At 38.1% G+C, this 68,277-nt stretch overlaps 10 protein-coding genes and 1 long non-coding RNA gene across 22 annotated transcripts; 9 read left to right on the forward strand and 2 right to left on the reverse strand.

Moving 5' to 3' along the window:
- Positions 1-306: 306 nt before the first annotated feature.
- On the forward strand, positions 307-11,026 carry LOC103446378 (homeobox-DDT domain protein RLT1). 4 transcript variants are annotated; one of them, XM_008385470.4, is made up of 18 exons: positions 307-1,247; positions 1,355-1,810; positions 2,381-2,454; positions 3,077-3,475; positions 3,551-3,640; positions 3,719-3,883; positions 3,983-4,205; positions 4,519-4,619; positions 5,115-5,201; positions 5,305-5,454; positions 5,557-5,712; positions 6,183-6,392; positions 6,527-7,231; positions 7,317-7,871; positions 8,269-8,901; positions 9,002-9,106; positions 9,388-9,648; positions 9,865-11,026. In XM_008385470.4, exons 1-18 carry the CDS (start codon positions 1,103-1,105, stop codon positions 10,702-10,704), a joined length of 5,355 nt encoding a protein of 1,784 aa, XP_008383692.3. In that variant the 5' UTR covers positions 307-1,102; the 3' UTR covers positions 10,705-11,026. The 4 variants fall into 4 exon arrangements, with proteins under 4 accessions (XP_008383692.3, XP_070662585.1, XP_070662584.1 ...); XM_070806484.1 differs by having other exon boundaries at positions 320-1,247; positions 2,378-2,454; XM_070806483.1 differs by having other exon boundaries at positions 473-1,247; positions 3,059-3,475.
- Positions 11,027-11,210: 184 nt separating this feature from the next.
- On the reverse strand, positions 11,211-13,359 carry LOC103446377 (uncharacterized). Its single transcript, XM_008385467.4, has 3 exons — positions 12,971-13,359; positions 12,223-12,653; positions 11,211-11,829 (listed from the first exon to the last, which is right to left on the reverse strand). The coding sequence occupies exons 1-3, from the start codon at positions 13,133-13,135 to the stop codon at positions 11,391-11,393; spliced, it is 1,035 nt and encodes a 344-aa protein (XP_008383689.1). The 5' UTR covers positions 13,136-13,359; the 3' UTR covers positions 11,211-11,390.
- Positions 13,360-16,623: 3,264 nt separating this feature from the next.
- On the forward strand, positions 16,624-24,924 carry LOC103446376 (uncharacterized). Its single transcript, XM_008385466.4, has 22 exons — positions 16,624-17,550; positions 17,775-17,889; positions 18,102-18,202; positions 18,460-18,551; positions 19,000-19,135; positions 19,228-19,296; positions 19,450-19,551; positions 19,709-19,807; positions 20,296-20,406; positions 20,662-20,868; positions 21,205-21,312; positions 21,658-21,753; positions 21,870-21,926; positions 22,128-22,274; positions 22,375-22,434; positions 22,552-22,656; positions 22,837-22,998; positions 23,157-23,230; positions 23,617-23,740; positions 23,955-24,046; positions 24,140-24,257; positions 24,373-24,924. The coding sequence occupies exons 1-22, from the start codon at positions 16,846-16,848 to the stop codon at positions 24,529-24,531; spliced, it is 3,039 nt and encodes a 1,012-aa protein (XP_008383688.2). The 5' UTR covers positions 16,624-16,845; the 3' UTR covers positions 24,532-24,924.
- A 688-nt stretch (positions 24,925-25,612) lies between these two features.
- Positions 25,613-28,797, forward strand: LOC103446375 (uncharacterized). Its single transcript, XM_008385465.4, has 9 exons — positions 25,613-26,341; positions 26,443-26,570; positions 26,656-26,703; positions 26,790-26,903; positions 26,996-27,064; positions 27,172-27,228; positions 27,384-27,509; positions 28,236-28,316; positions 28,449-28,797. The coding sequence occupies exons 1-9, from the start codon at positions 26,164-26,166 to the stop codon at positions 28,512-28,514; spliced, it is 867 nt and encodes a 288-aa protein (XP_008383687.1). The 5' UTR covers positions 25,613-26,163; the 3' UTR covers positions 28,515-28,797.
- A 405-nt stretch (positions 28,798-29,202) lies between these two features.
- Positions 29,203-30,273, forward strand: LOC103446372 (uncharacterized). The gene has a single exon (XM_008385464.4). The coding sequence runs from the start codon at positions 29,490-29,492 to the stop codon at positions 29,940-29,942; it is 453 nt and encodes a 150-aa protein (XP_008383686.2). The 5' UTR covers positions 29,203-29,489; the 3' UTR covers positions 29,943-30,273.
- A 4,444-nt stretch (positions 30,274-34,717) lies between these two features.
- Positions 34,718-35,557, forward strand: LOC103446534 (protein E6). Its single transcript, XM_008385672.2, has one exon. It carries the CDS (start codon positions 34,718-34,720, stop codon positions 35,555-35,557), a length of 840 nt encoding a protein of 279 aa, XP_008383894.2.
- A 6,608-nt stretch (positions 35,558-42,165) lies between these two features.
- On the forward strand, positions 42,166-47,563 carry LOC103422383 (protein NUCLEAR FUSION DEFECTIVE 6, mitochondrial-like). Of its 8 annotated transcripts, none has more exons than XR_011572004.1 (7): positions 42,411-42,499; positions 43,311-43,371; positions 43,609-43,767; positions 43,863-45,109; positions 45,214-45,335; positions 46,471-46,542; positions 47,060-47,563. XR_011572004.1 is itself a non-coding variant. In XM_070806489.1 (7 exons), exons 4-6 carry the CDS (start codon positions 44,952-44,954, stop codon positions 45,926-45,928), a joined length of 288 nt encoding a protein of 95 aa, XP_070662590.1. In that variant the 5' UTR covers positions 42,411-42,499; positions 43,311-43,371; positions 43,609-43,767; positions 43,863-44,951; the 3' UTR covers positions 45,929-45,962; positions 46,095-46,385. The 8 variants fall into 8 exon arrangements, 6 of the variants coding, with proteins under 6 accessions (XP_070662588.1, XP_008383684.1, XP_070662590.1 ...); XR_011572005.1 differs by having other exon boundaries at positions 47,308-47,563; XM_070806489.1 differs by lacking the exons at positions 46,471-46,542; positions 47,060-47,563 and adding exons at positions 45,921-45,962; positions 46,095-46,385.
- Positions 47,564-48,014: 451 nt separating this feature from the next.
- LOC103422385 (protein DEHYDRATION-INDUCED 19-like) lies at positions 48,015-51,830 on the forward strand. 2 transcript variants are annotated; one of them, XM_070806485.1, is made up of 5 exons: positions 48,015-49,321; positions 49,433-49,572; positions 50,414-50,491; positions 50,588-50,874; positions 51,411-51,830. In XM_070806485.1, exons 1-5 carry the CDS (start codon positions 49,237-49,239, stop codon positions 51,517-51,519), a joined length of 699 nt encoding a protein of 232 aa, XP_070662586.1. In that variant the 5' UTR covers positions 48,015-49,236; the 3' UTR covers positions 51,520-51,830. The 2 variants fall into 2 exon arrangements, with proteins under 2 accessions (XP_070662586.1, XP_008358673.1); XM_008360451.4 differs by having other exon boundaries at positions 48,750-49,321; positions 51,385-51,830.
- An 829-nt stretch (positions 51,831-52,659) lies between these two features.
- LOC103422386 (uncharacterized) lies at positions 52,660-53,638 on the forward strand. Its single transcript, XR_527394.4, has 2 exons — positions 52,660-53,149; positions 53,409-53,638. It is a non-coding gene; the product is annotated as an uncharacterized lncRNA (long non-coding RNA).
- Positions 53,639-54,859: 1,221 nt separating this feature from the next.
- LOC103422387 (pentatricopeptide repeat-containing protein At5g04780, mitochondrial-like) lies at positions 54,860-57,853 on the forward strand. The gene has a single exon (XM_008360452.4). It carries the CDS (start codon positions 54,959-54,961, stop codon positions 57,743-57,745), a length of 2,787 nt encoding a protein of 928 aa, XP_008358674.1. The 5' UTR covers positions 54,860-54,958; the 3' UTR covers positions 57,746-57,853.
- A 110-nt stretch (positions 57,854-57,963) lies between these two features.
- LOC103422388 (MACPF domain-containing protein NSL1) lies at positions 57,964-61,743 on the reverse strand. The gene is made up of 7 exons (XM_008360453.4): positions 61,048-61,743; positions 60,337-60,575; positions 59,815-60,010; positions 59,580-59,660; positions 59,309-59,492; positions 59,065-59,231; positions 57,964-58,747 (listed from the first exon to the last, which is right to left on the reverse strand). Exons 1-7 carry the CDS (start codon positions 61,300-61,302, stop codon positions 58,061-58,063), a joined length of 1,809 nt encoding a protein of 602 aa, XP_008358675.2. The 5' UTR covers positions 61,303-61,743; the 3' UTR covers positions 57,964-58,060.
- Between the last annotated feature and the right edge of the window lie 6,534 nt (positions 61,744-68,277).

Here is a 68,277-nt window from a genome sequence, read left to right on the forward strand (position 1 = left end):
TCGCTCCAATAGAATTGTCAAACAAAGTAGACAAATTGGAATCCTTTCTCTTGCCCCGGCTGATGATATAGAAAGCCCATTTTCTGATCATCCACTTCACGGAAGCCCAGCCCAATGGTGTACAAACCAGAAACGGGGCCCACAAACGGAGGAAAGCAGAAACACATGGTCGATCATCGCGCACCCAATGACAAGATCGCATCCAACGAACGCACAGAATCCAAACCAACGAACACAAAGAACCCTTCGATAAACACACGCACACACATGATGATATGATGCAATCACATATTAACTTAATTGAACGAAAACAAAAAACATAAACATAAAACCAAAAAAAAAAAAAAAGAAAAGAAAGAAGAAAACAGAACAAAGAAAGAACCTTAAAAATTGTTGCAAAAAAAAAAAAAAAAAAAACCTTAAAATCTGAAAATTCAAGAAATAAAACATAAATGCAAAATCAAAACAAAACAAGCAGCTGAGAGTCCAACGCACACGACACAAACATTAAAAATTGAAAAGTCATCGTTTCACATGAAAGTAGCATGATGTGAATTTAAAAAAAACACAAAAATTAAGAAACAAAAAAGTGAAAAATCAAATATTATGGAAGGTGGTGGAATTAGAATTGGAATCAGAGGGAGGAGGAAAGACTACTGTTGCTGTTGTTGTTTTTATAATGTTCCTCGCCCCCCTGATTTTCCCTTTTCCTATTTTTCGATATTATTAATATTAATCATTGTTTTTGTTAGTGATGTTATTGTTTGTTGTTGTGTTTTCTTTTCAATCCCCGTAAAAATTCAACATATATTTATTCATAAATGTTTATTCTTCGTATTCTTATTATTCCATCATGATAATTCTACGCCTTTTTTCTTCTCGATCTCGTCTTCCTTAACTGGTACGGTATTTTGTTTTTAGAGAGAGAGAAAGAACGAACGAGAGTTTTAGAGAGAGAGAGAGAAAGGACAAGGAAATCGGATTCCTTTGGAAGACCCAGTTTTTTATGAGAATTTGGGGATCGGGGTTTCGAGGTTTGAAGGTTTGAGGGATTGAAAGGCGGAAGCTTTCGGTGAAAGCCCAGATCTCGGTCTCGATTTCAATGGAGGCGGCATCGGAGGGAGAAAATCAGAACAAAAATCATGAGAGCAATAGTAAATTTAACAATTCCAGTGAGGGGCAGAGCAAGCCCAAGCGTCAGATGAAGACCCCCTTTCAGCTCGAAACCCTCGAGAAAGCATATGCCTGTAAGTTCGATTCCGTCAATTATTATTATTATTTTTTTTTTGTAATTTTTGGTTTGGATTTCTGGGGAAATTGAAGTTTTTGTTTTGATTTTTGGGTTTTTGGTCAGTGGATACCTACCCTTCGGAGGCGGTTAGGGCTGAGCTATCGGAAAGATTAGGGCTTTCCGATCGGCAGTTGCAGATGTGGTTCTGTCACAGAAGGTTGAAGGACAAGAAGGAAGGGGGTCCACCCAAGAAGCAGCGGAAATTGGCACCCCCTTTGCCTGAGCCTCCTATGGATGATTTGGCTCATGGCTCAGAGCCGGGTAGTGATTATGGGTCGGGCTCTGGCTCCGGCTCAAGCCCCTTTGGTCATGCACAGTTGCGGAATGTGGTGGCTAGGGGTGTGGCTGATGACATTCCAATGAGGGGGAGGAGGTATTATGAGTCGCCGCAGTCGAAATTGGAGCTCAGAGCCATTGCTTGTGTGGAAGCTCAGTTGGGAGAACCATTGAGGGAAAATGGCCCGCTTCTTGGGATAGAGTTTGATCCTTTGCCGCCAGATGCATTTGGGGCACCTATAGGTATAATTACTGGGTTGCCTTGTTGATTTTACAGCTCAATTGAGCAATGCCTTGTACTTGACTTATGTGGGACTGGATTGCAGCATTGTGCAGGGAATTTTGTGCATATTCTTGTTAGTGGGTTTATGTTGGTCTATTTTTCTCTGAGTATATTGTATTTTGTGCTCCCTTGTATAAGATAACAGAAAATATTTTCATGACTTTGTTTTGCTATGTTTAAATGTGTCAATACATAACCAGTTTTTCTGATAATTAAGTTTACTAGTTTGTTTAACTTCGTTCCTAGTTTGGTTTAAGATTAACATTTGCTTTGAAGGTTTTATGCTTCACGGTAGTTTAGCAAAAAAGTTTTGAGTTCCAAATTTTCTCATCTTGCGGTGGTCTAAAAGTATAGACTTTTACCCAAAGTAAATGCAATGGAATCCGAGAAGTTGTGAAAATACATACGATTTAGTGCTTGATAAAAGCCACGTTATGACCCTAGCATATTATTTCCTGTTATTTGAATGATTTTTTGGTATGCATTTAGGTTTCCTGCTAACCCTTTTGATTATTTACTTGGTGAAGCAGTTGCGGAGCAGCAGAAGCGGTCTGCCCATGCTTTGGAGGGCAAATATGAGCGTCATGATGCAAAACCAAATAAAGTCTGTCCCTTTTTCTTTGATAAATTGATTATTTTTATACACCGTATGATGGTATGTGCAATATGATAACATCTGCTCTATAAGATGCTGGCGAGCCATTAAGTGGTATACACGTACTGCCCTTCTTATTAGTATGTGACATCCTTCAAAGCTTAAATCCACAAGATAACCTTGTGGAGGTTGGACGAACATAGGGTTGGTGGTATTATTTTGCAACTCAGTTGAGTACTGTTCGATGACTGCAGCAGTATCTATAGTTTTCGTGCCAGTTTTTAGAACTCTAATTCGATTGAACATGCTTCAAGCAGTCTGAGTTTGAAATCTTAGCAAGAGTATTTGTATCTTTGTCCAAATCTTCTTAGTTTAATTTGATAAGGGTGATTTAAAGTTGTGTTTAGTTTCATGACTGGTAACAAAACAACTCATTATTAACTGTCTGGATACTGTTTCTCCCTTTCATTCCCTTTTCCTCCTTGTTGTGGGAACCAATGCATTTAAATTGATTTTGTACTGTTGGTATTCTTATCTTTTTCTGTTGCATGCAATTGTCGGTGTTTATGTACTCATGTATCCTCAATTCTTTTTGGATGAAACATTGAATTAGAATGAGTTTTCATCCCAGGCTGCTCCAAGGACCCTCCATGAATATCCCTTTCTTCAAGATCACTCCAGTATTCGGTCTGATGCATATGGACAAGTCTCTCAATCTCATTTTCACGATTCAGCCATTGATGGTCCATCTGCAAGAACTTCATCATTTGCTGTTGGAAATGAGCCGTTGTCAAGGGTTCATGTCCATGGTCATGCATCGCGTGTTCGTCTTCTGTCTCAGCAGGAGAGGCAAGCGGTGCCCTACTCATCTCCTGTTGATGATGGAAGCGTACCACAAAGGGACTCCTTCACTAACGTAAGAGTAAATACTCAGTTTAGTGATCCCCCTGTTGTTGCTCCGGAAAACTCTAATTTATTATCTGAAGATCAAATTAATGACTCTATTCTGAGAATGGAGAGGAAACGCAAGGTATACTTGTGCAGTTAACTTTATTTTAATAGTATCTTTTTCTCAGCCAAGGACTTAACTAGTTGCGCCTTGTAGAGTGAAGAAGTGAGAATCGCTAAAGAAGTTGAAGCTCATGAGCTGCGGATCCGGAAGGAGCTGGAGAAACAAGATATTCTGAGGAGAAAGGTTCTATTTTCAGTCCTAAACAATTGTTTCTGAAGCATAGCAGTTCGTATGCTGATATTTTGAATTTTCTGTTTATAGAATGAGGAACGAATGAGGAAGGAAATGGAAAGGCAAGACCGTGAGAGACGAAAAGAAGAAGAGAGGTTGATGCGTGAAAGGCAGCGCGAGGAAGAGAGATTAAAGCGTGAGCAAAAACGTGAAATTGAACGAAGGGAAAAGTTTTTACAGAAAGAGTATATAAGAGTAAGTTCGAGGACTTACTAATGTAATGCATATGTGATGTATCTTTGATTTTTCAACATAACGTGATAAATTCTTAACCCCCCTGGGTTTATTGTGTAGGCTGAGAAAAGGAGGCAGAAGGAAGAGCTTCGCAAAGAGAGAGAGGTAGTGAGACGCAAAGCTGCACTTGAGAAGGCAACTGCACGCAGGCTTGCTAAAGAATCTATGGAGCTTATTGAGGATGAGCAACTAGAACTAATGGAGTTGGCAGCTGCAAGCAAGGGTTTGTCCTCCATTATTTCTATTGATCTTGACACCCTGCAAAACCTTGATGCATTCAGAGGTAGGCATTGCTTGATAACATGAATACCTCTCTTACCTCGACATGGCTGCTTAGAGTACCAAATTATAACTTCTAGCCCTTTATAAATCCATGTGATCTACTATTCTATTCAGTATCCTCCCAATTGGTGTATGTTCTCTGGCACGCATTCAGAGAATTTTGAAGTTAAATCTTTTGAATCTTCTTGAATTCAGTTTAATAAGCTTGACTCTGACCGATCCAGGACTTTTAATGTACTAAATTGAGCAAATAAAATGTGCAGTCTGTAGTAACTCTATAAATTTATTCAATGACGTGATTTTTTATGGTTCAGATTCTTTGGTTGCATTCCCACCTAGGTCTGTGCAATTAAAAAGACCATTTGCAATTCAGCCGTGGATCAATTCAGAGGCGAATATTGGTAACCTTCTCATGGTGCGTTCTTCCTTTTTCCTATTATACGAGCTTTTAGAAGTACCTTATATGCTGATATCAACCATTCTTGTACAATTTATGGGTACAGTATTTCTTCTGCACAGGTCAGTAATATCTATGGTCCAGCCTCTGGCTATTGTGATAGTTTCACCGTGCTTCTCTTTCTTCCTGGTCTTGCATGTGTTTCCTAGTTCTATTGTGGAAAAACGATGATAAGCTTTTATTCTTTAGGTTTTGTGGACCCATAACGATGCTTTCTGGAACTTAATTATTTAGTAGAGGAGACTAACTATCACTTGTAAAGATGTTGTTCTGATATCATTTGGTGTATGTGACTGTCTTATTGGTATGTGATCTCATGGTTTTTAGTTTTGTGTCTGTAGTTATAAATTAATTGTTCTCTCCGGCATGCATGTTACTTGTAGTAGATTCTTTGTTGCTGATATTTGAATTAATGCCTCCGATTCTGATGTTTGAATGTTGTGATGGTAACAGGTTTGGAGATTTTTGATTACCTTCGCTGATGTTCTCGAGTTATGGCCCTTTACCCTTGATGAGTTTGTTCAAGCATTTCATGACTATGTGAGCCACCAATGAGTTATTTTATTTTAAAAGTGTGCTTTCTAATTATTTGTTCTTCATATGTTTTCTGCTGCTCATAGACTAAATACAATTTTGATATTAGGATTCAAGGTTGTTAGGAGAGATCCATGTTGCTCTCTTGAGGTTGATTATCAAAGATATTGAAGATGTTGCAAGGACTCCTACTGGATTAGGAATAAATCAAAATGGTGCTGCTAATCCTGGAGGTGGACATCCACAGATTGTTGAAGGAGTAATCTCCCGCTCTCTTCATGCATGCAGTTATTTTGTTTGCTCATTTTGTTGTTTTTTTCCTAATATTTCTTCATATTTTGGATTTTACCTTTCGTTTCAGGCATATGCATGGGGCTTTGATATACGAAACTGGCAGCAGCACTTAAATCTGCTAACATGGCCTGAAATATTCCGGCAACTAGCACTCTCTGCCGGATTTGGGCCACAGCTGAAGAAAAGGAGTATTGCATGGTCATACACACCCGATAAGGATGAGGTTCCCTTCTCAATTCTTTATTATTTATCTCCTGCATCAGTTAAGAGTAGTGAAAAAAGGAAATGAAGTTTGTATCGATAGTAGTTTGAATTCAAGTTAAATTGGCATCCTAGTTCAAAGTAAGAGCATCAAAACTTAGATGTTTGGCTTTGCTTAGGTTTGATTTTTGAGTTGAACTCTACGATATGACGAAGTTCAGACTTAGCTTAATGAGAACTACAAGGAACCAATATGAATATCATTCAGACGTAGCTTGACGACTAGTATTAGTGCAGTGCTCAAAGACTTAGTCTAATATTGCGGCTACATTTTATGTTCATATTTCATGTTAAGCCACCTTATTGGTGGCTGTTCCTCTGTATATTTTCTTCAATCAAATTAGTACATTCAGACATTAGAGATTTGGTGTATCTTCTGTTTTACTTTTGTTGCTAAAAATTGCAAGACTCACCGTACAATTGTTATTACAGGGTAAAGGTTGTCAGGATGCCATTTCTAATCTACGAAATGGTTCCGCAGCTGTAAATGCATTTGCAGTAATGCAAGAGAAAGGCTTACTGGCTCCAAGAAGATCTAGACACCGGTTGACTCCTGGAACTGTAAAGTTTGCAGCTTTTCATGTGCTTTCACTTGAGGGAAATAAGGGACTAACAGTGTTAGATCTTGCAGAAAAGATTCAGGTGACTAAAATTTATTGTTAGCAAAAATTCTGTTGTGAGTCTTGTGACAAGAGTAGTCTTTTTGGTATTGGGTTTTATGTGCCTCATTCCTGATTTCTTTTTATTTGTCCATTATCTGTTCTTTTTTTTGCAAGAAATCTGGCCTTCGGGACCTGACAACAAGCAAGACTCCTGAAGCTTCAATTTCTGTAGCTTTGACAAGAGATACTAAGCTCTTTGAAAGAATAGCTCCTTCAACATATCGTGTACGAGCTGCTTACAGAAAGGATCCTATTGATGCTGAGGCTGTACTTTCAGCGGCCAGGAAGAAAATTCAGATATTTGAAAATGGAATTTTAGCTGCAGAAGATGTCGATGATGTTGAAAGAGATGATGTTGAAAATGATGAGGTTGAAAGAGACGAAGACTTTGAATGTGAAGTTGATGAAGATCCTGAAGTTGATGACTTAGCTACTCCATCAGTTGCAAAGAAATCCCCTGATGATTACAGTGAAGTAATTATTTTCTCAGAAAATGGAAAGGACAGTTTATGCGGCGATGTTGGACTTGCTGTGAAAAATGAGTTTGATAAGGATGTTTTATGTTCCCCCGTCACTGGTTCCAAAGATGTATTCTGTCCTAGTGCTTCCTCAAAACAGTGTGTTTCAGGTGTAGATATTAGTACTAGTAATCTTGACCAAGAAAATATGGAGATTGATGAAAGCAAGTCAGGTGAGTCATGGGTTCAAGGACTTACAGAAGGGGAATATTCTGATCTCAGCGTGGAAGAGCGTCTTAGAGGTCTTGTTGCCTTAATTGGTGTTGCAAATGAAGGAAACACCATTCGTGTTGTTCTCGAGGTAAATATTTCCCTTCAAGTTTTTGAAATCAATGTATTGCTGTATTTTCTGTGTAAAACTTAAATTTGACACCAAAATTCAACAGGATCGCTTAGAAGCTGCAAATGCTCTTAAGAAGCAAATGTTGGCAGAGGCACAGCTGGATAAAAGTCGCCTAAAAGAAGAGAATGTTGGTAGGTTAGATTTTCCATCTTTTATGGGAGGCAAAGCTGAAGTACAAGCTACCGGAGTAGAGGACGGCCAAAGTCCCTTACGGGATGTTGATAACAGAAACATTGAAGCATCTCCAGTCACTGCAGAAAATCAAAAGTCTATCCATGGGTCACAAGGTGTTCAGAATCAGCTAAATGGTGTGCCTGTTGAAAGGACCTCAGCAGCCCAAGATTTCTCCATGGGTTCTGATAACTTTTTGTCTCAGCAACTTGCATATGCATCAAAAAGGTCACGCTCACAGTTAAAATCATATATTGCACATAGAGCAGAAGAGATGTATGCATACAGGTCCCTGCCTCTTGGTCAAGATCGTAGGCATAATCGATACTGGCAATTTGTTGCATCTGCATCAAGAAATGATCCTGGTTCAGGCAGAATTTTTATTGAATTGAACAATGGAAGCTGGAGGCTTATTGACACTGAAGGGGTAACGCTTAACAGTTTTTATAATCTGTTTCAGTGGCACGTGTCTGTGTGTGTTTGGTGTTTCTTTTTGCACAAATGAATGTTTTTGGTTATGCAGATTACGTTATATCTTTAGGATAAACCATTATTGAACCCTTCATCCATTTGACATGAATCAAAGTTGTGTTGGGCATCATTTGCTTCTCAGCAAAGTTAGAAACTTATTATCCTTTTATGCTTGCTAGATTTGACATGCTGTTTCAGTTGGCAGTATGTCTTAGGTTCTCAAGTCACATTTGTAATAGGTTTTTGTCTGCTTGTTGGCATGCTTAAATTTTATGCTTGCTAGATTTGACATGTTGTTTCAGTTTTTTTAAGAGCTTTCTGATCATAATATTTTGAATTCTTTGTCTGTATAGGCCTTTGATGCTCTTGTTACGGCTCTGGACACACGCGGGATTAGGGAATCTCATTTACGCTTAATGTTGCAAAAGATTGAGGCATCCTTCAGGGAGAATGGTCGGAAAAATGCACATTGTCCTAACCATGCAGGCCCGAGTAAAAACCATGTTAAAAATGAAGCCGACGAAATGGATTCTAGTCCTGATTTCCCTTCTCGTTTTGACAGCCCTGAAAGTACAGTCTGTGCTTTGAATTCTGATACAACGCAGAGCTCCTCTTCTTTCAGAATTGAGCTCGACAGAAGTGAAACTGAGAAAAGGGCTGCCTTGAGAAGGTATCAAGATTTTCAGAAGTGGATGTGGAAAGAATGCTTTAATTCATCTACCTTATGTGCCACGAAATATGGGAAGGAGAGATGCAGACCGCTGTTTGATGTTTGTGATGTCTGCCTCAGTTGTTATTACTTTGAGGATTCCCACTGCGATACTTGCCATCAGACTTTTGATGCCTTCAACGGAAATTTTGACTTTAATGAACATGTAATTCAATGTAAAAGAAAAAGGACGTTGGAACCTTGGGATTTCCATATTCCTTGTACTTCTGTTCCCTTGGCCAGGAGATTGCTCAAGGCATTAATAGGTCTTGTTGAGGTGAGATACTAATGCTTTACACCTTGGGTTCTGCTGGCATCTAATGTATCCACGCTTGATTTTTATTCAGTCTACGTATCACTCACTTTTTGTTTCACAGGTATGTACCCCACCAGAGGCTCTTCAATCAGTTTGGATTGAAGACCGTCGAAAGATGTGGGGAGAGAAACTGAATGCGTCATCATCAATGGAAGAACTTCTACAGGTTTCTATCCCTTTACTTGTTTTATCTTATGCTCAACCCTATATCCTGATCTAAACTTCCGCCAAGAAATTTTGTTTTTCTGATTTCCTTTTTTTTGTTTTTTACAAACAAAATGAAAAGTATCGTGTTTATCCATCAATTTCACATCCATTTTTCTCCATGCTATTCTATTCACAACTCACCCGTGAGTTTTTGGGCCTGTACGACCATGGCTCCCCGTATGTCTGTTCCCATACTTGTTATATGATAAATTGCTCATTTTTGGACAAACTTCCTTGCAGACATTGACTCTGTTTGAGACTGCTGTGAAGAAAGACTTTCTGTCATCACACTTTGCACTGACGGAGGAATTGCTGGGCTCCTGCAAACAGCTGGGGGTTGTTCGCGATTATCTTGACAATGGATCCGTTCCTGTACTTCCTTGGATACCACTTACCACTGCAGCCGTGGCTTTGAGGCTTCATGAGATAGATTCAGCAATTACATATGTAAAGCAAGCGACACCTGAGCCCACCGCGGACAAGGAAGTGGGAGAATATCTTGTGAGTTTTCCCTTTTTCTGTCTGCTCTCACTCTTGGTATTCCCAGCAAAAATAAATAAATTGAAAGAGAATCTGCTGGAAACTTAGTGACAGAAAAGCATGCAAATCTTTAAAAGACAGCTTTTATGAAATTCCATAGATGTTGAATTGATATTGGTGGTGTATATACATCTTCCACCGTGTCATTCAACTTACATGTGCTTTTTTCGTCTACAGAATCAACCTATGAGACTTCTGGCATCGAGGAGTGAGACTGAACTAACAGAAGCAGGCCTCAATGAGTACACGAGGGAAGACAACAGTACTCACCTGAAAAGTGGACGAAACAGCTTTAGACGTGGTAGAGGAGGTCGAGAGCAAGGACGCGGTAAAAGGTGGCAGAAAAAGGTGAATAATCCCAAATCAGTGGCAAGTCGTCGGAACATTAGGGGTAATGAGAATTTGAGTCAAGGGTTGAGAACTGTGGGAAAACGAACGCAGGGACAAGGGAGTGGACGGGGTCGCCGAACTGTTAGAAAGAGGAGAATGAAGAACAGGGCTGTTGAGGGGACACCTCTGGGCCGTATGAGTGACATACGCAGCAGCCCTGAGAGTGGAGGAGAATCGCCAAGAAACTTGGCTGAGGAATGGGATGATGAAAAGATCGATATGAAAGGTGACGAGCAAGGAGAGGGATATGAACAAGGGGAGTTGGGAGAGGGATATGAACAAGGAGAGTTGGGAGAGGGATATGAACAAGGAGAGTTAGGAGAAGGATATGAACAAGGAGGCGCATTGGAATCTGAAGACGACGAACAAGCAGTGGGATATGGACAAGGTAACTGGGAAATTGGGTTTGATGGGACTTCCAGCGGATGGAACAGGGGTTTAGTAGAAGCTAGTGACAACGATTTGGATACTTCTGAAGATGACAATAACGTCATGGAAGAAGTGAGAGACGAAGATTCAGAAGGGGATGTAGATGTCGATATGAGTGATGCCTCGGATGAAATGCCAAACGCGATGAGAAACGATGATGGCACAGAGTCGGAAAGTTCAGATGACTATAGTGAATGAAGATCAAATTATGAACTGCCTCTGCGCAACCGAGGTACCCTGGCTGCATACAGTTTTAGATAATGCAGCTTTACTAGCTGCTCGTCTCATCCTGGTGACGGAAATCGATATCGGCCTCCCCAAATCTTGATTTTTGCTATTATAATTATTAGATTAACATTTCCATTTTATGGATTAAATTGTTAAGTGGTAGTGTATTGATAGAGGATACTGGTTTAGGGGGAGCTGCAATAGTTTTGTGGTGTAACGCGTAAGTCATTAAGCGTGTAACAAAACCATTTATTTACCTAATCAAAAGGTGAGCAAGTTACTTCCACCGCAAGCAACACATGTTCTTGTATTTTTAGTTTGAGAAACTTCAAGGAGACTCTCAAAAATCAGAACCATTCCTTTAAACATCACTTGTGCTGGCACACGCTTACTTTACATCTCAAGAATCTCTCTTAATTTAGTCGTTGAATCAATTTTCAAGCGTCAGATCCAAAGATAGAAATTAAAAGATGAAATTCAGCTGAGACCAAAGGCTTTATTCGCTGCTTTGGTAAGAGCTAGAATGGCTCAGTGTTCTATTGGACAAACAAATGTTTAACCTTACAAAGACAAACTAGTAATACAAAGATCCCAACCATCCAAAAAATATACACAAGCGCCCTTGGATTCACATAGCACATCGGCTCGAATTCTGATCAAGCCTGCAAGCATTTCTTAATTCCGGCCTTCTGTTCGGCATTCAATCTTGTCGGAAACTTGATGTTGAATTTGATTCTGAGGTTACCCTTCTTGGAGGGGTCTTTGGGTATGGGCATGCCCTCCCTAGGGACTACCTCCTCATAGTCTGGACTAATCACATTGTTGATGGGGATGGTGAGGCTCCTTCCATCTAGGGTGGTCAGGCGGACAGTGTAACCTGTTAGAGCTTCTGCTAGAGTAATCCTCTGCGTGACAATAAGATCATTCCCATCCCTTGTGAATGTGCTGTGTGGTTTCTCGTCGATTATGAACACAAGATCCGCAGGAGTTATGTTTCCTTGCTCGTTCCCTTTCTCCGGGAAGGTGATTTTGGTTCCCTTTTTCCAGCCAGGCTTGATTTCTATGGTTAGTATTTCCTCCACTTGCATGGTCTTCCTGCGTAACATAATTCCAACACATTCATTTACTAGTACTTTCAAAAGATGAGAACCCAAAATACACAACACGCAAAACTAGCGTTCTTTTTAGCTAACATGCATTCTAAACTATTCTAATCTACGGAAAGAGAAAGTCAAACTTGAGTGCAAGATGGCGGGAACCTGTCATCTAACCTAACTCACATCGGCTACATTAAACTAACATTAGTAAGCAGTCAAATGCTGACATTGTTGAAATTGATGAATAATTTAATCACGAGCACCTACTTTTTCAACAGGAAAGTGAGTAAATCAAAGGATAATCAACGAACATGACTAATTGTGCGAATGGAGAAAAAGATGGGCGGAAATCGTTTTCCTTGCATAAATTGAGTAAGAATTAGGAACTTACCCGCTTGCATCTGCGATTTCCCTCGAAATCTTCATCTTCTTGGTAGTCCCCTTGTACAGCTCCTCAAGGCTGCAAGGCAACCTCTTCTCTATAGGTGGAGCTTTTCGTGGCGCATGACTCATGGGCCGGCCTTCTCCGAATGAACTGAACACGTCCTCCCCAAACATTCCACCAAAAGACCTTCCACCCCTCATGCCGCCACCGCCCATTCCGCCTCCCATTCCACCCATGGGGCTCGAGAACCCAAAGAAATCAGCAAAAATGTCGTCGGCGTTTCTGGGGTTGAATCTAAACACATTTGGACCGTCCCCAGTTTGGAAGAAGGTAGCTCCACCGCCAGGCCCACCGGCATCCGGCGGCGGCACTTGGCCTTTCAGGCCTTCTTCTCCGTATTGATCATAAATTGCTCTTTTCTGGGGATCACTCAGAACCTACAAAATAAAAACACAGAAAATCAGATTCCAGGTTCTGGGTTTTATTTATAGTCTCCAAAAACGTGCAAAGATTGAATTTTTAGTTTTAAAAAAGTGTTCCTGTATAAATCTACAAAACGTGAGAAGATTGAATTTTTATGCCGTTTGAGGAATTTTTAGATGAAAAAAAAAACAGGCAATTTAGCTTCGAAATCCAAAACCCAGATGAAAAACCTTCTCTTATCAGATTAAAAAAACACTAATTTCAACCGAAATCAATATAAATTCCTCAAAAAAAAACAGAGTGAAAGAAGAAAAGTGCAAGGAAAACGAACCTCGTAGGCCTCAGAGATCTGTTTGAACTTGGACTCGGCTTCCTTCTTGTTGGTGGGGTTCTTATCAGGGTGCCACTTCATGGCGAGCTTTCTGTAAGCTTTCTTCAAATCGTCGTCGCTGGCGTTCTTGTCCACCTGCAGAAGCTTGTAGTAATCCACACCCATCTCTTCTTCTTCTTTTTTTCTCCTTGTTTTTGCCTTGTAATTATTATTATCTTCCTGCAAAAAGCTTTGCCGATGGCTCGAGTGCTTGAAGGCTGTGAATTTATATCGGAAGATGCTTTGAGATTATTTGACGAACAGGGGATGTGGAAGGGAAAAGAGGCCTACTTGTGGAAGGAACCAGAGCGGTGTGGAACTTTCGAGATAAAGTTCACTCTCTGGTTTTTGTTTGTAAATAATGACGTGGTAATGCAAATTCTGTTGGGTCAAATTTGGTGAATCCGGATCCTCACCAGATCATTTTTAAAGAATTCCGGAGGATCCGTGAATCGTATCTATCCATCGTATATCATACGGTTATAAATTATTTTAAATATTTTTATTTAAAATTAAACACAAATAGTACTTGACAGAAACTGATCGCATGATGTACGATGAATAGACACGATTCACGGAGCTCTAGGATTCTCACCAAAACGATCTGGAGGGAAATTTGGTAATCATATAAGACAATTTCCAATTCTAGCCTATAACCTATTTTCTCCCTTATATTCCCCCCCCCCCCCAAAAAAAAATCCAACCCAAGTTTAAAATTGGACCTAAAACCTAAAACCTAAAACAAAGTCAGAAATAGCCCAGAAAATGGTGTGGGCAGCACCAGCAAAACCCCACTCATGTAGGCATGTCCCTTAGGATTTATTAAATCCAACGGTTGAAATTGAATATAATTAAATCTAATAGTAACAAAAAAGATCTAAGTGTCCATATTTAAATACAACGACTAAATTAATTAAAATTTTTATTTAACTCAAAATTCACCCAAATGTAATGATTTTTCAATATTTATCGGAATCTAAATATTTTTAGGTTAAAATGTTCATAAAATTAAATTAGGATAGTGTGACAATCCATCCCTAATTTTACGATTTTATAAATTTTAAAAATGTGAATTGACGAAAATGCCCTAGAGGCGAGAGTATTGACTTTCGTTGACTACTTACTTTTTATAAAATTTTCCTGGGACCCCCCGTAGCGTATTTTGACGCTTTGATTCTGAATCCGCACTTCATTTTCCCAAATTTAGTCGTTTAAGTTGAGTTTTACTAATGAGTCCCAATAATATGCTTAGGTGCAATTACTATTGGAGACTTTGGCTTTCCTGGTTCGAACGACTATGTCCTCGCAAGTATCTGTGAGTGAGTTTTTGCTTTTAAATATTATATGCCAATTTAGTTTCCATTTATACATTTAAAAAAGAGTTTCCTACGAATGCCTAGGTTAGACTAATGCTTATAAGAATTAGCAAAATAACGGAAAATTATGAAATAATCATAAATCCTACAGGATGCACAGGTATACGTACCTTTATGGGATTTTAATTACGGCCATGATTAATATTTTATTTATTATTATGTCAATGTGAATTGTCGATTTACTGTTGTGTGATCGTAATTACATTATTTGCTCATCGTTGTTGCACCGGTGTTGGTACTCGCCCAGGCCAGAGCCAATATTTCACATGTATGTGCACATCGCACTGTACGCTCACTTTGGATCCATTGTAGGTGCCAGTCCTATCCTAGATTGCTATAGGCAAATAGGACTTGTATGTGCTGCACATAGAGCTAGTCTTCATGTGATTGTAGTACTAAAGTGTATATCATTGTTACACCCAGTCATGTTCACGTCATAATATCTTTGCATAAACTCGTGTGTTATCATGTGTCGATGAGCACTTGATATGATATATTGCTTATGCGAGCTTATACGATTATGAACGTCGTGTGATTACTTATGAAATATTGTGCCGTATTGAATTCTTGAGATATTGCAGGCACGGTAAGAATTTTCTTACTATACGTAGTATGTATATTTTGAAAACTATACTTGTTTTACGATGAGGGGTTATTATGTTTTCGAAAAGGTTTTTTTATAAAACTTTATTTTTAGGCTCACTCACCCTTGTTTTTTGCCCTACAGGTTTTAGTGGCTGAGCTTTTGTGTCGACGAGGATTTCTGGCAAACTGTTGTTGTGGGAATACTACTGATGGTATAATTCCCCTTTTACCTTTATTGTACTTTACTTATGCTCTGACATCACGTGTGGCTCACTAGCGCACTCTTATAATTAGGCACTTTTAGGTTTAAATTTATTCACATGTTCCACATCACTACACCTTATAGTTTCGTCGCATGGAGGCCAACACAACCTGATTCGGAGTCCAGGTGGACATTCTGGATCGGGGTGTGTCAGATAGTGTACATAATTTAAAAAAAAAAATTACTTAAAAGAAAAAATTAGCCTAAATCTTTAATAATTTCGGGCTAAAAAATTTGGGCTATAAGGATTTGAGCAGAAAAACTATTTATAGGTTAAAACCTAAATTTTATGGGCTAAAAATTTTAGGTTTTAGGCCAAGGGTTGGAGATGGTCTAAAAGGCCCAACTAGAAACCTAAAGTTTCAAAAAAAAAAAAAATTTGGAACAAACGATATTATCTGTAGTATAGAGAGAGTGTGAGTTTAACTTCACAATGAGCTAGCAATAATATGATTAAAATTCTCCTTTGGTGAGAATCGAATTTAAGACATTTCACTTAAGTAAAGATGAAACCCAAAGTTTCATTTCGAAATTGGCCAACAGAAAAAGACAAAGCACAAAGGAGGTATAAGGAGAGAGAGAATGTTGTGCCTCATATAGTGTTTTGGAATCTAAGGCACTAGAGTGCCACGCCAATGTTTGAGACGCAACCGGGCGTGGCAATGCTGAGTAAATTTTTCAAGAATTGCTCAAGCTATTCTTGGAGAATGATGGGGAAGTTCGCCGGCACCTTGTGATGCAAGAGACCATCTCCGGTGAAAAGTATCAAAAGCTTGTTGGGGGTTGTAATGGTACGTGTAATTCTTTTTTTGCTTAATTTTGTATTATGGCCGTGAAATATTAAAATAATTAAATTTTCGTACCACGTAAATTGCTCTTGATAATATGATGGTGTGGGGGTGGCTTTGCAATGTGTGTGCCATGTACGATTTGCTTGCTCATCTTGCTTTGCCTTTTGCCAAAACCAATGAAGATTGCCTTTTTATCTACGCATCCACAAGATTCATCAATCCCATTGCTCATTGGATCCAATGACGAGGATCCATTTAATTAATTATTGTGCAATCATCTCCTTCAACTCCAAAATTCTAACTTTTGGTAATTTATAATCGCTTCTCAAACCAGCTCAGCCTCATTGCAATTTTATTTTATTTCATTTCTTTTTGGTGATGAACTCATTTCTTTCTTGAGAATAACGTATCTTCATCGTATAAATTTCAAAATCAGAACAATTCAATTTCTTTACGTTCATTTGAATGTCACTCCTATAAAAAAACCATTTTAATGATAAATTATTTAGTCATTCAAATGTATAGAGCAAATCAATAATTTATGTACGAGTAATATATTCTTGATGATTTGTTTATTTATTTGATGAGACAAGAAATAACGAAAGCTCACCATAAACACATGAGGTCGTCCACTTGCTATCCTCACCCTTCCCCTCCAAAACCGAAAAGTCCAAAAACCCCTTTTTCCTACCATCACGGTCGTTCACTCACAGACTCCCTGTGATTGCACTCAAAGGTCCCTCCTTCGTCGTCTACCTCTAGACCCCCAACCTCTCTCTCTCTACACTCGAATGCGATCTCTGCAAACACCCAAGTTCTACAATGTCGACGATATCGTCACGATTTCTCCCCATCAATGACCAACCGAAGCTCGCATACTCATCTTCCACCTCTCCGCCCCCTCCATTTCCGCAACATTCTCGAACCTGCTCGAGACCACGCCGTTCTTCGGTTCCCTACACCCGCACTCGTGTCGCAAAACCGATACGCGCCTCCGCCGCCCAACCGCCCTCCGCCACGTCGTCAGTCACGGTCGAAATCCCAGAGTCCGAATCCGACCCGTCCGCCACGGTCTTCGTGATCCGGGCCCGGAACCGCATCGGCCTCCTCCAGGTCATCACCCGCGTCTTCAAAGTCCTCGGCCTCCACGTCGACAAGGCCACCGTCGAATTCGAGGGTGAATACTTCGTAAAGCGGTTCTTCGTCACCGATTCCCGCGGCGCGAAGATCAGCGACCCGGAGAACCTCGAGCGGATCAAGAATGCCCTGGCGGAAGCCATCGAGGACGGTGGTTCGATCTCTGTTGGTCCCACGAGTCCCACCACGAGGGGCGTCGTAGTCCGCCGTCCCGGGTCGGGTCTAGGCCTGACATTTGGCTCGGACGGCGCTAAGGCCGAGAGGATGTTCGCGCTAATGGATGGGTTCTTGAAAAATGACTCAATTAGCCTTCAGAAAGACATTCTTCATCACGTTGAGTACACGGTGGCCAGGTCCCGCTTCAGCTTCGATGACTTTGAGGCTTATCAGGTAATGTCACTTGAAAATTTGTAGTCTTTTGGCTTAATTTTCCGTTTGTTTTGATCTAGCAGCTTCCAAATTTGGCACAAGAGTGCAGAAGTTGTGTGTTCTCAATTTTGGCGGGAAAAGTTCTTCACTTTTGATTGTTTATGATTTTGTTTTGATTTGGGTTTTCTGAGTTTTGTTAAAGTTAATCAAATGTGTATTTATTTAATTTTATGGGTATTTTGAAGGCTCTAGCGCATAGTGTGAGAGACCGGCTGATCGAGCGTTCGCATGATACTCAACTTTACTTCAAGAGGAAAGACCCTAAGCGCGTATACTTCCTCTCGCTTGAGTTTCTTATGGGTATTATTTGTGTACTTCAATTGGAGTTGCTTTATCCAATCTATGCACTTTTGCTGATGCTACTGTCTGTTAATCATCGGCCTCGGATAGATTAATCTTGCAGTGATGTGACTTGTAGTTTTTCATGAGTTCCTAATTCAAGTGCTGTATGTATCTGTTTGATGTAGCTTCTGGCTTGCTCTACTGAAATATTATTGTTTTTGAGCTGTCAGGTCGTTCCTTGTCGAATAGTGTCATCAACCTTGGCATTCGGGACCAATATGCCGATGCTTTAAGCCAGCTTGGCTTTGAGTTTGAAGTTTTGGCAGAGCAGGTCAGCATGCCCACCTTTTTTTTTCTTTTTTTTTCTTTTTTTTTTCCTGTTTTGTATGCTTTTCTTTTCTTCGTAAATCTCTTATTTGAAAAATTATTCCAGTGAATCTGCGACATTGCTTTTTGACTACCCTACTTTGTTTCTTATATTGATGGGTGGAACAACTTTGCTCTAGAGTTTTATGGACAACCCCCTTTTTATGGAATTTATACTTTAGTCTTCTTTTGGATAAGTTTTTTTTCCCCTGATATTTCAAGGAAGGAGATGCTGCCCTTGGTAATGGTGGCTTAGCCCGTCTTTCAGCTTGTCAAATGGATTCTATGGCAACTCTGGACTATCCTGCATGGGGGTATGTCGACTCTCTATTAGCATAAACTAATCTTATACGGTAATACCTCCATTGAAGTTTTGTCATTTAATAATAGGATGACGAGGCCCTTTTAGCTCTTTGGCCTCTTTCCTTCTCCAAGACTTGGAAGTCTAGGGAAGGGACTCAGGGAGGGTTACCTCTATTGTATGTACTGTAATTCCCATCCCATTCGATAAATAAATGCAGCAGACATGATTCATTGCAGTTTTTTTATTAGAATAGAAACACTCTCTGGAGAAACCAACAGACTATTGATCCAATAGGAAGTGCCTTTATGTGCCTCACTTGTCCTATAAGTTAACGGTTTTGACAACTGAACTTGTTAATTAGTACAAAAATTCCACGCCAGTTTTATTATGGAACTAGTTATTTGCCAACAGTTTATTACGTGGAATGTAATTTATGATGTTGCATATTTGATTTGCAGTTATGGACTACGTTACGAATATGGATTATTCCGCCAGGTCATACTAGATGGCTTCCAACATGAACAACCTGATTTCTGGTTAAACTTTGGAAATCCTTGGGAGACAGAGCGGGTTCATGTAACGTATCCAGTAAAGGTATTGTCTTGATATCCATCATATCTCCTAAAACTTAACCTAAAACTTCCAAAGCTTTACTAATTGTTCTTCTTATTATGTACATGGATAAGTTCTACGGGGTCGTCGAGGAGGAAAATCTGAATGGAGAAAAACGTAATATTTGGACCCCTGGAGAAGTGGTAAGACAATAACTCCATTACATAGTTAAGGCTGCATTCTTCTACAAATCTTTCAATATTGTTTGTTTTATATATGCAAGATGGTTTGCATCTTGTAAACATGATGAATATAATTGGTTATTTCAGCTTAGTGGTTTGTCTCCACACTGCTAGGTAGAAGCTGTGGCTTATGATAATCCTATACCTGGTTACGGAACAAGGAATACCATTACTCTCCGTTTATGGGCCGGAAAACCAAGTGATCAACATGATATGGTAAGTTTGTACTAACGTTAAACATTATGCATTTCCGGACATGCATTTTCAATATCTTTCTCTCCAATTATTTTTCACAGTTCAATAGAATCCATCTCTTGCCTCCTAGAAATTTTAGGTGTAATTAACTTTTCTATGTAATACTCCGTGTATGCAGGAAGCTTATAATACTGGAGATTACATCAATGCTGTTGTTAGTAGACAGAAAGCAGAAAATATAAGCAGTGTTTTGTACCCTGATGACCGTTCCTTTCAGGTTTGCTGGTTTCTTCTTAATGTGGTCATTTGGTATTTATTGCTTATTTAAAATGTATTTTTAAAATATGTAGTATAGTATTCGAAAGATGGTGTGTTCATCCAGAAACTCACTACCTTCAATGAGTTGAAGATTTTCTATACTGCTTCTCGTTAAGGTTTTTGTACATTCCAGGACAGTTTATCAACATATTGTCATCTAGCATTCTGTATAAGAATTCTCTAGGCAGGTTGAATAGTCAAACGTAAGGGATTGGGAAATCATGTTTACTTATTTGAAGAAGAAGATGAACAGAAACATGGTTTTATAGTTATTGTTCTTTTGTTTTATCTGCATGTTTTTTAATGTTTAGTCTCTTCGATGTTTGGAATAAAATTCATCTACTCAGCTACCCACTCAATTTTCCAAGTGAATGACTCATGTCATTTTTAGTTTATTGTTGTTTGGTATGTAGTGATATTGCCTTTTCACTTTGCCCTATCTTACAGGGGAAGGAACTGCGGTTGAAACAACAATATTTCTTTGTCTCTGCATCCATACAAGACATTATTCGGAGGTTTAAAGATGGTCACACTAACTTTGATGAATTTCCAGAAAAGGTTTAAATCGCAGTACCATGTGTTTTATCATATTTTGATTTGTAAGGAATAGAGAATATATAACCCAATCTGGTGGCTTATTTCATGATGCCAGTGTTTTTACTCATCATTTTGACATTATTGTTTTAGCCACAATTAATAAAAGGATAACTTTACTTTTCCTTTGGCATATTGGGAATTCTTACTGATACGGTTATTCAGGTTTGCTTTTCTGTTTGTCATTTTTATTGGCTCATTTTTCCTTGTCTTAATTAGGTTGCTCTGCAGCTGAATGATACTCACCCATCTCTTGCAATAGCTGAGGTTATGAGAGTGCTTGTTGATGAAGAGAATTTGGGTTGGAATGAAGCATGGGACATTGCTTGCAAAATCTTTTCGTTCACAATACACGCAGTAATTGCTGAAGGGTTGGAGAAAATCCCTGTTGATTTACTGGGCAGTCTTCTCCCGCGTCATTTACAAGTGCTATTCTAACGAGTCTCCGATAACTATGAATTTCTTCTTATTCTTGTTCTCCGGTAACTCTTACCTGGCAGCTTTTACACACACACACACACACACACACACACACACACGTTTATGTAACAAGATGAGTGGTATGCTAGTCTTTGGAAATATTAAATCCATTTTTACAACATTTCATCTTTACTTTTAGAGTTTCCTTTCCATCAGATTGCTATGCTTTTTCCTTAGAACCTAATTGTAATTTCCCATTGAATTATCTACTCAATAGCCAGTATCTTATGGAACTATTATCTTCTCACTTAAATAATTGCGATACGCTTTTTGTTGCTCCAGATTATATATGACATAAACTTTAAGTTTGTGGAAGAGTTGAAGAAGAGGATTGGTTTAGATTACAATCGGCTGTCCCGGATGTCAATTGTTGAGGAAGGTTCTACAAAGGTATGCCTAAAATCATGTTATCTTGTAATTCATTGTATATTTGAATGTGCTCTTCTGGTAGATATATGATGGTCTTACAACCGTGGTTGACGTCCGGTATTATCTGTAGTCTTTTGTACACTATAGTCTATCGATTAAACCATTGTGCTTATTCTTACAGTCATATAGTATAATCCTGTGCATCATGCTCTTTTAAATGATGACATAATGTACCTTTGGTTTCTTTCTTTCACTTTTAAAACTACATTCGTAGGTGTTTATTAATTGTCAGTGACTTAAGCATCCTTTGGTCCGATGAGAAAAATGTTTGGCAATTTGACCGTTAATTACCATTTGAGTTGACAGACTATCCGAATGGCAAATCTGGCAATTGTATGCTCCCATACTGTGAATGGTGTTTCCAACGTACATTCAGAATTATTAAAAACAAAGTTATTCAAGGTAATATGTGTTCCTTGCATCAGTTCATTTTCCCCTTGACTTATGATTCAGTTGAAGATGTTCAAACTTCTTATATACCTTAAATTAGGTCATCTGACACCTCTTTTGTTTCACAGGACTTTTATGAGTTGTGGCCTGAGAAATTTCAGTGCAAGACTAATGGTGTTACCCAGGTATGAAGTTTATAACATCTACAAATTCTATGCAAGACTAATGATGTGATTATATTGAAAAACATTTCTCACGGCGCATAACATATTCAAGGGTTGTTCTAATGATGCACTGATGCGTCACGGGTTCATAGTTAGACATTGAATGTAGCATATAGTTTATGTATGCATGCATGCGATAATGTACTGACATTGATTTCACAGCGTCGCTGGATTGTAGTGAGTAACCCTAGCCTGTGTGCTCTTATCTCAAAATGGCTTGGAACAGAAGCTTGGATTCGTGATGTTGACCTTCTAACTGGCTTGCGTGAGTATGCAGCAGATGCTGACCTTCAACAAGAATGGATGATGGTACTCTTGGCTTGATATTTGTGCAGCTGCTTAGGAACTGAAAACCTATTATGGCTTTGTCTTCTTTTTTATTTTAATTCTATATATTATCATGTTGCAGGTTAAGAAGGTTAACAAAATGAGGCTTGCTGAGTACATTGAAGCAATGAGTGGTGTGAAGGTTGGTTTGATGACAAGTTCTTAGAACTTCTATCCGATTCATTTTTTTCTCTCTTTTGTTTAGAAGGTATGCCTTCCCTGTGATCTTACATGTGCATTTTATCAATTCCAACTGCAGGTTAGTTTAGATGCAATGTTTGACGTGCAGACAAAGCGAATACACGAGTACAAACGACAGTTGCTGAATATACTTGGCATTATTCATCGATATGATTGTATCAAGGTGAAGATGGTTTTCTAGGGCAAAGGACATTATATTCCATGCTATATTCTTAGAACTTATTAACCAAGCAGCACCTATACCTTCTAAAGGGAACTATCCTTACCCTCCCTCCAGCAATTGTGCATGCCTATTTTCATCTTTTTGTCACAGTAAACTAATAAGTTTAGCACTTTGCTGCAGAACATGGAGAAAAGTCAACGGAATAAGGTTGTGCCTCGTGTTTGTATTATTGGAGGAAAGGCTGCTCCTGGTTATGAAATTGCAAAGAAGATTATCAAACTTTGTCATGCTGTAGCAGAAAAAATAAATAATGATGATGATGTTGGCGATCTGTTAAAACTGGTAAGAGAGAGAATTCTGTATCCCTCTGTGTGTTCTTCCTATCCTTCTTGTTTTGTACAAGTATTTGAGGGAACTAACATAAGATAGTCTCTGGTCTTTGCAGTCTACATATGGATATTGTTATCTGTTATTCTGATGCAATTTCTCTGTTATTCCAGGTTTTCATTCCTGATTATAATGTATCGGTTGCTGAATTGGTAATACCCGGGGCTGACCTTTCACAACACCTAAGGTCTGTAAACTTTGCAGCATGTTGATTAATTTGATTTGACGAAACCCCAAAAACACAGCCTTTTAAAATACTATGCAGAGTTTCTTGCCAAACTTCAATTTTATAGAACTTTTCATAATGATATCTCAACATTACCGTTCAAGCGACTTCCATTTAACAGTACAGTATAGCCCAATGACAAGATCGTTAGACTATTATCTACCTCACCAAGGTTTTCAATTAAGATCTTGCTATTTTGCTTGCATGCCTAATAGTGATGTTGATGGTAAGGAGGTACATATGCATATTCCCTCTTGCATGGTCATTATACAAGGCTCTACTGTCTGGAAATTCTGTAGTCTGTAGTATGCATATGCATCGAATAATATGCGACAATTCCTTTGCAGCACCGCAGGACATGAAGCGTCTGGAACCGGAAGCATGAAGTTTCTTATGAATGGATGCTTACTCTTAGCTACAGAAGATGGCTCTACAGTTGAAATTGTTGAAGAAATAGGGGCAGACAACCTGGTAATTTTCGACATTCTCTAAAGATACCCAGCCAGCTTGATGTAGTTGGATTCAACTAATTGGGACATCAAGTATTGTTAACCAACTGAAATTTTCTTTTGCTGCAACTGCAGTAAGACGGCATCTATGTGTTCACCATTTCAAGATTTTAGATCAGTTTATACTTGTCATTAGTATAGCAGAGATAATTCTCGTACAAATTTTCTTTCCCCAGTTTTTGTTTGGCGCAAAGATTGACGAAGTTCCCAAATTGCGCGAGGAAGGATCTGCTCATAAAATGCCGCTGCAATGTGCACGCGTTCTCAGGTAGGCAATTTCAATCACTTAACCACTCTCAACTTAGCCGGTTAGCGATTTGTGTCAAGGTTCTAATTTTGCTGTGGTATTTATTATGTGTAGGATGGTCCGAGATGGTCATTTCGGCTTTAAAGACTATTTCGAATCTCTATGCGACAAGGTGGAGGGCAACGACTTCTATCTGCTTGGATCTGATTTCGAAAGCTATTTAGAGGCACAGGTAATGTGTTTGTGTTTGTGTTTTCTCGGCAGTCCCAAACCAATGCGTATATGCACATTTTGGTGTTTAATAACTTGATCTGGTGCATGGTATTTGCATCTGTATATGACTACAGGCCGCTGCTGATAAAGCATTTGCGGATCCACAGAAGTGGACTCAGATGAGCATCCTTAGCACGGCCGGGTCTGGGAGATTCAGCAGCGATAGAACAATCCGCGATTACGCGGAGAAGACTTGGGGAGTTGAGCCGTGCAGATTCCCTTCCGACGGCTAGCTCACCCTCACTCCCACCGTAGAAGCAACATTTTACCGACGTGAATCGGTCGTTAATAAGCTTGCTAATAACACATCTCTGTCGAGATATAGCGGTTTTGGCACAGAGAGAGTGAGCGCTCTTATGCATATATTGCAATCGAAAATGTAATAACATAGGCTATGGCTTATATAGCCTGGAGAAAATAATTTATCCGTAAAGGTGGTAACTCACCGGTGGATACTTAAGTATTGTTCGGTTGAAGAAGTAGCAATTGAATTTGTAATTTGCTAATTGAATTGCTACCTTCGTTGAAGATGCGTTTTCCTATTTGGGGGTGGCAAACCCAATTACTACTTCGAAGATGCTTTTCGAATGATAGGTATTAATCAGATTGCCAAGGGGATTTGGAAATGGTTAATGTATTGTAGTATTTTCATGTCGAGTTTTGGTTAGAATTATAAATAGGGAATTTTAACGAAAATCATATTTTTACATTAAAAAGTTAATCATGTTATTATTTACTTAACCTTTTATTTTGTCCTTACCGTTAAAATGTAAAGTTTTCAAGCTATTTTCAGTAGTTTTTCTTTATAAATAATTATAATAGTTGGTTAAAATTCTAAACATGATCCAAATTTGGGCTATTTTTTCCAAATTTCCCACCAGTTGGTGGCCTTGTCACAGTAGTTAACTTTTTAGAGGCGGAAAGACTTATAAAGACATTTTAGTTTTTCCTCGACCACCATTATGTAATTCACCAGTTTCAGTAATTGAACTTAAAACGTGTTGTGTGAAATACGGACATGGAGTTCATTCTCAACAATTGGACCATCACATGGTGGTTTATTTTAAGTATCTTTTTCGGGTATTAATTTTAGAATATAAATTTATGGGTTGTTTTATTATCACCCCACATCTTTATGAATACACCCCACGTCTAAAATGTGCCTATAAAATTCTAGCTTTGTCCTCCATTTTTCTGAAGTCACCCCATCCCCATAAACAAATGTCGGCAAAAAGCTAGCTCGACGACCACGAGCCACCCATATAAGAGGCATCCGTCATCGATATCAGCACAATAAAAAACCCCCCACGTCGTAGAAGTTGACAGCCAAGACCGAATCTCTAAAAGATTGAGAATTGCCCAACACTCTTGATTCACACACTCTATCTCCCAATTCCCTATTACCTACCGGCGAGTGGCTGGTGATTGGATACACACACACACACACACATATATATATATATATATGGAGAGAGAGAGAGAGCATGGCGAGTGGTTGAGATTTTTTGCCCAGACATTGTGGTGGTTGGCAGCCGACATAAGGGGGTGGATGAGGTTTATTTTGGACTTCAGAACTTAATTCATCAGGGTAAAAATGGAAATTTAACCGAAAAAAAATTATGGGGTGTATTCATAGGATTGTGGGGGTGTTAATAGAATTACCCAAATTTATTCGATCAAAATATTTTAAGTTTTTATTTTTTTCGACGTTTCTAGTAATATCGATGAAGGGGAATAATAAGTCGTTGACATGTCGTTTCTTGCCACTCGACGGCGTTGCAACTGACGATTGACTGAAACCCGAAACTAAAACAGTTATCGCTGCAAATTTCGAGAGATCGGGAAGCTCAAGCACTCAATCGCTGATGACAAATTCAGTTCATCTGATTCCGTTGCTATTTCTATTTCCCGCCTTCTTCTCGTCGTCTCTCTTCGTTCTGTCCGAAACGACATGCTCACCTTCCCGCACGCCCGACGGCGGCGGCCGCGACGGCAGCTCCCTCAGCCAGCTCCACCAATTCAACCTCAAGATCGCCCGCTTAGGTATTTACGCTCACTTCGTGCTTCGCTCTCTCTTTATTTTCTTTAATTTGAGTGATTTGTTAGTTAATTCTTGCTTCTCAGCTGTTAATTTCGTTGTGCAGAGTCGATCTTAGCAGAAAGCGTTCAGAATCTGAGCGAGAAGATAGTTCGTATCGAAGAGCGCGAGAAGCGCATTGACGAAATGTCGCAGAAGATCCATCACTTGCAATCTGTTTTATCCACTCTTAAGGTTCGTTGTTTCCCGCTAAATTAAGCGAAATTATATCAGAAAGTTTAATTATGTATGAATTTTTAGCTGTATTTGCATATCTCAGGGCGATTCGATCCGTGCCGATGGAAGGATCAATGCTCTGGAAGAAGAGGTTTGCATTGCATTTTTCTAATTTGTTTTTGAAAATTTTCAATTCAGTGTGGGATTTGAGAATTAGGATTTGGAATGCTTATTTAGGTACGGATTCTATGGGAGGCATCGAGAAAGTTCAACTTTGATCTTCATGTTTTGGAGTCTAAGGCACAGGATGCCGAGGATCGGCTCAAAACGGTTGCCTCTCAGGCTCGAAAGGTCACATATTATACACTGATATGCTTACTACAATCTTCGGTCTATGAGTATGATGATCATTTTGCGATTGACTTCTTTGTCTTTGATTTTAGATGACCGACATTGTTACCGAACAATGGATTCAAATTCAGCGACTCGAGCAGGCTCTTTATATTACGCAGGTAAGCATTTCGTACTTGAAACTGGCTTAGGATTCTGTACTTGATGAATTCGTAAGTTTTACCGAAATGAATTTTGATGATTCACTAATATTTATTGGTTTAATCAGGCAAGGACTATGAGGCTTCAAAGGCAAGTGAGCTCTGGAAGGTGCACATTCTTGGAGGTATGAGTCGGTGTGAAATTGTATGTATTTGTGAAATATCACGGGAACTCAAACCCCGTCACCACTGACAGCGTCAAGTCTTCTCAACGAATGACATATTTTCCATTTTACTTAATATAACTTCACATTAATCCATTGAATCTTATGGCATGCAGTTCATGAACAGGCTTTACGATGACCATCTGCCGAAGATGGTTGGGCCCAACTTGAGATCCTATTTCTCTCAAGCTCAGCATCAGTTGAAGAGAGTCTTTGAAGCAGTTAAAAAGTCTCACCACGAGGTCTGTACCGAATCTTTTTTTTTTAATTAGTACGTAGCAGCTGTAGGAAAAAGAATTTCCTTCAATGTTCTTATTAGGCCCCTGAGGCCATCCTGTGGAACACCTATATAACTTTCTGCCATTAAGTTTGAAGCTTTGTACATTTGTGTATCCTGTGGCACATTTGATTATATAACTTAGATCTTTGAAGGTGTTGGGCCGTAAAAGTTTTGTGAAACTTGCCCACATAACATTGTGGAATGCTGTCCTTTTTGTAAGCTCAGTCTGTAGGAAGTTGAATCAATCATTGACGGAGAAGCATGTCATGAGCCGATGAGCGTATGCTAAATAGTGGCTTTTCATTAGTTTGATGATATATTCCTGCCCCTCAGAAATCTCATTGAACATCCTTTCTCACCATGCATCAAAAGGTTGCTGAGGACCGCTCCATTTTCTACTGCCACTTGTTGTTCCCTTAAGTAATTCTGTGTAATAATTTAGAAATAATTAAGCACCTTTGCATTTTTTAGCCCATGCTTGGCTTGGAGTTTATAGCCTAGGCAGTTTACACGCCCGATAAACAATTCTCATACAAGCATGTAAGGTTGTATAAAGTGAAAATATCAAGTTTGCTTCAGTCGTTTATCCATTGTATGAGGTGGTCATATCACCTCATCATTTACCAGACACTTCTGTTTCAGTTGTTATGCTAATCCATTCCGGAAAACCTTAACTTTGTTTACGCAGTTGCAACATTTCATCAAAGACAAACTGGAAGAGAATGAATTTACCGCAGCCCTCGCCCACGAGGAATTAGTTTTCTTTATGGTATGTATTCGGTCTTTTTCCTCTTTAATATTTTTGTTCTCCTTTCTGTCACAGCTTTTTTTCTGAAGAAATACATTCACGTCGAAGCATTTTCTTGTGATATTACCCTTAATCGAAGTTGCTATTTTCCAGGCTTCTGCAGTAATTACCTTCCCGATAATGAGTGCTTGGATGCTGCTCTCATCAAAATTCCATTAGTTGAAACCGTTACAAGTACTGAACGAAAGAAATATTCGAGATTTTGATTACGTTCTAACAGGTAATTTTGATAGCTATTGTTTCCAGGAGCATTATATTGGCCTAAATTGTAACATTTTACACATAGGTCAATGCCTACAAGAGCGAATGTAACGATTCCATAAACGAATCAAATGTCGAATTCTCCTTGTATAATATTTCAAAGATGTATCTGATGCAAGGGGCTTGGAGGCTTGTAGCTCACGTGGTTAATAGCATTTAGGTGTCATCGTCTTGTGTTCAAGTTTGACTTTCCTCTCTTTTCTGGTATTGCTTGTATAAAAAGAATCAGCCATTTAATAAATCGACTGCAAGTCCGACCAACTTGATCACCTTGGCCGTGAAGTTTAGAGACGCTGGGGAGAATTGAACAGACGACCTCATGCGTAGGAGAGAAACTCTACCTATAATGGTAAAGCTATTATGGCGGTATCCCAAGTTACTCTTGCAACGTTAAGTTGGGATGTGTCACCATTACATACATCTTTTTTGTGCGCAACCACTTAGTACTATGATCTAGTTGTATTCTTTTTTCATTTGTAAGTGAGAGGTCTTAAGTTTGATTCTTGCCAAAACGAATTCCAACTAAATTATCATAGCTAGGCTAGCCTATTGTGAGGCTTAATTTACACTCATTACATCCTTAGTGTAGATAATATCGTATATATTTAAAAAAAAAAACACCATATATCCCGAAGATATTATATCAAATTTCAAAAGTTTGCAAATCGCGTACACGTTTACCCCTAAGATTCCGAGTTCCATTTTTCGCATTTTCCAGTATCGCTTGTATATAAAGTTCTTAATGAAATAGAATTGAAATCTTACCACATTAAGAAACCTTTATTCTTTGCTAAAATGTGAACCACCCTTTTGGCCTCTCTCTCCCCAGGTCAACCTTATCTTTGAGATGGTTGAAGGATAAGCACCAAAACAATGGAGGACACCACATGGGAGCAAAAACTCAATGCCCTAACCCACATCCTAATCAACCCTACAACCGCACCATCTCCCCACTCCCAGCTCTTCATCGCCACCCAAATCCCCTGCTACCTCAACTGGGACTACCCTCCAATCCTCTGCACCAAATCCGCCTTCCCTCCAATCCACCTCCAATTTGCCATCTCCCTCTTCCTCAAAAGGGTCTCCAGATTAGGGCTCCCCCAGACCTCCTGGAGGTCCAAGTGCCCTTACCAGCTGCCCCCGCCATTGGTCCTTGCAAAGGGCGTAGAGGAAGCTCAGTGGGGTGAGGAGCAGATGATAGAAAGGTTTAGGAAGAGGATGAGGAGAAAACGACTTGGTAGTAGTGTGAATCCTTTGCTTCCTATTTTGGTTCCCAATATGTTGTTGTTTTTTCTTCTTCTTTGGGACCCTAGTATCGAAAATTAGACAAATTTTAGGGTAGAGGCTTCCGTGTCGCGTTATCCCTTCACTCAAGACATACAAAGATTCCTGCATTCGGACCTGCCCACATGAACCCGTGTGGGATCCGAATACAGGGAGTTTTTCTTGAGTCTTGCGCGGACGAGTGGTGACACGGAAATCCCTACCCTAAAAATGAAGTTGTACTAGCCTGGCCAAAAGTGGTTCTTGTTAATTTTATCTTAATTTGTATCTGGGTTTCTGGGAAATCTGTGTTTTATTTATGTTTACGGGATGTATAAAAGAATGAATTTGTACTAGCTTAGCTTTCAGCTGAAATCAGTAGTCTTTACAGATATCTGTGTTGTTTATTTTGACGGTTTGCTCCTCCACTTACTCTACTAAGCTACTCTGCAATAAAAAAATAAAAGAAAGGGACAACAAGAAAAAAGTGAAGAAATACAATAGCAAATAGAAATGGAGAATCTTTATCTGTTACTGGTTTTATATTTTAAGAAAACTGATAAAAATGATTTGAAAATTTTGAGTTTTCACGATAAGAATAAAATAAATGGTAAAGTGAATAGTATCATGATTGATTTTTTACTTTTTAGTGTAAAAATATGATTTTTCGTTAAAGTGAACCGTATGGGAAGTTTTTCGTTAAAATTCTCATATTTTATTGTTTTTATCTATCTATGTCTATATAGTACGTTAGGAAGAATGAGAAAGATAAATGCGAGGACATAAAACCGGTTGCAAAATAATCTTGTCTAAAAACACACTTTGAGATGAGAAACATAAAACCCTATGGCGTGATGATATGAGAGTGATAGACACCCGGTTAGCAAAACGAATTCAGTCCTAAAGGCACGCTGAGTAATTGCGATCCTCTTTAAATTTTTGTGTTGAGAGCCAACGGATTCAAATATTCGGACCATTTATTTTAAATCTTATTGCCTCATTAGTCCGTTTAATAGCTTACATCACACAAGCCAAAAGTTCAGATCTCTCTCTTCCATGAACAATCCGAATTTCTATATTCGTTGGCTCCAAAATTCAAGATCCGGAGATCCCCTTAGAAACACTAAAACTAGGGATGTGATATCCACACACCCCTTTTTACTTCTCACACACCCTTTTAATTTTCGGCCGTCAGATCGGATGAAATGAAGAAGATCAACGGACATAAATTAATAAGGATGTGTGAAAAGTAAAAAATGATGTGTGGATAGCACACCCCTAAAACTATGCTACCGCAAATGGCGCACAGGTTTCACATCATCCAAGAAAAAGAAAAAGAAAAGTGTACTAAACATAAAGAAAAAGAAAAGGGGTTTTGGGTGCTTTGTCAAGCACAAACGTTGACAGAAGCATGTTCCATTGTTTAATTATTATATTCCTTTGTCCTCAGTCTAAGGGATGGTGGTGGTTGAGGAAGAAGAACCCTAATTTCCTCCCCAATGAGGAAGGAAGATGGAAGAAGAGAGAAAGGGGACTGATTGGCCCACCTTTGCGTCAATCAGTTGCTTCAATCTGTAACTGCTGTAACCAAACACTGAAGACTTATTCTCACATGGCTACTCACATTAGTTGGCACACACCACTTACCACGCGCAAAACTTGAATACCAAATGTCATTGCCAATGTAGGTCACTGGTTTAACGTCATTTTTTCAAAAAAAAATCAGCTGGTGACTTTGTCACGACAATCTACATTTTCGAGGTCGGAAAGATTGACAGAGACATTTCAGCCTCTTCTTGACCACTATCGTGTTAGGGATCAAACCCAAGACATGCCGTGTGAAATACGGGCTAGAATTCATCCTTAATCGTTGGTGTAACATTCCATATCATCTAGGGGAATGGATCCTGTAAGCCTTATATATATATTCTCATCTCTACCTAGCACGAGGTCTTTTGAGAGCTCACTAACTTCGGGTTCCATCGGAACACCGAAGTTAAGCGAGTTCGCGCGAGAGCAATCCCATGATGGGTAATCCACTGGGAAGTTCTCGTGTGAGTTTCTAGAAACAAAACAGTGAGGATGTGGTAGGGGCTTAAAGCAGACAATATTGTGCTACGGCAGAATCGAGCTCAAGATGTGGTGGAGGTCTGGGCCGAGATGTGACAATTGGACTACCTAGTGGTAGTTAAAGTCATTTTCTTTGTTGGTGTAAGTTGAGTGCAACTTACATACAACGGAGAAATATGATATTTGTATATTTCTCACTTATAATCAATTACGAAAAGAGTACATTCTCGTTTCAGGTAAAAATTTTGTCCGCTAGTCATTTACTCTAGAAAATCGAAGTTAAGTATGCAATGTTTAAATTTGAATTGGGTAACTACAGAAAACAAACTTACATAATGGGAAATGGGAAATCATATATAGGTTAATTAAAGACAATGTTGTGTGAATTTTTCACCATTTGAGGCAGCTTTTTCAAAAGTTTTATTTACTGCTTTAAGACCAACCCCTTTTTTCTGTCTTTATTTTCTGCCTTTATTTTCTGCCAGGAAGGTGCTAAATAGGCTTTTCTTTTTCTTCCTTCCTTTCTTTTGGCTTTGTGATACCAATTGAAATGGTCTAGGGTTTTTGGTGGGGAAGGCAGAAGCTGGTGGTGCATATATAATCATGGAAGAAGTTTCTTTTAACCTTCCACCCTTTTTTTTCCCTTAAAAATTCACCTGTAAAAATAATAAAATGTGACATAAATTGGAATTGAAGAAGATGCAACCAACCACAAAAACTTCAATATCATCTTTATTTTTTCAGCTTTTATGGTAATAACTTAATAATTTAAGAGTTGTTTGATAATCATTTCATTTCTAGTTTTTAGTTTTTGGTTTTCACTGTTTTGAAAACTGCAAATAAAAGCCTTGTTTGGTAACTACTTTTAGTTATTAAAAAAAAATGAAAACTAAAAGTTGAAAAACTATTTTCTTGAGTTTTTACTTCTTGGTTTTCTGTTTTCGTTTTTTTTTTTTTTTTTTTTGAAATCTGAAAATAGTTATTAAACAAGATTTTAGTTTCTTAAAAAGTGAAAAATAAAATTAAAAAACGAAATAGTTATCAAATGGCCCCTAACTAATAGATAAATGCAATAGTTGGGATGTAAATATTAGCAGATGAGCATGTTATGAAGTATATATCCATCTTCTAGTCACTATTTTTGGACCATATGACAGATGAGATTGTTACGAAGTTTCTATCCATAATTAATTCATTTGAGTTTTGTAGTTATGCAGCGTAAATGACTAAATACAAAGTTAAATTGCATAACCTAATATGACAGCATTGCAAAACCAATCACGCACTATTACGTTAATACGCGTGATTGACATACCATCACAATCACCTCCACCGTCAAGATTAGAACACGAATCAATCTTCAGTGGCAGTAGTCTGCTTTTCCGGTAAATTTGACCAAGCATACAAGTGCTGCGTGCACCATATGATATCATATGCTGTGTCTGCCCTACCAACACCACAATCCACGCATAATTACACGGCCATATCAATGATGTCGATGTCATGCTTCTTCTTTGGCACGAGGTTGACATCCTCTGGATCTCATTGTTCGGAACCTAAAATTAGTAAATTCAGACTATTCAAATTAAATTTGATAGTCCTCATTAACTTATTTCACTGATCATCTCACACAAATCAAGAGCCCGAATCTCTCTCTCTTGAACAGTCCAAATTTGTTAGTTTTTAGCCTCCGAACAGTGAGGTCCGGAGAGGTACTCAACTCTTCCGTCACCATTTGCATTTTTTTCCTTCCAAAATGATCCTTTGTGAATTGTGATATTGCAATGCAGATTGCATCCTTCCTTCTTCTTTTTTTCCCTCAGCTTTAGGGGACATCATGAGCACCCTCAATTAAAGTTCACATTCCCTTATTAATTGTGTTAGCTGGGTTGTTGTTGTTCTCATTCATCTTATCATATAATCGGCTTGCTTAGAATGAAAGAATAATCAATGGTCATAAGCAAATTTCTGTTAGCAAATGCTTATTACACCGTATTAAAGAAGAAAAACTTCGGTAGTGCTGTTTTACTAGTGCATTTCTCACATTAATATGAGGTCGGGTGGACACTAAAATACAAAGAGAGTTTATACTTTTGTGAGAAATATTTTACAGATAACGTCATTGAGGTGTCTCTACTTAAGTTTTTCTCCTCTTATAAAACAAGTTTAAAGCCAAATGACAGGTTTTTGTAGATAAAATTAAAATGGGAATGTGGCTAACGGGGATGAGATCAATTTTTAACATGAATAATCAATGAAATAGAGTCTAAAGAGCCAAACAATTCGAAATTAGATCATCGTCATATCTCTACCTCAGGATTAGATGGGCTTGAAAAACCAGGCCATTCGAGAGAGAGAGAGACGAGGAGATGAGGGCGTGAGTTTGTGCGTGAGTTAGGCCAATAAAATGGGTTCATAGAACCGTAAAAGTTAAATCAAATGGTCTAAATTTCTGAATCCGTCTGCTTTGAGGCAAAGATTTGGAAATGATCTCATTCCAAACAATTCCAATAGTCTTAACAAAGAAAAAAAAAACTTACTAACTGGAAAAAGGAGCAAAGTGCTCAATTGTATCCAAAGTGGGGACCAGAAACCATCACTCATCCTCCACCCCATTTTGCACCTGATGAGTTGAAAAAATTGGTGGAGAAAAAGAAAAAGGTCCTCTATATAAACAATGCAATACCCACTAGCTCTCCCTGCACTACAACACTCCCACACTTCTCACTTCACATCACAGCAGTTGCCTCCCACAACAATTGCCACTCATGGCTCCTCCTCCTCCCAAATTCTTCTCTCTCCTCTTCCTCCTCTCTCTCATCCTCTTCTCTCTCCAAGCTCAAGCCAGAGACAGCCAATTCTTTAGCAAAGTCGCCAGCTCCAACAGCAACAATGTGAAGGAATCAGAGCTCCCCAAAACAGAGTCCCCAAAAACAGAGACTCCAAAAACAGATTCCCCTGTTTTCAATCCAGAAAAAGAGCTAGAGCCAACTTTTGTTCAAGAGACTCAAAACGGATACGGCCTCTACGGCCATGAGTCCGGCCAGCTGCCTCCTGCCACCTACGCCACCGAGACAGAGAAGCAGCACACTACAAACTACCCCGAAAGGTACAACACCCACTACAATCCCAACAAAAACAACTATTACAATGGGAACAACTTTGAGGCCAACCCTAATGGCCTCAGTGACACGAGGTTCGCTCAAGGCAGCTACACCACCACCTCTGCCACCCCTAACAACGACCAGAACAACAACAACTTTGAGGCCAACCCTAATGGCCTCAGCGACACGAGGTTCGGTCAGAGCAGCTACACCACCACCACCGCCACCCCGAACGGCTACCAGAACAACAACTACTACAATTTTGAGAAGCAGGGGATGAGTGACACTAGGTTTTTGGAGAACGGCAAGTATTACTACGACGCGAGAAGCGAGAACAACTACAACCAGAACCAGTATGGAAACTCTAGGGTTGTGGACTCGAAAAACTGGTACAATAACAGGCGTAATTACGGCAACGGAAATGCGAATCAGAACACCTATAACTCCATGGAAGAGTACCAGACTGAGGAGGAGCAACAGAGCGAAGATCAGTTCGTGCCATGAGACTTGTTTTGAGTAGTACCACTTTGCTGTGTTTTGATACGTATGTATGGTAATATGTTTGAGTGGAAAACAAAAGAACATGATTAAAGATAGATAAATGGTTTTTCTAATGTTTATTTATGATATATATTGTCTCTATTTTTGCATGAAAATGCTCAAGTGTTCATGCTTTGAGAAAGATCAAGTTTGTGGACTATGAAAGAGCCAATAAAATATATATTAGCTTCTTGCTACAACAGATTTTAGTGGGTTTAGTTTGATTTACAAATTTGGTTGGTTGTTTTTAATGTAAAAGAGTGTTTTTGCAGATGGTTAAGTTTTGGACAACGTCGATATTAGACTAATGAGTAGTAGACCGCTAATTTGTCTCTTTGAAAGCTTAACAACGATCGAATTACTAGTAGACTAAATACTCAACGTTGCTTTCAAGTTTTCAACGTGGCTTAAGTTAATTTTCCACTAATTAGTTGGTGAAAAGAGTATAATAGCTTTCGGTACTTCAATCTTTTGACCAAAAACTTTATCTTTTTCCCCCTTGTTTGGATGGATATATCATTTACTTTAGAAAAGTATCATACAATACGAATTTAGATCCGCTATGAACGTCAGTGTACAGAGTTTAAGGACCAAAGAATTTAGATCTTTGGTTTGTGGGATAGAGACAAAAAAAATTTATTTGTGTTAGGTAGGTTAGCAAAACAAGTTAATGAGGAGCGTCAAATTCAATTTGAGTGATATGTATAGTCTAGTCCTTGAGTTATAAACAGTGAGATCTTGAGAAGATTTATGCCTCATACAAGACCATGAAAATCCTCATTCTTCATACGCAAATGTAAACACGATTACAGGTATGTGGGTTGACATAGTACCCATGTTATGTTGAAATTGTGAATCCATGTCGAGGAATTAGGGCCTTGCATTTTAGGTTAAATGATTTTCGTCTCTTCATTCATCCTTGTTGGTTTTGAGTTCGATGTTCGCATTTTTAGTATGGTATCAGAGATGGCTATTCACCTTTTGAAACATACATCAATCCATTAATCATAATATACCACCCAATGGATGCATTTTAATAAGCAGTTATATGTGAATGAGGATCCTCTTGGTGAGGATCCTAGGGATCCTCTTGGTGAGGATCCTAGGGATCCTCAAATCATGTCAATTCATCGTACATCGTGCGGTTAAAAATTATTTTAAATATTTTTATTTTAAATTAAATATGAATAGTATTTGACAAAAACTGGATGCACGATATACAATGAACAGACACAATTTAAGGATCCCTAGAGGATCCTCCTGGGTTATATGTTATAAACTAGCTCACGTGATTGGGACCATTCATAGGGTATGCAGTTGCTCTAGGAGATAAAGTTATTTTGCAATTTGGCCATCCAAAACAGCAAAAATTAAAGAGAAAAGCTAGCTAGAAATCAAAACACTTTAAAGTCTCTGTCAAAATTTAAAGGAAATTATTATCAACGCTCCAAATAAGTTATTTGTATTGAACAGCATAACAAGGAAACTGTATTTTAAAGAGTGTGCAATAACTATTTCGGAATGTCACTTATAGCTCTCAAATTTTAGTTTGGTTTCATTGAGTTTTCTATCTTTCCCATCCATGCAAGAAAGGCATGCATGTGGCATTTATCTCATAAGCTAACCCAATCAACCGGGGACCAAATAGGGGTAACTGCTTTCTCTAGCAGCAAAAGCAATTTTGCAAAGAGAATGCTAAGAAGACTCTTTCAAAGTGGGGTTCTTTATGAACTCTCTGTTATCTCACAATTTAACGTTAATGCACATATCATCATTATAAAATATTATGCAAAAAATATAAAATAACAAAAAGTCTATAAAAAGTCTAACTTTTGAATGTTTCTTTATCGTTTTTCTATTGCAAATCTGGTAATGTGCCTTTATATGGATGCCCACTTCACCAAATTGTACTGCTATAGATCCAAATTATAGTATATAATTGCATCTGCTGCAGTACCAGCACTGATGATGAGGGAAAATGTGGGACGGAAGCCACCCACTACTGTTAGGTCCCCACACACACACTCTCTCTCTCTATATGTATATATACTTAGAATCTTACTGTAAAGTAACATATAAAATCGAATGAAAATATACTTAACACAAAAGCCTGACTGCCTGCTCAAGGATTAAAGAAATTGGAGTGCAAGTATTGTTAAATAACTTAACTGTCACGAAGTGTTTGTAACTTTGTATATGTTTCTTTCTTTACGCGAAACTTGTGGCTAATCTCTTTACTCGCGTGATCTTTGTGTATGTTTTATCTTTCGCGTGTATGATGTATTTATCTTCCTCATCATGTAATATTCGCGTTTATTGTTTCACCTCTCGTGATATCACAAGAAAAAAGAAACAGACATCAAAGTATTCAATTTTGGTTCCCTCCAATACCAAAGTATGAAACCTTCTAGGGTTGGATCCAATTGAATATGAACCCTCCATACGTGTGTGATACTCTAAGTTGCAGGCCGATGAACTTTTCTTCAACCCAAGGATGGTTTTGAGGTTAGAGGTTCACCAGATGAAGAAAGTTAAGCCCATACTTTGTGGCGCTGCGTTCATGGGTCTCAAGAAAATACCAAATGTGCCTAACTTTATGTATGACAAGCCCAAAGTAATACCATAAAATCAAGAGGGGAAATGGGAATGACCCATTATGTAGCCCACTATGAACAGAAAACATTTCTCATGAACTTATCCGCGATCTTCAACTTATGCGGTTTGCATCAACGATTGAGAGTCGTTAATTAATTAAGTTTAATTTGAGGTTATTCTGATTAACAGTTCTCAAACTTTGCACGCCTAATCAGCAAATGATAATTATATGCCCTCATCATATAAATTGCGACATATACGGTAGCCAGTCACGCTCACGTGTGTCGTTTTGAATGCCGATCCTAATAACGAGTCACGCATGCTTCGAGTTATAAGATCAACTCACGTGTGCATGCGACGTTGACGTTAGCACTAGTAATCTATTCTATTCTATTAAGAGAACCCTTCTTGTCAACTGTTTGCCCTTTTTTTTTCAATTTTGCCCTCACTTTTAAATACACAATGTTGACATAATAAGGGCAAAATAGTAATTTTGCACCTTTTGACAAAATGACAATCATATCCCCATTATTTTCTATTTTGCCTTTACTTTTGATACACAATATTTACATAAAAAAGGTAAAATGGTAATTTTGTATCAAAATATTTACATAAGATAAAAATATGTGCTCTCTATTAGTAATTATAAAGGAAAAGTGATGTGTGAGCTGGGATGCATATGAGATAGGAAAATAGTGTGTCGGCATCCAGGCTTGGATTTCCCAGAGGCAGGTCACTTCACTTGGTTGGCAAATGGGGTTTGGCTGGCGGTAGGGGTAGTGTTGGATTTTCACTTTGCTACTTGGTACTTGCTGGCGACGAAAACAGTTCAGATTTGTTTGAATGTGCGTTTAAAATGACTGAAAGCGTTTTTAGACAAAATATTTTTGGATTCTAAAAGCACTTGAAGTATTTTTTGAAAGAAGCACCAATTATGTGCTTTTCTAGGAAGTATTTTAAGTGATTTTTCAGAATTTACTTGCATTTTAACTAAGGATTGGTTCTAAAAATATTTTCATCAAAAACGTTTTCAATCATTTTAAAAGCATGTCTAAACGGGTCATTTCAATGCTTTGTGTATCTTTGTTTGCCACGTTCGGGGAACTTGATTCTGACCATTTTTGTCCCTACTTGATCTACCAGAATAATCATTCTTCATCACCATTCACTTTCAGTTTTTCACCATTCACCTTCCTCGTCTCATCGCACCTCAAGCTACTGAGGCCATCCCTAAAGTTATCTCCGATCGAAAAAGGTAAACACCGTTTTGTCTATAATTATAGTTTTACAAAAAATTATTTTTAAATAAATAATATCAGGACATACTCGTATACTATAGCACTCTTAATAATTAGTTTTTATTTATACTTTAATTAAACTACCTTTTAATGTTTCAAATCCAACAATTGAATTTAAATCAATTATTGCAAGCTAGGCCCCAAAAAAGAGGCTAAAAGGGAGCTACATTTGACTAGTTTGAAACCTCTTTGGCCAAATAAGTCTGGCAGCTGTTATAAAATTATAATCTAGTCATTGGTTGGATATAAGTTTTTTTATTACAAATCATGTCATTTTTTTAGCTTTTAGACCTTTTGGCTTTGTTATCTCAAATTTAGCCCTCATTCAGATTATCGATGATCAAAATCTCATTTCTTTATATTGTTTTTTTTATATTTTAAAGACGAACAACTAGCGGCAAGTCGCAGTTATCTATCTATTTCGAAGGTTGGAAAGATTCATAGAAGCATTTCAGCATTCCCATGACCACAAATCTGACTTCCGCACCAGCAACGGGTTTTGAACCCGAGATCTCCAGTTTTTAGTTTTGAAAAAGCCTCGTAATTTGTCATTTATCACTGGACCACCAGCTTGTGTGGTTCGTTTCTTCATTTGTTGATTCAGGAAATCATCTTGAAGTACAAGTAGGGCATCCCTCCTGAAATCCAAGGACATGAAATCAATGCAACATATAGCAAAACAGGGTAACGAGTGAATGAGTTCAACAACCCAGATGTTGAATCCATCAAAAGGCAAAACCCCATATACCATTTTTGGTAATTGGTGGACAGTAGTGTTCGCAGGCCTTAAACTTCGAGTCACTGCGGGTTACAGAAGAACACAGCCAAAGCTGAGCTTGTCCTTTTACAATTTACAGATGCCTGTTTTAATCTGCAATTTTGACCTCTTATAAATGCATAATCCATTTTGGATACAAATTGAACTCGGTGTACTGTTTAAGTAGACACTTAAGGGCTTTACAGTTTCGTTCACTTGTAAGTAAAAAATTTCAGATTTTACTAATTTGAATCATGAGTTCAATATCTGATTATTATGATTGACATATTACTTGACGTAATTGTATAGAAAGAAAATAGGACCACCCTTACCCCGGTACTGTTCATGATCAGCCCTCCAACCTATTAGAAAGTTCTTGGAAATGTCCCACAACTTTATGCAGATGCAGGTCCAAATTCCAATCATGCACCAACTAAGCTCCTGGGTTCAATTACTCCGTTCTTTCGTTGTCGCTCGTATAAAAAAACGAAAAATGGTTTTGTTTCTGTCGAATTATTTTGAGTAGCAATCTGCACTCAATATTCGATCTTGATCATGATTAAATATCCGATTAATGTTAACATGTCATAATCAATAAGGTTGATTCCAACGTAAGGATATGTTTATACCATATTTAGGACCTCGTATATAGATCTCGTACAAATACTCGGATGACTTAAATGTAATTATATGATAAAGGAAAGGGCAAATATGTAATAAGTGAGGAGTCTTTATTCTATAAAATGACTTCTCATCCTCACAATTTGAAAATGTCAATTCCTAAGGCTCCTCATCCCCTCTCAAAGCTCTCACTCTCAGAGCTCTCTCTCCCTCAGATAAATACATAACCAGTGTAGACGTATCCCAAACCTTGAGGTGAACCACGATACATCTTGTGTTATTTACATTTCATGCAGATTCACGATCGGATTTACGTTGTTCCAAGACCTCTGGTTTTGTGCATCAACATTTGACGCCGTCTGTGGAAATCGACACGAAAAGTTATGTCGGTTCTCTCTCAATTTTTCACCTCGCCGTGAATCTGTAAAATCACAAAAATCTAGAAACAGAAAACACCCAAATCTCATTTAAGAGATACCACAGTTTTTCCAATCACTTCCTAGAAAAACCCATAAACATAAAAAATTCAGATATGAAATAGGATATATAATTAACCAGAGAGCTTAAGGGGAGGGATCCCCATTTTTTGAAAAAAATGGGGATTAGGTGTGGGGCCCACTTCACATCAAATTTTAACGATCCGAACCGTCTATTTTGTTAGTCTCGATTCATAGATATCCTTGCAAAAATTCAATTCAATCCGAAACCATTTGCCTATTTAATTATCAATATCAAATTTCATATTTTCTTATATAACAAAGTATTCGTTCATTTCCTTGAACCCAATTAGATGTCTTAAACATTTCCAATTTAGCTAATATTTTGCAAGGATAATCTATGAATCGAAACTAACAAAATAGACGGTTCGGATCGTTGAAATTAGATGTGAAGTGGGCCCCACACCTAATCCCCATTTTTTTCAAAAAATGGGGATCCCTCCCCTTAAGCTCTTTGTATAATTAACAATCCAAATTAAAAACTGCAACATCACCTATTTCTTCTGTTACTTCATCTATTTGCAGTTGGCTTTTGGAAAAGGTAGCAGAGATTGTTCAACAGCTTCATCAACCTCCTGACGTAATTACCTTAATAAGTATATTTTCTCGTCTCATTGAAGTCACCTAACCATTTGAGTGCCACCTGGCTTTTAAATTATTGTACTCGGATTCAATAATTATTAATTATTATTTCAATATTCAGCAATTGGTTTAGCGGGTTAAGTCTCTAGTTGATTTGATGAGGAATCTGATTTGTAAGGACCTGAGGACGATATATATTTGTAGTGAGTTTGATTCTAAGTTGAAGTCTACTGGACTTACGAGGTAACGGTTCATTGTGAAAGTATCTTTTGAATATCCTCAAGATCAGTGGTTAAACTGTGTATAGGACAGGTTGAGGGGTTGTGTGAATTTGCAGCTAAATTAAAAGGTTGAACTGGACATGTAGGGCCGTAGCTCATTTAATCACCTGATGTAGTATTTTTTATTTTAAGGAAGAAGTATAAAAACAAAACAAGTCTTGTATTTCCATATATCGTATTCTCTCATCAGTGTGGGTATTCCGTTCTCCTGTGAATATATAGTCTTCTCCCTTCTTCTTCTTGGTCAAGCTCTTCAAGCCATGGTCACAGGCGTCGTAAGTACACATTCTGCCTGAAGGAGTTATAATTCTTTCGAATTTCGAAATGTGTATTTGTTTGTTAATGCTTTTGTCAAGTTTGTTTCTTATCTTATCTATGTTCTTGGTTCAGTGTTTGGATAGCATTATAGGACTGATGAGAACTGAACTCAGTCTGCTGTCTGCAGATGTGGGTTAGACTAGTTGGTCGGGGCAGTGTGTCCACCTCCTTGTACCTAAGTTCAAATCTCCTCCCCGTAGATTATAGTAGTTTTAGATATATGGTTTGCTTCTGGCTATGGTTTTGGTCACAGGCTCACAGTTGCTGTTATTGGATCGGTTTTGTTGAAAAAATTATTATTTCCGGCTTAAGAAAGCAGAACTGGAGACATGCATGCTCGTTCTGTATGAGTTCAATTTCAAGGAGGAACAAGAAGAAAATAGTGTAATTAATCAATCTTAAGACTTAGTTTTAAAGAAATGGTGTTCAATGTTCATCCCTCGGCTTGAAGAGATCATGATTGGAGCTTTTAATTTGCCAAAATTCAAGTTTCCATATCTTAATTATTCTCTGTGAAGCATGATTTAGATAACATCTGGAGTTTTCTCCCTAACATGTTTATCGAAAACATTAGTGTGGCAATTTCGACGCTCATATGCACTCCAAACTGAATATTTTACTACTTTCTCTTCACTCATAGGAGTATAGGGGGCTAAAGAACGAGCTTTAAATTGCTAGCCTAAAATTATTGGATGCGTACCATGTTGATGCTAGATTAAGATTGCTTTACTTTTCCAGTAATCTAATCCTGCTTATATTTTAATTTAGAGATTGGTTGAGCTGCAGACATAGAGAGCAGGTAGACCTAAACAATGCAACTACTTTACAGGTCTAATCCTTATTAATCAACTAATGGGGTTTAATTTTAATGATAACAATTAGGGATCTAATACTACTATTGATGATTTCCTCTCTTCCACCCTAATCCCTGCATTTTCATGCACAATCTTTGATCATTTTTAACAAACAAAACAACCGGGATTTGAGCCTAAAACCTGCATTTTTTCTGTTGCATTTCTTTCTGTAAATCCGCGATCCGCTAAACGTTGAACTGTTAAATCCCCAGGATCATGACATGCACCATGGATGGCCCCTAGGGCTTGAGATTATGAACGTGAGACTTAGAGTGGTGGAGAGCTTACCAGCTGCAGTTGTAGGGCGCCGGTCCTCGCACTTGCCCTCCGCCAGTTTCACCTCCTTCTCGTCCTCCAACCTTGACACCGAGGTAATCCTAACTGACTTTATTTCAAGTGATATGGTTTCCCACATTGCTAAATTGTTCCCTTGTCATGCAATGTGATTGTATAATTCCCCAACTAGTCCTCAGCATCCTTCTTCCAAGACCACAGCACGTCACTAGGCCGTCTGATTGGGCTTCGAACGGGTGATAGAGGACGTTTGTACTTACCAAATTCCATTCGCTTCGAAGAGCACGAGAGGATTTCGATTAGGGGTTCGCATTCTGAGGTGTCTACGAGACATCGAGTAGACATGTCTCGGCGTATCTGCATACCGTTGCTGCTTTGTGCTCTAGTAAAGATCAGCAGGAGTAAGAACAAGAGCAAGTCAAAGAAGGCAAAGTTTGATGGCAGAGGCTAATTTCTACACTTCCATACGATGAGAAATAAATTTCACTTCCTTATTATCGTGCCAAATTTCTGTAGCCATTTGTGTACTGAGTTATTCGTTGCGACTCCATATTTTATACAGTTGACATGTTGATTGAGAGTCCCGATGAATTTGAAATTGGACGAAAACATGAGAGTATAAAGTGTAATTTACCCAACAATAAACTAGATAGAAAACCAGGTTTAGCATTTCCCATTTGATAGACAAAGCAAAATATATCTTCCTTCTTATTGGATTAACAAAAAAGAAAGACAAGTTATCAATTTCTTTAAATAGAAAAAATATGAGTGATGGAGTCGACTAATCAAAGTAAGATATTCTGCTTATGTATAGTGAACGTTCTTAACTATTTGAGTTACAAATTAAACATCGTCGTCATTTGAAGTTCAAGATTGAGAAGTTCATATCCTATCATAAACTACTCTAACTAACAATTAAAGAGATTCAAACTTGAGTGCAAGAAAGCAAACACACTGTCTTAACTAACTGTCTTTACTAAGTTGAAGATTTAAAAGAAGAAAATTGTAATGTAATGAAGATTCAAACTGGGTCATAGAAGATGAGGACACTACTTACAACCGTTAGATCGAGACTGAACTTATACAATCCCTAATCACAGCCTTCTACTTAGTACCCCAATCATCATATGCCACCTCCTGCGCTCATAGGAGTAGACATACACCCGAAACACACCAGACCGCTCCTCTAAGGTCCCCAAAACCTTCTTCCCACGCCTCGCGAAATCCTAAAACCCCAAAACCCGTCAACCAGCCCACAACCATGTCGTCCTTCGCCGCCGCCAGATCCGTCCTCCGCTCCTCTGCGGCTCGAACCACCGTGGCCTCGAGGCTTGCCTCCGCCCCCAGACCCAAACCAGCCTCCTCACCATTTCGCGTGCCCAAACCAACCCAAAGCCTCTCGGCTCCTCGCATTTTCAGGTAAATCGAATTCTCATCAATCCCTAAATCTCATCACTTTCAGTATTAATTGTAATTATGCATTTGAATTGTGTTTTAAAAATGTGTGATTTGTTGGTTTGAAGGTCGCCTGTGGAGTTGAGCTGCTGCGTAGAGACGATGCTTCCGTACCACACAGCCACAGCCTCTGCATTGCTCACTTCGATGCTCTCCGTCTCTCAGCGCTCCTACGGTTGGACCCCCGAAGGTATTCCCTCTTTTCCTTTCGATTTTTCGATTGATGATTCGTGATGGGTATTTGCTGAATTGCATTATTTGTGGCATTGAACTTGGAAATTGCTTGTCTGCTCGATTACTTGTTTCTTGTTCTATTCATGTTCTTTGTTTGTGCATTGAGTTGTTCAATTTTGGATGTTCGAACCAATTGGCAATCGTAATTGTCATAAGCAAGGCTGTGAATTGAATGGACAAAACGTTTGCATTGTAGTCTTTCTGTGTATTGGTTGATGATTGCTTGTCTGTGGTCTGAAGTTCGAGTACTGTGGTTTCCTTTAATTGCAGAGTGTTATCTCTTTTGTTCTTGAAGTAAAATCGGGGGTCCTTTAGTGATTCGTTACTTGTCATCTAGCTTAGAATTCTAAGGAATGCGGGTCATTCAGCATTACTTCAAGTCTATCTTTTAACTATTTCTATTTTAATTTTTGCATAAGGTATTAAGGTGCATTAAGATGTGGGCATTTTACATGCTCAAAAGTTTTAACATTTTGGCTACAATGATGGCCTAATTGTTTCAAATTCTTCAACTTTCTTTTCTTTTTGTTTGTCTGAGAAGGGGGGTGATGTGAGATGATCATGGCTGGAAGACTTAAAATCAGTGAGACAATCTTTTTGCCTATTTTGTTCCAAAATTTCTTCCTTTTCTTTTGGTGTATGATCCCTCTCATCTTTCTCTCCATCTCTTCCCGTCCTGCACAATGAAAGAATGCATATGCTTTTTCTTTTGTAGGGCAAGACAAGACTAGATGAGGATCAAGCATCAGATATGGAGTGACTTGGATTTATTTTTGTTGTCGACTTCTCTTTAGTAGATTAGATAAGAAGACTAGCAGTCTACAATTATCTTTTGTTGACTTCTATGTGTAAAATTGGGTTTTCCTCCAATACAACAGTTGTATCCCTCGCACAAATGTGCTTTTTGAAAAATTTGCATTCACTGATGATGAATTAAATCACTGATGTTTTTATGCTGATACGAACCATGAAACTTTGAATGGCAATGAAAACTCTAGCTAAACTACTTTTCTTTGTTATTTGTTATTCATGGCAGCATAGACGTATAAGGATAGAATTAGTAATAACACTGATTTGTTGTATTCACTCAGATTGCAATGATGATGTATGATGAATGTCAGAGGGTTCGAGCAAAGTTTTATGTACTTGCGCTCTAAGACAAGGTGGTGAATAAAACTCTTAAATTTCTTGATGTAAAAGGAACTAAAAATTAAATTGGTGCTTCCTAATGGGTTTTTGGTTTAAAGTATTTTATCTATTTGTAGTGTGATGATGGTGATGAAAAATGACAACAATGATAGTGTTTCCCAATTAATTAGGTCAAGAACTGCACTTTTGTACATTTCGGTTTCACTTCAGTTGATGGTTTCATTGAGTTTTTTGTACGATAACTGTATAAATCACATATTTACTCTTTACTAGAAGATACACTATCCTGCCTGGCTAATAATTGGTCACTTTTGGTGTCAAATTTCAAGGGTTATGGGTGTGTTAGATTCTTCTACATGCCGAAATCTGTTAATTGCATAATCATATTTTGCTTCAACTTTGATTCTAACTCATATAGACAACCCTGGACGTAGAATATTAATTGTATTCTTCCCTCTAATTTGGCCTTCTGTTTCCAAATCCTTCCGAAGCTGCTTCTCGTCTTTTGACTATGCCTGTTTCTTTGTTTAGGGCTGTGATGATTCCTCATTAGCAGACTTCAAAATTTGGCTCGGAGACTTACCACGTTGCACTTCTGTTTACCTTGCTTATGAAATTTAAGTTGTGAACCTAATTGTTTACTTGGAAACAAATGTCTGAACTCCTGCTTTTGTCCAATCACGTACTACGCTTTCATATGAACTGCAAATTATTGGCCATAATGGCTGCAAGTTTCTCAGTCTTCATAAAATTTACGTGTTTCTTTTCTTTCATTGTAGATGGATGATTGTTATCTGTTGGGATGCAGTGCATCGGTCGTAGTTTTCATGGATTTCAGTGGACTTTGTAGGACTTGCTTGAGACTTGAGGCATGCTTCATCCTAGTTTAATCCACAGAATTATACTTGTTCTACAATCATTCACGTAAGTAGATGCCATGATGATGATTTACGTTGTCTTTATAATTAATTTTTCGATCTTGGAATCCCGATGATATGACGAGGTTGAGGTCAAACGTTTTGATGCAATTTCCAATCTCCGGTCTTCTTGATATGTTTTGCGTTTTAGGTAAGGGATAAGCCAGTTTAACATATTCCATGTGAAGTTGTGGAGACCGCTAGGGTGGACCACGTGTAGAGCAGCCGGACTATGGAAGTTGACCGGCTGCTCTCACAAACAGAGCCCCTTGCGTTTTGGTAGTTCCATTTCAGTTTTACTGAAGTTTCTGTCCCCGAATTGTTTGAAACCCCTAAACAATCTTACCGTGAAGCACGGTAGTTTCTATTAATTATGTTTCACCTAACGCAGTGGTCGGTCGGACTTGGAGAAAGCTGACCAAGTCGTCTGACCTCCTTGGTCCACGTAGGGTGAGAAGTTTGACTTCATGAACCGGCCAAATTTCTGATTGACCTACACGTAAGTCCTTTTGAGACTAAATTTTGAAAGATAAATCTCAAAGGAAGTTGAAAGCAGTTTGACTACCTGTAACCAAATTCAATCAAGACTCCTAATATGAAGAACCAAATTCAATCAAGACTCCCAATATGAAAACCACCATGGAGTGGCACAGTGGTTAGTGATGGATTTCATGTTCGTATTTCACATGATATGTTTTGGATTTCATTCTCGACGTTGGGAAATCATATGATGGTGATCAGGGAGAGGTTGAAATGTTTTTATGAGTCTTTTGATCACCTAAAATAGATTGCTGTGACAAAATCACTAGTTAGTCTCCTTTTAAAAAAAGCACGTTGAAGAAGAAAATGTGACTATTTAAATTACATTTGATATACATAGTTACAATTTTTAATACGGTTACGGATTCAATTTTGAATGGCAGTTTTACTAAAGTTTTTTTTCCTCGAGTAAAGTGAAAACATCCACTCCAATTTGTGAACAAAATGAAAGAATTCATATGATAATAATTAACTGAGTCTAGATTTTGAGAAGATCCCCACCTGATTATTTCGTCCCAAATCTCATTACTAAAATAAGAGATATTTAACGAAACATTTTTGGTGCGGATCATTTTAACGGAATATCATATTTTTATATTTTTCTGATACTATTCATTACAGCTTTATTTATCTTTTTTTTCATTAAAATTAAATTTTTTTTGAACTTTTGTTAGTTTGCCTCTCAAATATCCCATTGGCGGTTTATTGTCTTAATTAGACCGCCAAAACTATATATACAAGGACGAGAAATGCGATATCTTTTCGCATTTGCTGTACGTCGGCTCCGACACTCAGTGCTGACCACATAAATTAAATATTATTCCTGCACTTAATTACCCTTAATTAACATTTAAAGTCAGTCGTCTAATTATCCATAGTATTTATTTATTTATTTATATGCTTCCAGAATCTTCATATATCCAGAATATTTTAGTTTCTAAATAAATTTATATATATAATTCTATTTATATATGCTTCCGGCCTCCTTCCTCCTCAAATATCTCACCGTCTCTCTTTCTCCGTTGGTATTTTGGAGCACAGAGATCAAAACTTCAACAAATATTTCAGAGAGAGAAAGAGAGAGAGAGAAAAACCCAAATAACAACCACCGGCTTTACAAATTAAACATTTTCTATAATTTGAAAGAAAATCTTTTATCCAGAATTAAAATTTAAAATCAATCAAAGAGCTCAGCTTTAGCACCTGATCGATCGAATCGAACCGTGTCGAGTCGAGTCGAATCCGTCTTCAATGGACGCCGAGTTCTGGACCTCCCGCCTCGCCGCCGCCAAACGCCAGTACACGCTGCAGCACCACCACCAGAGCTCCCACTTCGGTCCGTACGCCCCTCTTCCTCCTTTGGTCTTGTTTTTCATTTCTCATCTCTATTTACTAGTTTTTCATCTTTTTTTTTTTAAATTAATTTCTTGGAAAATAAATATTATAGATCGGTTAAGCATCGATGATTTCGAGGTAGAAGACGATGTCCGACCCGACTTCCCGTGCCCGTATTGCTACGAGGACTTCGACATCGCGTCCTTGTGCTCCCATCTCGAAGACGAGCACTCCTGCGAATCTAAAACCACCGTACGTTCTTACTTATTGTCTTTTTTTCTGTTCGATTTGGTTTTTGTCGCATAAAGTTTCATGATTTGGTTCCTCTGGAAGACAAAGTTATCATCTTTGTTTTTCGTGTCGGTCAAATGTTATTACCCAATTTGGAAATCGTTGATTGACTTTTTGATTCATCAAAGGAAGCATGCCACTACATAACTGCTTAAAAATCGTACCTTTTCCTCTTAGGGAAAGAAAGAACAAAGATTATGGTTCTCTTTTTCCTGAAATGTTTGAAAGGATTCATACCATGGTGAAACGAATTGATTTTGTTTCTTGTTTTCGGTTGATTGCATGAGGAGTTAAATACAACCGAATTTCAGAGATCAGCTAAATCGGGTACATCTTGTATATGCAAGCATATGATGCATGTCTTAGCTGAAAATGGATTTTGTTGGTCAAATGCGTGACATGACTGATTTTCGCACTCCCATTTTGTCACTCCGCATCGCTATCTCTCTGATTCTTGCCTTTGCATTGATAAAGCGAAGAATCAAGGGATATAAATAAAGGGAGGAGTGCCGAATGATGATTTATTTGATAGACCCTTCCATAGACTGAAATGTGTAGCTGGTTTATCTTCAGACAACTCAAACAAGCTGGGAAATGCATTTTCGGATTTTGTAGAATGCCTAAGGAAATAGGAAATTTATTCGAACTCTTGTTGCTCAAGCAACCTCAAATATTTTGATCCCTGAAATTGATGGCAGATGATACCGACTGATTTCTGGTTTTCATCTATATTTTATTTTTATTTTCGTCGATATTTCATGCAAGAAGGATTTATGCTGTTTTTACTTTCTCGTTTTTGCAGGTTTGTCCCATTTGCTCCGTTAAAGTTGCACGAGACATGTTCAGTCATATCACACTGCAGCACGGACACTTGTTCAAGATATCCTTTAAACTGGAATTTAGTGAATTGGTATTCCTGACAATATATCCATGTACAAAGGCTTGATTGCTCTTTTATTCCTTGACTGAATACCACTTGCAGAGATGTCGCAGATTGCGTAGAGTTGCTGTTCCTAATAGTCAGGCGCTGTCTCTCCTTGGACGGGATCTTCGTGAGGCGCATCTCCAGGTGCTTCTAGGGAGCGGTGGATATCGATCAGAAAATGCCAACGTGTCTAATGCAGCAGCAACCGATCCATTCCTGTCATCACTTATTTTAAATTTCCCTGCATCAGGAGCGGATGAAATTTCAAAATCTGTGGTAACCACTAATGAGGACAGTTCCGCAAAGAATGCGGTGCCATCTCATATTTGGAAATCAAGGTACCATTTCACCTTTATTACGAACTATGTTGTAATTGACTTGGGCTGCATCTTTCTATCGCCATTTAATTTTTCAATTATGATGCATTACATAGTTCTCACCATCGCACAACTGTTTGAATGCTGATTATTACCTGGTTGCTACCTTCCAATGTGTAGCGTAAATTTATTATTTCATGTATGGTTCTTTCTTTCATGCAAAAACTCGTTGTGCGTGTTATGGGTGCATCAAAATTTTTGGTTTAAAAAATCACTAAGCTTGGTCCTATAGTAATGTAGTCAGAACTGTTGGTGGTGAGGAGGATGATCCAATGATTCCCCATCTTTCCGGATTATTGATGGTGAGGAGGATGATCTGATTCCCCGTCTTTCCGGATTAACGCATGCGCAAGAGCCTTGAATGCTGTTCTTTGGATCTGAAATATGTCTCTCTCTCTTTTCTCAGTCTCTCTCTGTCTCTCTTGAATGCTGTTCTTTGGATCTGAAATATGTCTCTCTCTCTTTTCTCAGTCTCTCTCTGTCTCTCTATTTCGCAGTTTTGATCCTTCCTTAAGTTATGAAGAGCGGGAGAAAAGGATTCGACAAGCTACTGGAAGAGCTGGTTTCATGCAAGATCTGTTTCTCTCAACACTGTTGGGTGACTAATTGGAGACAGTAAGTTGTTTCTATGATATAATAAAAGTGATCAGTTATTCAAAATCTTGTTAAGGGGAACTTGTATGAGCGTAGCTATGAGTGCTTGATCAAAATAACGTGTCTATTGTTTGCGTTTTGAAGTAATATTCGTTGTTTTAGTTAATGGAGAAGATTAATTTATGATATAGTTTACGGCTTTGTACATGATAAACGGGTGAATGAAGTTATTCAGCAGATAAATTCAGTTCTGAATCTTCTGATCACCAAGGAAGACTTTCACTGCATTCTGTTGTTGAATCTAGTATCATCGAAAATTTCTACATCGGCTGGTATGGCAAGTTCTTGAATGTAATATCATTGGTGCCCCTTTGTTCTTTTGGCCGGAAAATTTGTGCACAAATCTACATAACGGTGAAACTAAGTAAGATGTGATTATTAGTCGGTTAATCTTTGTTGGTCAGATAGGTGACGTGGTCGTGGTTGATGAGATTATTGGTAGGATAGAAAAATGGATAAACCATGGCTTGATCTTGACGTGGGTTTACTACCAAACAGAATGCCCATCCCTAGCTACCACAGGGATTGGACGACCACAACTTGGTATTGATGTCACTACAAGTATATTAGACAATGCCTTCGCTTAGGGCGCTGATAATAGCTTTTTAAAAAATTAAAAAAAAAAAAAAAAGAAGAGTTTTTATCTCAAACGATTAAAAAATAAGAAAAACTAATAAAATAGACTTAAAAAATAAAAAGTAAAGTGAATAATAAAATGATTAATTTTTTAGTGTAAAAATATGGTTTTTCATTAAAATGAATAGTATTGGAAGTTTTTCGTTAAAATTCTTTAAAAAATGTGAGCTGATAATCGTTTTTTTTTTAATTTTAAAAAAAAAAGTTTTTATCTCAAAACAATTAAAAAAAAAGAAACACTAATGAAAATGATTTGAAAAATAAAAGGTAAAGTGAATAGTACAATAATTGATTTTTTAATGTAAAAATATGGTTTTTCGTTAAAGTGAACCGTACCTAAAACATTTCGTTAAAGTTTCCTAAAAAATATGCACGTTCATGTGTCGTAAGTTCAATTTTATCCTCTTCAATATGTGCTGTTTAAAAATTAAAATAATCATTACATTTCGAATCTAAGGCTTATCCTATGAAGATCTTTCAGCATGATTGGAATACAAAGTAACATATCATATGTTATTCAACATTTAAAAAATTCTCTCTAATTACGTAATGACATATAACGTACTGTTTCTTGTTCCAGTCACTAGAAAATCTCTCTACTCTCACACACTGGCATGAATTCCCGTCCTTGGGATGGAAATCGAAAGCAGTACAAGTCAAATTTGCATCAACTTGTATATGCAATTAAATATATAGGACAAAAAACATGCGGACAAAGGAAAAAAAAAAGTGTGGATAAACATTTAGCCTCTCTCTCTCTCTCTCTCTCTCTGTGAGTCTTATTCAGGAGGAGAAGGGTCTGAATTATAAAATTAAGGAGGAAGACGGAGAGAAAGATGGCGGTGGAGCTGTTTGTGTTGGGGTGCACCGGAGTTGTGGTGTTCTTTCACGGAGCCAGTTTCTTGTTCCACCTTCTTACCCAACACCTTGCTGTTCGATCTCTCAGGTGATTAATTAATCACTAATAATATATATGATCATGATCGTCTCCTTCTAATCATCCCCTTCATCAGATTTTTCAATCCTTTTATTGATTAATTTTAGTATTATATATGTTTGCTGATCAATCTGTGTAGGGTTTTGTAATTCTCCCCATATTGTCGGAATTATTCATCTCCTTCTTACTTCCTTTTTCTGGACTGGAAATTGTTAGTCTCTTATCTTCAAATGTACTAATTTACATGTTTTGTTTGTTTGTTTTCCAGTTTTCTGGGATTTGTTGGGTGGTAGACAAAGAAAGCTAATGTGTAAATTCACCAGACCAGACGCTAAATGTAAAGGCTCGAGATCCCAAGTATTGCTCAAGCAGATTCTCTATTTAGTAACAAAGGGGCAATCCTAGGCAAATCATCTATTTGATTATATTTTGTAAATTATATTACGTGATTGTTGACGTTGAATAAGTAAGTGTTAATTAACGTATTTATTTTGTTCAGTGTGGTTTGCAAATAGATGTGAAGTTTTGTGTGCTTAATTAACCATCTTGTAAAATTTGATCCAATTCCTGCCTGAGAAGTTTGGAGTACGGTCGGATTGTACCTTAATCAAGTCATGATGATAAAATGGTCTTTTTGGTCTTTTGGTCCACCCCTTAAGAGACTTCTTAATTTGGTGGACCTTCATGATCATATGCTTATAGTGAAATTAAATGAGCGAATTATTCAACTCATCTGTGATTATATTATAGTGAAATTTGGTGGACCTTCCTGACATTTTTATATTGTAGCCCAAGCTTTCAACCAAACACAACAAAATTATTTCTTTTAGGGAAATCTTGATATTAGTCCAATTTTTTTAGCCAATAGTAGAAATAGTTTAATTTATTAAAATAAGTCCAATTCCTTAAATTTAATTATTTTATTATCAATATCTATTCAATGATAAGGTTTATTATAAAAATCAAATTTCTTTCTAATTATATCTTTGATTTTTTTTTTTGTTGTTTATTGTTCTTCCTCCCGCTTTAAACCTCATTTATAGATTTTATTTTTAATTTTTATAATCAATCTATATCATAGGTTAATTATTTTTATGTATCTATGTGACAGATTCTTTTTTATAATCACGTGTCACAAATTAATATTTCTTGCTTGTAGGTATATTATGTTTTTTCCTACCTTTTTGTTAAGTTTCATAACTCGCTTACATGTATAATATATATTCATATATTTGTTACTTGAGTTAAGGTAGAATGTTTTGTAGATCATTTATGTTAGTATATTAGTTTTTTTGTTGTAAGATATTAATTATAATTTTTTGGAGTTAAAAAATGCATAATATTAGAAGATTTTAATTGATTTTTAATATTTAAAAAAATATAAAATGAGTATAAAAGAAATAAAAACATGTAATTAAATAACTGGACCCACTCCTAAAAATCATCCATGTTTTTGGACCTAGATCTAAAAGCCCCTTCGTCTCGACAATTTGTGTTTTCAGAGGTTGGAAAGACTCATAGAGGCTTTTCAGCCTCAGCACCATTGTATGTTTACTAGCGTTAAAAATCGAATTCAATGTCTCCGCCTAACACCATCGTGTGATTACCAATGCTTAGAATCGAACATAAAACGTATCGTGTGGAATACAAGTCTAAATTTCGTCTCAACCACTGAGTCACCGTGATGGTTAAACAACAAACTTTCTTTGGATATAATAAGCGTGGGTTTAAGACGCTAAAGTTACCGGGTGTTGAACGTTTACGGTGATCCAGCCAATGTATTTACACAGGTGTAAAAAACCCAGAAGAAAATAGTCGATGATCAAATGGACCGTGAAGCTTTTCTTCTTCCTCGATTCCCTCCAAAACCCTCTTCCCCAACGGCTTTACCTGCCATTTAAACCCATCCAAACCTCAGTTCAATTCAGCACTGAGGCAAAAACCCTAAACCCTAATTTCACACCCACTTCTGTATTATACTCTAAGCTCTTGTCACAATGCACTGCTTCCAAATCTGTTGGTGTGGGCAGGGAAATCCATGCCCACATGATCAGATTCGGATGTTCCGAAGACCCAAATCTTCGGAACCATCTGATCAATTTGTACGCGAAATGTCGGTTTTTCAGGCACGCCCGGAAACTGGTTGATGAAAGTCCTGAACCAGATTTGGTGTCTTGGTCTGCTTTGATATCTGGGTATGCCCAAAATGGGCTTGGTAAAGAAGCCCTTTCGGCGTTTCGTGAGATGCACTCGTTGGGTGTTAAGTGTAATGAGTTTACGTTTCCGAGTGTTCTTAAGGCGTGCTCTATTACTAAAGATTTGGGATTGGGGACGCAGGTTCACGGGGTTGCGCTGCTTACAGGGTTTGAGTCCGATGAGTTTGTTGCGAATACTTTGGTGGTAATGTATGCGAAATGTGGTGAGTTTGGGGATTCCAGGAGGCTCTTTGATGCAATTCCAGAGCGGAATGTTGTTTCGTGGAATGCGTTGTTTTCTTGTTATGTGCAGAGTGATTTCCATGGAGAAGCAATGGATTTGTTTCAGGAAATGGTTCTGAGCGGAGTAAGACCTAATGAGTACAGTCTGTCTAGTATAATAAACGCATGCACTGGGTTCGGGGATGGCAGTCGAGGAAGGAAAATTCATGGATATATGATAAAGCTCGGATATGAATCTGACTCATTCTCAGCAAATGCACTTGTTGACATGTATGCCAAAGTCAAAAGTCTTGAAGATGCAGTGACAGTTTTTGAGAAAATCGAACAGCCCGATATTGTTTCCTGGAATGCTGTTATTGCTGGTTGTGTTCTTCACGAGTACCATGGTCGGGCTCTAAAATTTTTTAGGCAAATGAAAGGGTCAGGAATCCGTCCAAATATGTTCACATTATCGAGCGCACTTAAAGCCTGTGCCGGACTGGGGTTCAAGAAATTGGGTAGGCAGTTGCACTCGTTCTTGATAAAGATGGATACGGAATCAGATTCATTTGTCAATGTTGGACTGATAGATATGTATTGCAAGTGTGAGATGATGAGCAATGCAAGGGTTCTTTTCGATATGATGCCAAAGAAGGACATGATTGCATGGAATGCTGTGATCTCAGGACATTCGCAGAATGGGGAAGATATAGAAGCGGTATCCCTCTTTTCTGAAATGTATAAGGAGGGGGTAGAATTTAACCAGACTACCTTATCTACAGTCCTCAAAGCCACGGCGAGCTTGCAGGCCATAGATGTTTGTGAACAAGTTCATGCACTTTCTGTCAAAACAGGTTTCGAATCTGATATGTATGTTATAAATAGCCTTCTCGATACATATGGAAAATGCGGCAAAGTAGAAGACGCGGCAAGAATTTTTAAAGAATGCCCAATTGAGGACGTGGTGGCTTTTACATCGATGATCACAGCCTATTCGCAATATGAACAAGGAGAAGAAGCTCTAAAACTCTACTTGCAAATGCTGGAGAGGGAAAACAAACCAGATTCATTTGTATGCAGTTCTCTTCTGAATGCTTGTGCAAATTTGTCTGCATACGAGCAAGGGAAACAGATCCACGTTCACATTCTCAAGTTCGGATTCATGTCTGATGCTTTTGCCGGGAACTCTCTTGTTAACATGTACGCAAAATGTGGAAGCATAGAAGATGCAGATCGTGCTTTCGCTGAGGTACCTGAGAGAGGAATAGTTTCATGGTCTGCAATGATTGGAGGACTCGCTCAACACGGGCATGGAAGAGAGGCCTTAAACTTTTTCACTCAGATGCTCAAGGATGGCGTTCCCCCCAATCATATTACTTTAGTAAGTGTCCTCTGTGCGTGCAATCACGCAGGTTTGGTAACGGAAGCCAAAAAGTATTTTGAGTCCATGAGAGAGTTGTTTGGAGTTGTGCCGAGGCAAGAGCATTATGCTTGCATGATTGATCTCCTTGGCAGAGCAGGGAAGATAAATGAGGCAATGGAGCTTGTCAACACAATGCCATTTCAAGCGAACGCATCTGTTTGGGGGGCACTTCTTGGTGCTGCGAGAATCCATAAAAATGTTGAGCTTGGCGAGCGCGCTGCTGAAATGCTCTTAGTTCTTGAGCCCGAGAAATCTGGTACTCATGTACTTCTTGCAAACATTTACGCATCAGCCGGCATGTGGGATAATGTGGCGAAAATGAGAAAACTTATGAAAGATGACCAGGTAAAGAAGGAACCTGGGATGAGTTGGATTGAGGTCAAAGACCAGGTACACACGTTTATAGTAGGAGATAGAAACCATTCAAGAAGTGATGAAATTTATGCGAAACTCGATGAGCTTTTCGACCTAATGTATAAAGCCGGCTATGTTCCAATGGTGGAGATGGACCTCCATGATGTGGAACAAAGTGAAAAGCAGCGGCTTCTGCGCTACCACAGCGAGAAGCTTGCAGTGGCTTTCGCGTTGATTGCCACTCCGCGGGGAGCTCCCATTAGGGTGAAGAAGAATCTAAGAGTATGCGTGGACTGCCACACAGCACTCAAGTTCATCAGTAAAATAGTTTCCAGGGAGATTATTGTGAGGGACGTCAATAGATTCCATCATTTCAGAGATGGTTCTTGCTCTTGTGGGGATTATTGGTGACATAACTGCAACGAACTTTTACTTCTTCCTTCGAATTCGAACCGAATTTTTGTACCATTTTATGTACTATTACAGTGTAATTTTAATAAATTAAGAGTTGTTCTTTTCTGTTTTTGAATAAGGAGATTGTTCTTACACAGCTTTAGAACTAAATAGTTTCTATAATCTAACGGCGTTCAAAGTATGGACGCTAAGAGAACTTCCATGCAACAAGGATGTCACTGCGGCAGGACTTCAAACCGATTTTAAGAATGGATGATGTACATGGTATAACATTTACAACAAAAGTATAGTGTTTTGTAACTTTCTGATTTCTTAATTCATAGAATCCTCCGACATTATTGTCAACAATGAATACTTCACCTTCACCGAGATTCGGCCTCCCTCTACACAAAGCTTGGCTCCGGTGACCACCCAATATCCTGGCGAGTCCTCAGGACCTCTCAACATTTCCTTGGTATCTACAAACGTCGCCATTTTTGGTGCCTTGCTTGGTAAAGGTGGCCCTGCAGGGTAAACTGCTGAATTCAAATCCACTTTTGCTGGTGTCACAGGTGGATTCAATGCCGTACTAAACCTTGTGCTGATCAAGGTTGAGATGAATCCTGATTTTCGAGAAGTCGTCGAGGGTCCTTCCCACTCTGATCTGCGGATTTTTGCAGATGCCACCGTTGAAAATCCAAGCCTCAAGAACAAAACCTTCCTCATTCCGATGGCCTTGGCTTCAAACCAGGCCTTTGTCACAATTGATGCAGAGTCATCAATACAGGCCCCGTTGTACTCTACTGGGGCAGTGCATACATGTGAAAATATGCTCCACTTGACAGGTTCAAAGTAGCCTCGTTCCTCTGGCTTGTGAATGGGCTCGTAACTGTGATCGTACGAGAGTTGGAGAGTATCGGGAAGAGTTGCAAGGTGCTGGAGATGGATTGCCAGATGGTCACTTTTCTTACCTTCAAGATACAAACGCATTCCTGTCACCGGTCGATTTCCAGTATCAACCTGAAAATTGTAACATTAGAAACCACAATCCAAAGATGAACTAGTGTATGTAATAATACGCTTGAGTAATGGAACCGATCAAAATGTGAACAATAAAACAGCAGTTGCACAAAAGACATTTCATTTTCTGAAAATCGAGCCAAAGAATAGCGCATCTTTTCAACTCATTGACACAGCAATTTTCCAGTTTTAAGGGATTTCTTAAGAGTCCATCGCTTGATAAAACATATGCAATGGAAGTCTTCAAGGAACAAGGAATTCCCAACATGCTATCAACAACTAATATGTCAAAATATTTTACATCACAAGATATTTACCTTCAAAGTGTTAACATATAGCTTTGGGCCCATAAAGGTGAATTGCAGTGATGGGGATACTTGTTTTCTGCGCCTGAGACCGAGAGGAAGATCACCATACACCGGAGCCCATTGACGTGGTAACTGATATTCCAAAAATAGTTGGAGTTCCTCTATTGGTGGTTTGTCTGCAAGGTTTATCATAGAATTATGAGTGCATTCAGACTTTTTATGAGAAAGTAATTTAGCTAACTGGGATACGCACATCTAAGGTAGAGATTCACTGCATGGCTTAGAAATCCAATTCCTTGGACACCACCCAACAGAGAGGTTATGGGCACGAAGGACATCGATATGACATTAGGTGACTGTGATACGGTTGAAAGCCACTTGTTATGACTTTGATCAATATCAACACCTCCCCTTCGAACACAGACAGTAATTATACCCTGCATTAAACAAACAACATCAAGATATCTTCATCCATCCAATGCAGGTTGATTGTTTCACATTAAAATGGATACCAAAATGCGTACATCATTTATTTGTCTGACAGTAGGTGGCCTTATTGGGGCCGCATGCGTTCTACGAACCTCCCGGGGCATAGAGTCATCATCCTGAAACAAAGGGCATAAACATTACAGTAAAAGTAAGTCACCTCCTCAATTTCCACAACTTCCATTTTCATAATTTTGTATCAAGATAAAACATAAGCGCATAAAAAGTCCAAGAAAAAAGAGGCAAGGTTATACAATTAAAAATTCTGCTTACCTTCGTTTTTCCTGATAAACCATCGGACTCTGATCCAGTTGCATTTTCAGAAAACATCTCATCGGCTAATTGCTTTAACAATTTCTGCACTTCTGTGGGATGAAGATTTGAATTTTGTAACTGCTTCATGTGAACTATATCCTTTCCACCCATTTTCACCCCAACAACAATATGAGTACCGTATTTGTCAATGAACCTGGAATTCAAATTATTATACATCACCATACAGTGGCACAAAACAGTTGTATCCTTAGCTGGAAAATGTAGATAAATAACCATCCAGCAAGAGAAACAATATTCATTCCGATTTTAATCCTCTATATTATCATCTCTGATATGCGAGCTATATCCACGCTCGGGTGCTTATTTCAATCAATTACACTGCATCCATAAACTTCTTTGTAATATAGTTTCAAGTGTCTAACTCAACGAAAGTGTTGTGCGCATTGAACAATGGAAGAAAATGTTGAAGAACATTAATATGCAAAATTCAAAGTATTGAGCTATCAGACGAAATCTTACTCAGCAAGGGCAGCAGGGTCCCATGTAGAAGGCACTTCTTGTATCACATGCTGGGATAGTTTTAGATGGCATCTTGCTAACTCAATGTTATACAGAGTTATCAACCAACCATCAAAAGCAAGAGCTTTTGTTGGAGCTGCATCCTTCTGCCAGCAGCCAGTGAAGTTAAACATAGCATTAAACAGACCGGACGGAATTTTGCCCGATAGGGACACTTCCTTGTTGTATTGCTCTGACATCTGGAAATACAAACAATGCAGATACTGTTAAGAGTCAAACAAACAATCACCAGAGTCCAGTTAATCGACTCGAGTAAGAAGTAAGGCACCAGCAATGTCTGATGGATCAAAACAGAACACTATCTGAACGATCGAATACAAAAATGTGTGAGGATATGAACTGAAATTTCAAATTTGAGTTTCTGTGATTCAATTTCTACCACAATTAATTCAAAATTTCCCAACACCATGATAATTAACATGAAAAAATAAGTCCATAAATTGTAATATTAAACAAAATCCACTTCAACATATGCCATTTCAAACTTGTAATATAAAAATTAAAAAAAACTAAAAAATCGAATTTCTCCAATTCTTCATCACCATCCAGTCAAAGAAACAACTGCAATCAACACCCAGAAACCAATTCGCGCCAAAAAAAGAAGAAGCAAAAAGTTAATGAATTTCATTTCCCAAGAAGAAAATAACATACCTGATTAAACGAAACGACGTCGGAGCGGAACCTGGTGCGCTCGCCTTTATCGCACCTGATGGAGGTGGAGACGTCGGGCACGACGGGACCACCAGGGACGACGAGGTCGCGGGTCCGGGTCGAGTCCAGCTCGATGAGCATGGACTTGCACGCGGTGAGCCGGATATCGTTGCAGAGATTGTACCCGGACCCGATCACCGCGACGGCCTTCTCGGCAGCTGATTGGGGGTCGGAGCGAGACCCATTGAGAGCCATCGATTTGGGAACGAACCCAACCGGACGGCGAATAAGTGGCTGGAGAGAGAGAGGTCAAGGTTTGGGGAGTGTTGAAGGGTTTTGATAGATTGGGGCGACGACCCATTGGAGTCTCCGGTTTTGAGGATTCAACGATGTGAGAGAGAGAGAGAGAGAGAGACGGAGACAAAGTTGAATTCTTTGTTTAATCTTTTAATTAAATTAAATTAATTAAGTTTAACAACTAGTTAATCAAAAAGTTGGAATATTTGTTTTGGTTAAATGCGTTGATTGCTTGCTGAAAGCGACTCACCTTCTTCGTTGGGTTCAGTGACGAAGGCCTGGATATTGAATTGCGAGGACTCCCCCCAAAGACGGAAAGTGGGAACGCAGAGACTTGGAAGGCGGCTGGAGCTGGCGGCTACTTCCTCCTCTTTTCGCGCCAGGCGTCAACGTCTCTGCTGTCATGCATTGTTTTACCTTTTTGTCCTTCCTTCGGTGTTTCCCATAGATATTTATTTATCGTTGACCAAGACAACTGAGTTGTTTGTTTACTCAAATTGGGCTTCACTTTAATACTTGCCGTGAGTGTGGAGCCGAAGTACTAAACCCCTAGAGATAAAGGCCCAACCAACCCCAATAATATGTTTCAATTTTCGTATCAATTTTCACGCTCGGTTTATCAATTCTTGATTTTCGGACACAATGAGTTAGCAATTATGTGGTTCAAATTCGTCATTGATGAAAATCAAACCTAAAACCTCTCAAAACAAGAATATCACCGGACTGTAATACTAAATAAATAAAGTAAGTAAGAGTTGGTGGATGTTTTTAAAACTGATGCCAACTACACATACTACTAAAGTAAGAATTGGTCAAGTCAATGGTTTTCCCTAATTTTCTTGAGGAATGAATGCATGGTCTTTTATGGGTTGAGCTATTAAGAGTAAGTGGGAACGCCAATACACAGGGGACAACAACTTCTTACTTGGTTTCTTCCCATTGGAACTTTTTGTTAAGTCGTTATTAACTCATTGATTGTCTCTAATTCCACCATTAAGTCTCTTTTTTAGGGACTAACTGATGGTTTAGTCACGCAGTTCATTTTTTTAAGAGTTAGGAAGATTCACCGAGACATTTCACGTTTTCTTAACCACCAAACGTGTGATTTATCGTCGCATTAACTCACACTATTTTGTTATTAAACGTGTATTGAATTGAACGGGGTTAATTTTGACCAAGCAAGGAATATCAAGAGGAAGAAAGTCCAAACCAAGCTAGGCTCCAAAAGCGTTACATGCACATAATTAACACATTGAAAAATTCATGGAGACATTATAGTCAACACCACCACCACATACTAAACACACTCACTTTCATACTGACATTTCACACTTTCGACAGCCCCCCTTCATTTAATTATCTGTCTGCTTTTTTGTATGATATTCATCTATTTGCCCTCAAAAGCAAAAACCCAAACTCCTCTAGCTACCACCAGGACCACCACCACCACCACCACACCACACCACATGTCATCATCCACTCAAACTAACAATGGAAACAATTCAAGGTGGGAGGGGATCCTGATGCGGGTACGTGATTGCCAGATTATTTTAGTTTTCGTGTGATAACATGCATGTATGATGAGTTTATGATTTTTATGAAAATTAGAGACGTATAAAGAACTCTCTAACCAAATAACACAAGTTATATTATATGGCTGAACTAATAACGCTCTGTGATTGTGTCATATTACACTAAGAATATGTTGTCCTATAGATAGAGAGGCATAGCTCCAACTCTAGTTTGACCGCTTCCTATCACTTCACTTTGTGCCTTGGTCATCAAACAAAATTAAATTTCATTTTTTTTAAAAGAAAAGTACAATATTTCATTTATTGAAAAAGGACATTACAAATACATATCATGAAGAACTTGGTCCCAAAACGGTCATTGCAAAGTAGATCTAAAACTATTACAACAACCATCATCAATCACAAGCAATGAGTAGATATCAAGCACTAGTATGCGCTCATCGAGAACCACAAGATTATATAGATTAATAAAATCGTTAAATCTCACGTCACACAAAGATCATGCAAGAACAAAAATTTATCACCGCCTGATTCCATAACACTAAGTGGAGTAGATTCAACGAATCAAATAGCTCCATTCTTCACACAAGATCCAAAAGAGATGCAACACAACAAAACGAAAATTAAAATGAAGCAAAACCAAACTCCAAGACAATTCTTGGAAATTATTAAACAAAAACAAAATAAAAGGATAAAACAATGTCGTTGCCCCATTTCCTCCGAACATCTGACAACCAGATCACTGGACCGACTAAACTTGATCTCGACACCATTTGACATCTTCCATGGCTTATGGTTTCAACCTTATATCGAAGGTGATAACTGGATTCAAAGCTGTATATTCACTGTGTGCGTGGGCCAAAATTCGATGATTATCACGACGACTACTCTACAACAAAACAAAAAAATTAAAAAGAAAAGAGGAAAGACACTAAGAATGATTGTGTAGAAGATTGATTACCCCAAAACCAAAGGCGGAGTCCGGCGGCAGAAAATATTTTCTTTGTTTACGGCTAGGGCCGATAATTAAACCCATATTAACGTGCTTAATTCGGCTGCCAGTTGCTGAAAGCCACATTTAAATTTCTCAACAAAAACAAGAGGCCACTTATTAGTCATGTGTTCCACGAATCATGATTTCCACCCCAAATCTACACATAATAATAATCACCTTAAATTATAAGGAACTTTAACAAAAAAATTTCGGTACTATTCATTTTAACTAAAAATCATATTTTTACATTAAAAAGTTAATTCCGGTACTATTTATTTTACCCTTTATTTTGTTCTTATCGTTAAAACTCAAAATTTTCAAATTTTTTTCATTGATTTTCCTTAAATTATATGTTTGATTTATTTTTAATAATATAATTCAGAAGATATCGTGCACACAGATAAAATAAAATCCAATCAATCTGGAAGCTTGATATTTGGTTTGTGGGCGTCCCCATCTCCGGCAGCCAAATTATGGAGTAGTTGGGACACTGTGTATATCTTTTGGTGGTGGTTCCAGGAAACATATAAAATAAGTTTTATATGACCTTCTGGGATTTTATGTTTTTTTTTGTTTTTCTTTTGTTGGCGGTGGAGGATAAGGTGGTGGGTTCTTTCTTGTTTCCCAAGTCCAACCATACAAAAAATAAATAAGAAATTAAATTGGGAAATTAAACAATATAGTGGAAGAGAGTTTTAACCTGTTGGTTGGGCAAACAACTTGACATTGTGTTCTAAATTCATAGTGATTGTGTCTCTTGTTCTTCGAATTGTTTATTTTAATTTTTAATGTTTCATTTGAGTTAGGGTATTAGAACCACGAAATGTGTTCTATCACGAGTTTCAGTTCTCTCAAACCGCTGAGTGCGATGAAGTGTAGATTGTAGTTTGATTATTCAGCTATCTCGCGTAATCTGACTCGCTTAAACCTTATTTGCCTGTGATGGTGTCTCTTATAGCTTGTGCTTATTATCTTCAAGAACAAAGAAAATGCAAGTAATATTTAGTAACTCAAATTTATTTCAAAAGATAAGTTCTCGACCGATGCAAGATCTCTTAGAGGCTCAGAACTATTTTGAGTACATCAAAATGGTCGGCGACCTCTTTGGATTCTATTTTTAGTGGTGACATATTTATAGAAAAGCCAACTTCATAGCTGATCCCATTTACATCCATTAATCACAACGTTGACAATGTTTGTAGTTGGGATAGGGCACTTCCTAGTGAAACACGCCGAGCGTTTTTTATTTCCTAGAAAAAGAAAAACGAAGGGGTTGTTTTCTCAATTTCTAGGTCCACAAAAAAATTGTGGCTGTGGCTAAAACTCATAGAGTCGGCATTATTTTCTTCATCGTCATCATGCTTCAAGCTTTAAGCTAGAGAAGGCTGTAATGCACATCAAATGAAAGAGACAATCAGACAACGTAATTGGTCCAAATATGACACCTACACCTCTACACTCACACAGACAGATAATGAGGGGCCAAAAACACAAGTTTTATGACCATGCTAATTTAAATTTGAAATACCTTGTTTGGGAAATAATTTCCAGACACTGTTTCTACACAATCTGTTTGCTTTCATTTTTCATTCTACTAATACTTAATCAATTCAAAGGCGAAACATAATCAACTTGAATTCGAGACAGCTGTTCAAAATCTTTGTGAAAGATTGGATTTGTTATCTCATATTTTCTTTTTGTGAAAAAATACCAATTGAAGTAGAGGGTTTTTTCAAACAACAAAGAGCTGGGTCAACTTCAATCAAATGAAGTTGAGAGTTTCCCATCTCTTCTCGAGAAACAAGTGAGCTATGCAAATTTGTACTCAATTTCATATGCGGCATTTCTGCCAATATCTCTTCTTTAGTTGGGGGGAGAATATGCACGAATCGGACTTTTTGAGAAAACATATCGAGAGAGAATTGGTTAAATAATGTGTGGTCGTTAAGCAAGGATCGGTTTTAACTAAAAGGCGATTTTTGCTTATTATATGTTTTGTTTAAAGGTCATAAGTCATAATCAAATTCTACTAGCATTCATAATAAATGCATAATCTAGCACGAATCATGCATGAATACTACGTGTTACTTGATACGGAAGCAACCACCATACCCTAACTACATTTTGATTACGAACGAATGCCTGACCGTGATTGAAATGGATGTTTCTTATACATTGAAACTCAACAAATAATGCATATCCTGAAGAACTCGGCCCTAAAAGGGTATTAAGAAACTAGATTTAAAAATATTACAATAAAGCATTACTAATCGTAAAATGATGAGTAGATGTCAAGCAATCGTCCAGGCTCATCAGAAAAACCGCAAGATTATACAGACCAATAAAACTATTAAACCTCGTGTTATACAAAGATCATGTGAGAAAAAAAAAATCCAATCATATATTGGGACGGGGAGTACAATGCCCGTGAGTCTAATTGCATCACCTGATCACCGCCACGATCTCAGCACACCAAGGGAAGTGGATCCAAAAAAATCAAACAACTACACCCTCACCAAGTGAAGTAAATATTCATTAATGAAGAAGATTTTATCAAAAGAGTGACACTCAAACACACTCGTTAATTTTTCAATGAAGAGTTATCATCAACTAGATTTTCATTTGGCTCACATTAAGGGACGATCCTTTATAGTTGCATCTTAAAACTCTTACCAAGAGTGGATAGGGCAATTAATTTGTTTTGAAGCTAACGAAAGATTTTTCGATGTGTAGAGAACATAATTCGGCGCACAAAATGCATAATAAAAGTGGTTAGACACTTCAAAAAAAAATATCTTCAACCACTTATATTATAACATTTTTTGTACCAGACTATGTTTCCAGCCCACTAAAAAATTTCTCCAATGAGCCATCTAAATTCAAAAGCTCCAAATTATTACCACTCTGAAATTATTATTTATGTACCTATCTCTTTTTCTTTTTTTCTTTTTTCACTTGAAATGAGTAATGTAGAACTTATTTTTCGAAAGATAATAACAACTCCATATATTATTTACATAAAAAAAAAACAACGTACAATTAATTAAATATCATACAATTGTGCACTTATGTTATGCTGTAAGGTATATACTAAATGAATGAAGCGTTAGATGTTCCGTTAAAAAGCCAAGAATTACTTTGTGTATTGTGCACCAATGAAGAAAAAAATCCCTAAAAAATGAGAATGTAAATGGGATTATATGGGATATAAAACAAATTTACTTATTTTCCTTGTTAAGGAAAATATAAAACGAAATAGAGAGTAAATTAGCTCCCATTTACGAGCTTTGCTAAAAGCAGCCCATTGACCGGACAGCGCAGCACGGTGACGAAACGCGGGGACAGAAAGACGGTAAATATTTATGCGCGTGTGGCCCACGATTACAGAGAGAGCGTGGGGAGGAGAGCTGTCGGGTAAAAACAATACTGCTGTCAGAAACCACTCCCATGTGTTGTAAGAAACGCTGGGCGGGGCTGGTTGCGTGATTGCCCTCCGCTTCCACTGGACACGCGTATGAAATGGACACGTGTTGGAGAGGGAATGGGCGAGAGGCGGCGCTCGTTTGGTCCAAGCGCGCGAGCGGTTCAAAGGGAGGATAGAAGCGTGGGCCCAATTGAAGGAAAGGGAGGCTCTTGCCTTAATTTACTTAAAATTTTGAAAAATAAAAGGAAAGTGAAAAAAGTGAAAAATAATCCTATTCACGCGGCGTGATGGCAGTTTATGCCGACAACTTGTTCAACCGGCTAATGCTGCCCAAACATGTTACTTGGGCAACTAAGTGCTGGTTTGGAAAATGTATTATTTTTATGATCGAAAACGTTTTATTGTTTAAAAGTATTTACCAAACGATTTCAATCTCGTTCGTGTTAAATTATAGATTAGTAGTTGATGAGTGTAGGAGTTATAAAAAAATATATATATATTTGATAGTAGATTAACTATTTGAACTGTGTTTTTAATTTGTTAAATCACATACAAGTTATTTCTTTATTTGTACAGTTTATGATCTGTGTAACGTTCATGTCTAAAAAATTTACCCATTCATAGTTTTCCTAGACGTCTAATTTTCATCCATGTATCCAAAGTTATAAAAAAAACGAGCATCTAAGGAAAAAAAAAAAGTGCAAGTGATATCCTTCTCTTGCAACTCTCGGTTTTGAATAATAATTTATATAGCTTACTACGGTAATATTTCAATCAAATAAAGTAAATAATTATAAAAATATTTCAGTTAAATATCATTAACAGAAAACGTTACGTAGTCCGGACACAGACAAATAAATGGCGAGTGGAGATGATGCAGGGAGTGGAGCGTGGGAGATGGGAGGAGGGAGCACCGCACGCAATCAGAAAGAGTGCATCCGCAGCCGTTAGATAATGATAAAAATGAAGGGTGTGCTGTGATC

Source organism: Malus domestica, chromosome 10, assembly GCF_042453785.1.
Source record: "Malus domestica chromosome 10, GDT2T_hap1".
NCBI lineage: Eukaryota > Viridiplantae > Streptophyta > Magnoliopsida > Rosales > Rosaceae > Malus > Malus domestica.

Bases quoted from the DNA above. Each gene is read 5' to 3' on its own strand.
- LOC103446378 (XM_070806482.1), top strand. From the start codon at position 1,103: ATGGAGGCGGCATCGGAGGGAGAAAATCAGAACAAAAATCATGAGAGC. The intron at 3,476-3,550 runs GTATACTTGTGC...TGCGCCTTGTAG, and splicing joins GAATGGAGAGGAAACGCAAG to AGTGAAGAAGTGAGAATCGC. The intron at 7,232-7,316 runs GTAAATATTTCC...AAAATTCAACAG, and splicing joins CCATTCGTGTTGTTCTCGAG to GATCGCTTAGAAGCTGCAAA.
- LOC103446377 (XM_008385467.4), bottom strand. From the start codon at position 13,135: ATGGGTGTGGATTACTACAAGCTTCTGCAGGTGGACAAGAACGCCAGC. The intron at 12,654-12,970 runs GTTCGTTTTCCT...TTTATTTTGTAG, and splicing joins AGATCTCTGAGGCCTACGAG to GTTCTGAGTGATCCCCAGAA. The intron at 11,830-12,222 runs GTAAGTTCCTAA...TATGTTACGCAG, and splicing joins GAAATCGCAGATGCAAGCGG to GAAGACCATGCAAGTGGAGG.
- LOC103446376 (XM_008385466.4), top strand. From the start codon at position 16,846: ATGTCGACGATATCGTCACGATTTCTCCCCATCAATGACCAACCGAAG. The intron at 17,551-17,774 runs GTAATGTCACTT...GGTATTTTGAAG, and splicing joins ATGACTTTGAGGCTTATCAG to GCTCTAGCGCATAGTGTGAG. The intron at 19,136-19,227 runs GTATTGTCTTGA...TACATGGATAAG, and splicing joins ATGTAACGTATCCAGTAAAG to TTCTACGGGGTCGTCGAGGA.
- LOC103446375 (XM_008385465.4), top strand. From the start codon at position 26,164: ATGACAAATTCAGTTCATCTGATTCCGTTGCTATTTCTATTTCCCGCC. The intron at 26,342-26,442 runs GTATTTACGCTC...TTCGTTGTGCAG, and splicing joins CCTCAAGATCGCCCGCTTAG to AGTCGATCTTAGCAGAAAGC. The intron at 26,904-26,995 runs GTCACATATTAT...CTTTGATTTTAG, and splicing joins TTGCCTCTCAGGCTCGAAAG to ATGACCGACATTGTTACCGA.
- LOC103446372 (XM_008385464.4), top strand. From the start codon at position 29,490: ATGGAGGACACCACATGGGAGCAAAAACTCAATGCCCTAACCCACATC.
- LOC103446534 (XM_008385672.2), top strand. From the start codon at position 34,718: ATGGCTCCTCCTCCTCCCAAATTCTTCTCTCTCCTCTTCCTCCTCTCT.
- LOC103422383 (XM_008385462.4), top strand. From the start codon at position 42,876: ATGCTCGTTCTGTATGAGTTCAATTTCAAGGAGGAACAAGAAGAAAAT. The intron at 42,927-43,608 runs GTAATTAATCAA...TTAAATCCCCAG, and splicing joins AGGAACAAGAAGAAAATAGT to GATCATGACATGCACCATGG. The intron at 43,768-43,862 runs GTAATCCTAACT...TTCCCCAACTAG, and splicing joins CCTCCAACCTTGACACCGAG to TCCTCAGCATCCTTCTTCCA.
- LOC103422385 (XM_070806485.1), top strand. From the start codon at position 49,237: ATGGACGCCGAGTTCTGGACCTCCCGCCTCGCCGCCGCCAAACGCCAG. The intron at 49,322-49,432 runs GTCCGTACGCCC...TAAATATTATAG, and splicing joins CCACCAGAGCTCCCACTTCG to ATCGGTTAAGCATCGATGAT. The intron at 49,573-50,413 runs GTACGTTCTTAC...TCGTTTTTGCAG, and splicing joins CCTGCGAATCTAAAACCACC to GTTTGTCCCATTTGCTCCGT.
- LOC103422387 (XM_008360452.4), top strand. From the start codon at position 54,959: ATGATCAAATGGACCGTGAAGCTTTTCTTCTTCCTCGATTCCCTCCAA.
- LOC103422388 (XM_008360453.4), bottom strand. From the start codon at position 61,302: ATGGCTCTCAATGGGTCTCGCTCCGACCCCCAATCAGCTGCCGAGAAG. The intron at 60,011-60,336 runs GTAAGATTTCGT...TTTGAATTCCAG, and splicing joins GACCCTGCTGCCCTTGCTGA to GTTCATTGACAAATACGGTA. The intron at 58,748-59,064 runs GTAAATATCTTG...TACAATTTTCAG, and splicing joins TATATGTTAACACTTTGAAG to GTTGATACTGGAAATCGACC.